This window comes from Gobius niger (assembly GCF_951799975.1).
Source record: "Gobius niger genome assembly, chromosome: 4".
Classification (NCBI taxonomy): domain Eukaryota; kingdom Metazoa; phylum Chordata; class Actinopteri; order Gobiiformes; family Gobiidae; genus Gobius; species Gobius niger.
Genome location: NC_136855.1, coordinates 13740285 through 13800917, shown reverse-complemented (window position 1 = coordinate 13800917; position 60633 = coordinate 13740285). Strand labels below are relative to the sequence as shown.

Below are 60633 nucleotides of genomic sequence, written 5' to 3'. Positions count from 1 at the left end.
CTGGACAGGCAGGTTGACATTTTACTTATTGGTTTATTTGGTCGGGGCAGTGCATGTTAATGGACATACATGGGTCTCATGCATGTAAACAAGCCACACCGGATTGTAGCTCATTTCAATCCGTCCCCATGCGCACTCTCTAACACACTCACATTCATCCTGGCCTATTGTACATGTTTTTAGTGGTAGGGGAAACCGGAGTAACCGGAGGAAACCTACACAGACACGGGGAGAACATGCAAACTCCACACAGACAAGCACCGTCCCTGGTGGGAAACGAACCCAGGACCTTCTAGCTGTGAAGCACGAGCAATAACCGCTGTGCTTCCATGCCGACATATTGCCTCCAATGAACAACCGGCAATTGTCTAAATTATGTAAAACAGTAATTCCCAAGGTGGCCCCAGAGCATCTTAATAAACTTGAACAAATAAAATAAAAATAAAATACAGTTTATTATCTTTGTAGTTAAGATGAATAAATTATTACAGCTAATGTGTGCCTAACGCGGCCAGAATACTTTATTTAGGTCCCAGAGAGGAGTTTATTTTAAAAGAGTGCCTCATGTGTCATTGTCATAAGAATGAATGAAAGCCTTTATTGTCATGACTGGACAATTGATGAAAAAAAAAAAAAAAAAAAAAGGATGCTCTGTAACTCTTTCTTGCATCCACCGAACACAAGCCTGCAAAGTCATAAGAACTGCATATTTGTACGCAACACAATCAATATCAACAACAAGCACAAAAAGCAGCCTTTAACCAAATATCAATTCCACAAATACATAGTTAATTGGGGTTGTGGTTATGAACACAAAATCACAGCCACAAATGTACACAGAACACTATTTTCAATTGTTCTGCGTTATATCCCACAATGTTGTTATGTTGCTTACAGGGATTGGTCCAAATACAAAAGCTTAAAGGATTCACTCGCTCATTGCAGTTTTTAGTGAAGGCCTGCACTTTTCTTAGGACTTTATTCGGGTGTGGAGACAGGTGCAGAGATTTTGGTTGAGTAGTTCCTTTATGTTTATTGCAAACTGGTTCAGGCCCGGGCCACTTATTCTGATGTCTGATTGTCTGACTAAACAAAAAAGACGTACTTGGCCATCAACACTTTCCACTGGTGTTTTACCTGCTTACAGTGACAGTTTTTAAGCCTGGCCTTTATTATTTCAGTCTTCAGACAACCTTGCATTAGCCGTTTTGCAGTGCAGCAGGAGCGGACACACCTCCTCCGTGCGTCACTCCCCATCTGCGTCACCGTTGTATATCTTTCACTGTCCTGTCAATAGCAACCTTTATTAAAATCGGCCCGCAATTAGGCACACGGACAAAGAGGAAGATGTATTGGGTTAGCTTTTATGGTCTCCTGTTTTCATAAGCGACATAATGCTGTACCGTGGGCAGTCCCCTGGTGACGACAGGACAGGGCCACTCTTATCAGATCACTAAAGCCTCTTCCCAGCTCTCCAGATAATTTAATTTAGCACACGTTGTATGGGGCTCATCAGTAAAGGCACCGGTGGGCACTAAACCGGCTGGTTGTTTGTTGTTGCCGAGCTGTAAATGAATCCCCGGTGAACAAAGACAATTAGCATTAGAGTTTCCAATGAAACAATTGGCTTTATTGTGTCCATCGAGCATCCATACTTCCAGTGTTTGAAGTACATCTCAAGTTGTCTTTGACTTCTGCGGTATTGAAATGGTTTAAAATACAATCAGGTTCACTTCCTAGCCGCCTGCAATAGAAAGGCAACATTATGACTAGGAGTGGGAACCTCTGGGTACCTCACGATTCAATATGATACGCGATAAATGGCTTACGATAGCGATTTTCTCACGATGCGCCGATACTGCGATAATCGATATATTGCACAAAAATAACCTACGATACATCACGATTAAAACAAAACATGCTACTTTTAACCTTTATCTTGACATACTACATATTATTCATCATTTACATTTCTTTTCATGTACCCCTTTTTTCTGTGTCTATAAATGATTCCTGACTTACACATTGAAAAGTGACTTCATTTACATTTAAATAAATAAGAAACCACAGTTCTGTTTACAAAGGAATACATCAACCCCAAATTAATGTTATATGTAAATCTCAAAACTATAATTTAAAGTAATTTATTTGTGTGACAGTGTTTAAAACTGTTCGTGCTGCCCACTGCTGTCCCGACTGACTTCTTGATCATTGTCAGCCTCTATTGTACTGCCTCATTAATATGCATGACGTCGCTCACTTTGATGTCAAGTATCGATATCAGATTAAAAAGTCGGTATCGTCCAGCGAAATATCACGATATATCGGAAAATCGATATATTGTCACGCTAATTATGACACTATAATAGCAGCTTTTTGGATCCTATCTCCCTGAACATATTACATTTTTAAGCTATTTGTTCAGGTCTGTACGGGAACCGACTCCAAATTAGCAAATTATCCAAACAAATACTAAATGACAGTGGCTCAAATGGCAGAGCGGGTTATAGAGGTAAGGTTTATCATTGTCATTGTGTCCTTGGGCAGAACACTTCACCTTGCCGGTGTGTGAATAGAGCTTAAGAAAACCGCTGAGATTTCTGCCGCAATCCACAATAATAAATCAATTGAGGCTTTTACTGTTCACATAAAAGAATTTGGACAGTACAGTGTGTTGCATGAGTTTACCAGTGGTGACCCAGTAGCTAAAGGAGTGGCCTCAATAGGAAACCAAAACCCATTCCAACCAACATTCTCTGTAAACGCACAACAAAACAGACTGTGCTGTGGTTTTATTTTACTTGATGTTGCTCATATCTCAGTGTTGATGCTTAAACTCCACTGCCTCAACATATTTGTGCAGAAATTGTGTAATGATCTAATGCTTTCTACTTTCTCCCACCCACTCACTGTGTAGGCAAAGACTGGCTCGGAGATAGTACTCTCTGTTCTTGTGTATTGTTACAACAGGGTGAGAGACGAGCCGCCGGCTGTGGAGAGAAATACTAAGAAATGCTCCATGGTGTTCAAGTTTTTTACAGTGCCCCAATGTTGGTGTAAAATCACTCAAGGTTAGCTAAGGTATCTATCTACCTATGGGATATCTGTCCTCTGCATTTGACCTTTTCTTTAACCAGCGCCTCAGGGCAACCTGTCAGGAGCAGTGGACAGCGCCCGGTGACCCCGCTTCAGGTCTTGTGCCAGCATCCTGGTCAGGCATTTACCTAGTGGTTTTACATGTTTCACAACCCTCCCGGACACAGAGAGAACATGCAAACACCTGGCCCAGGAATTGAACCTGAGATGTTAGTGCGAGATTACTAACCACCATGGAGAAAATCATTTTAAGTTGAAAGCTGGGGCAAAGAGTATAGCAGATAAAATGCACACAAAGATTTTGTGCGAGGATTTAAGGATATAAGCTGAAATTGGTACGGCTGCCGGATCAGAGCAAAACTGTTGTTCTGGTGTGGTGCTCAAATATAATGTTCAGCTTAGACTAATGTGTTATGGTGATGAATACAGTCTACGCAAAGGGCAATAGTGATTATATGAATGTATGAAGTGTAGAGTCTGTAAATAAGAGCAATGACGAGTCAATGAGGCTTCTTGATTCAATGTTGTTCACTTGACTAGACCCTCAGTAACTGTGGAACATGGCTTTATAAATAGACATGACTGAAACATGTACAAGGTATAATCCCAGGACTTTATATTATAGGCTAGGAAGACAACACTTTCTGTAATGTGGTAATGGGGACTGGAGTTACTAATCCTTACGAATATCCAAAAGCAAAATCATCAACCATTAACACCAACCAAGCTTGAAACATCATGAGCACAGATGTGAACCCAGTCAATAGAGGTTTTGTACGATCAAAACAGTAATTTAGCCCATATTGCTGAGCTTTAGTTATTGTTCATATGAAGTGAGTTACTGAAGCATTCTTTATTAATGACATCAAGCCACCGCTGTCTTAAAGAGTTTACAAATAGGACGAAGTGGACTTAACACATTGCCGTTATTATAGCCTAAAGGCACGAGTAATTCTCCTGAACAGTGTCCAGTTTTTGGTGATGCTTCTCTCTCTTGTGCCCAGTGAAATGGATGACTCTGCTTCCTGTTCTCAGCACTCTCCCTTTGGACTCAGTCCAGACAAACACTCTACTGCCCATATGTGAAGCTGAGGGATGGATAAATCCCTTTACAAATAACACATGATCTAAGGCACGTGGTTCATCAGTGCAAGGTTCTTTTTTCAGAAAGTAATCCACCATTTTCATTGATGTTTCCAACCTTCTTTTTAGGCTGTGTTATGTTGCAGAAGACTGACCCCTAGTGACCAATGTAAGTAAATGCTGCTTCCAAAGAAACGTTCTCCCAAAGCAACATTTTTTCACATATGAATTTGAACTGCAACGTTTTTATATAAATGTTTGTTTATTGTTATATCAGAAAACTTCCTTTGTCTCGTAGAGGGCAATTCATCTATTGCAATGACACCACATGAGGCTGACAAATGTGTGTGTGAACTGGCTGTTTGTATGACTTATGTTTTTACATGATAATATAATAATAATATATATTTTTTATTAGCTCAATGTTCACTCCAGTCTTTACCTTTTCAGAAATGTCAAAACATATAGGCTACAAGTCGTTTGCCATAATTCCTCGAGCAATACGTGATTCCTAGACATTTTACCTTATTGCATCACTGCAGTTAAACCTCTGAGTATATGTCTCTCTAGCTTTTTGTGTTGGCTGCCTATTCTCATAAGAGTCGTCTAGAGGGCGCCATGCAAACAAAGTTAGTGGGGTACAGCTCAAGCGAATGCATCCATGGGATTTAGGATATTACCAGCATCTTCAGTTTGTCTCAGTTTCCCCGTTTCTGTTTTTGACAGTTGTTAAAGGATTCTGACAACAATTGCTCTATTCTGTTTGAACCGTGGGTTTATAGCAGTACTAAGTAACTTGTTTACCTTAATAAATCCTTTCCGTAGTCCCTCTTACAAGTGTTAATGGGATGACTGGGGGGTCTTTCATCACCCCTGGTGTCTCTGGCCAGAAAACCACAACTGCAACTTCGCTGCCTTCGGGCCGGAGGCGCAGTACACACTAATAGAACCACGAAGAGGAAGCTAGTGGACTAATGGGCAAAGCTAACTAGCGCCACTTAAACAGTATTTACATCCAAGTATGAGTGAAAAAAAATTGTCTCCATTGTGTAATTGGATGTATAATATCCCTTTTCTATCAGTGTAATATTTACTCTCATGGACAATTAATGAGTAAAAATAACATGCTACGACACCTGCAGTGGCGCTTATGGCCTCTAGGGGCATGAGTTACTTAGTACTGCTTTAACAGTTTAAAGGGACTATACGGAGTTTAAAAATGTTAAAACTAAGTATATTCATCCCCCTACATGTTCCAGCTATGTCCTAATGTGTAGAATGAGCTCAGACCTGTTCACCACAACTGCCTCTAAAATCCTGCACTGTCACTCAAAAAGGTCCGAAGTGCCGTCATGCACGAGCTTAATATAGAAGCTGCAGTTACACATAAGACCTGAGGTGGCAGTAGTGAGCATAAAATGACTAACTTGCATCTAGCCTCTTTAAGTAATTTATTTATGTGGTGAAGTTGACAATAAAGCTGACTCCGACATTGAAAACAAGAACCACCAAAAATAATCTATTATAGAAAACGCTATCTCAATGGCCGCCGCCTGGGCGCCGCCATGTTTATTTCCCATACCGACTTTGAAGCTAAGCAGGGACGGGCCTGGTTAGAACTGGGATGGGAGACCGTTCCTCCGAAGCTAAGCAGGGAAGGGCCTGGTTAGAACTGGGATGGGAGACCGTTCCTCCGAAGCTAAGCAGGGAAGGGCCTGGTTAGGACTGGGATGGGAGACCGTTTGGGAACATCAGGAAGCCTGGCGACAGTAGTGAGTGTGTGCGTGGTGCCGGCCCCCACGTTGCGGTCCCGCCGCCCGCGGCCATTGACCACGGGTCCATATGGACCGCGGTGCTGCTGTCCGAGGACAACCCGCCGTCACAACAACGCGAGTGCGCGAGATCTGACTGCCGTCCGTGTGCGCGCATCCTAACAGGACGATGTGTGTGTGTGCGCGTGTGCGCGCGTTTGTGTGTGCGTCGGTGCGTGTCTGTGTGCGCGCGTGCATCGAAACCGGGCGATGTGTGTCATTTGCTTTCACGTATTGTGAGCCCAGAGGTACATTTTATTCTAAAGCTGCTTTGAACGCATTGCCAATTTTATTGTAAGGTTATAAATACTGTCTAACAACGATCATTAGGCTATTTCATTTCAAAACCAACTTATTTCTTTTTACATTGTACACCACCGTGATGCACCAAACCACGGGTCCTGCACCGTGAACCGACCCGTTAGAGCTGAACCCCTCATATTTATCCATACTTATTCCACTGTCTCTTGAATTCTATTCCCTTTTAGCGAACATGTTGTCGATGTAGTTTATAAGAGAGGAGTACGGGTGCATCAAACACTCAAATTGCAGTTTGTTTGAAATTATTTTTAGCATTAATTATTTTAAACATTTGTATTGGCCATAGTTTTTGGAATGGGTTGGGAACCACTGGTCTACAGCTGAACTGTGTGACGGGTTGGACATTTCTTTGTAATAACTCATAATCTCAGACTATCAAATGTGCAAACTAGCGAGGCCCGGCCGAAGGCCGGGTCTCAGCTAGTAGGAAAAGAAATGTCTTTCTTTTGGCTTGAATTCGGGTTTTATTCTGTCATTGAGTCTAAAGTGTGTTGTTAGAGGTTTTCGCTTGAAACCATGTTATTCACGCACCTTTGAGTAATCCGTCAAAACGCTTTGCCCCACCTCCCGAGGCCTTGAGATGATGCTCTTCCTGCTTCACTCGACATGGCACTCAAATTGCCTCCATTACACATAATTTGTTGGGGTTTGTTGTAAGCTTCTGCAGTGTCACAGAATTTATGTTCACAAAGATCTTGTATTGCTGATGATGGGAGATTCGGGCCTATGTGTAAAGCCTTTTCCAGCACATTCCAAAGATTTTTAATGGGGTTAAGTTCTGGACTCTGTGGTTACATAGGCCATCAGGAAAGAAAAGCTCCACTGTTGGAAGAACCTAATTCCGTATGTACATTACATATTGTATTAGGCACGTAATGTTGCTGATGCTGAACTGCAGCAAACCCAGATCCAGGTGGCGACGCTTTTTTTAAATCTTTGCCCAGGCAGTGTTTTTTCTTCTTCTTTTTTTTTAAGAAGGTTGTGAATTTCTTTGACTCATTCAGTCGTCACATAGTGCTTTCTGACAGTTCTTTCTCATTGTAGTGGTAATCCCCCTCAGAGAGAGAAATGCCAAGCCAGAGATAGAGACTGAAGGGGATACTGGTGCACAAATGCCCCTTTGATGACTGCTAAGAGCCCACGGGCAGACTCACTCACACGAGTTCAAATAAGAGCTGTCAGGATGAAATCGACTGTATATTGTTTTGTTTGATTGTAAACTCACTTGGGGCACTTGGCTTTCTCTGAAACAACTTGTGGTTCTACAAAACAAGAAGGGCTTTGTGCTGCATTTTGCACGGTGTGATTTGTGTCTATATGGTCAGCCGCTCCATGTTCAAAAGCAAACAGTAAAAGCTCATTTGAACTTGTCACAAGGCTGAAATTGTGGGGCAGCAGCTTGTTTTGAATTAGCAACACTGGTTTTGTTGAGTGGCAGCTAAATGTATAGGCCTGCTCCAAATGTGCCCGAACAAATGTCAAAACCGGCCACTAGAGGGCAGTGTTTCCATCTCAAGCAGTGAAGGTACCATAGACAAGACTGTCAATGGTAATTACACACAAGAAAGCTTGCCACCTGGATATGACTAAAAGCAATGAAAAAAAGCGATGAAAAAGCAACAAAAAAGCAAACGTGACGGAAACGTGATGAAAACAGTCAAAGAAACAAAAACATTAAAACAAAAATGTGACTAAATGACAATGTGGCAAAAAAGTTAGGATCACTTTTGTAGGTCTTAGTTTTCAAATTGCTTTCCTGTCGAGAAGCTTTCAGATTTGGATAAAGCCGAAGTGGAGAAAGCAGTGATGCGGTCGCTATATCGGTCTGTCATGGTGAAGAGGGAGCTGAGTCGGGGGCAAAGCTCTCGATTTACTGATCGATCTACGTTCCCACCCTCACCTATGGTCATGAGATTTGGGTAATGACCGAAAGGACAAGATCGCGAATACAAGCGGCCGAAATGAGTTTCCTTCGCAGGGTGGCTGGGCGCACCCTCCGAGATCGGGTGAGGAGCTCAGTTACCCGGGAGGAGCTCGGAGTAGAGTCGCTGCTCCTTCACGTCGAAAGGAGCCAGCTGAGGTGGCTCGGGCATCTGTTCCGGATGCCTCCTGGTCGCCTCCCGCGGGAGGTGTTCCAGGCATGTCCTAGTGGGACAAGGCCTCGTGGAAGACCCAGGACACGGTGGTGGGACTATGTCTCCGAGCTGGCCTGGTGTCGCCTCGGGGTCCCCCCAGAACAGCTGGAGGAGGTGTGTGTGGATCGGGAAGTTTGGGCATCTCTGCTGAGACTGCTGCCCCCGCGACCCGGCCCCGGATAAAGCAGAGGTAAATGGATGGATTGATGGATCGGCCACCACAGAGTCCAGATCTCCAGATGTGCTGGAGAAGGCTGTTGCGCTGTGGTCACAGTCTCCCATCATCAATACAAGTCTTGTAGGAAAAAAATGACTTGACTCATAAATGACCTTTTACTGAAAATAGAAGATCTGAGCTGGGTATCCACATGTGTTACATTGTAAATAAAACCCTAAACATTCCAGACAACACATCAGCCTGAAGCTCTCAAAGAACATAAATGTCAGCTTCTGATACATATCAGAGTTTTTTTTTTTTTTAGTTTGTGGCCTCAAGCATGTTCTGAAAACGAAGCGGCAGTTTTCACTATTACGCACAAAGATCACATGTCCCGCAGGGAAAAAGGAGCTCATGTGACGCCCAAATCTCTAGTGATAAAGTATGATTTGTATCTAGGCACAAGCGCTAAAAGGCTATTCTCATTTTGTATTGGCTTTTACTTTGTCCTGAGTTAGATTTTCCGCCACTAAAACTTTGGCATTATTGGGCTATGAATGAGAATGATGTGCCGAGAGATCGTTGCCAATGCCTAAATAGGATCTCCAACCACTTCAGTCGGTTAGGGTCTTTTAAGGCAATACAAATTAGGCTGGAGTAGTAAATTAAGTTTGTACATATACTGTCGTAGAGACCACCCTTTTCCCGAATCTAACAAACTGCGCGCTCATAATTTACAAGTGGCACTGGCAGGGTCTGTGAATGAGCGAAAGGAGTGGGTGGTCTGCCTTTTTTGGTGCTCCTCTGAAGAGTGGCCACATAAAACTGGACATCTTCAACACTTCCTGCCAAAACAAGTCATGTGGACCAAGCACCAAGCCACCAGCGAGATACTTTCCAACGGACTTTAATGGGCCGTAAATGACAAATCACCGATGGCAAAGTCCTCAGTGGTTAAGCGTGCAGGATTTGGAGGAGTTTGGAGAAGGGGTTTGTGTCGTAAATGGTCTGCTGTGCTCATTGGGGCTGACGGGGGAATACCACCAACGGCTAAATTTACGATCAGAAAATTGAGCTGCTTCTTTAGGATTTCTTTTACATGAGCCAGATCTGAATATTCTTTCCTTACAGCTTTTTATGCCTGGCAAGCCAGTCTCTGAATAGAAACACACAGAAACCACTTTAATATACGGCAAAACTGGCAGACCTGGTTTCTATGACCCTTTGCATTGGAGCGGCTTTGAAAAACATATGTGGCAAGGCGAGGGTTGACTTCGATTTTACTTTAGCTTTAAAATGCCACAACGCCACCCCAGGAGTTTCACCTGGAGATTTAACTAAATACAGATTGACAAAGTGCAAGGCACACAGGTTCGTTCTGATATAAAATGACAAGCAGGCAATGTCCATCTTACAAAAGTTTGCTTTATTTTTAAGTAAGTTAAAACAGTTGTTTGTTGAGTTCCATTTCGAAGTGCACCATTACTTTTTAATGCAAGTTCTGTACCACTTGTCCATAATTTCAGTTCGTTATCCAGTACCAGGTTTTCGTTACTTCAATACATTTCGTAGTCATTCGGTTGCACTTGTTCCAGAGCGAAGAGAGGACCAGACAAGACAGCAGTTCCCATGCCTGAAGCTGCACAATTAAGGGCGCATCTTAGGCACTATTCAAACAAAATTATATATGTATGTCTTGTATAAAAGTTACCTGCTAACACAACGAGGGAAACCTAAACGGTCGACAGGAGGATGGAGCTTTTTAGTCGGACGATACGCCGAGCTACCACAGCTGTGACAAGAATACGGCGTGAGGATGTTTTGAAAGATGTTGCTACGCTAAAAAAAAGGCTAGCTGCCACTCTTACCTCCCACACGAGCTTCGCAAGGTTGGACGATGTAACCAGCGCACCAGATACCAGCGCCACCGACATGCTAAAGTAGCGGAGAAGCTCTGCATTAGGACCAATTTAGCATTAAAACGCATTAATTAGCGGGTTGACGTTACCTGCGCAGACATGAAGGAGCGCTCGAACCGGGTGGCCCGGAGACCAGGGGCGGAAGTGAGAGGTCAGAGGGCGCGTAACCTGAACCACACACTATTGCGACACAATGCATGACGCAAATAATAAAAATAAAATATTTACGTGGCAGAGCCTGCCTGCAGGCGATACTGCCACACATAGATGGCCCCAAATTATCAGCATTTTGTCCCCATAAACTCAATCATTAAGGGAAGATTATTGTGTGCCACATTGACTTAGTCAAATCACTAAATCTTAGTAAACTTTGTCTGTTAAAATGACTGCTGATTTGTTTTGACAGACTAATATGCATTGCAGGTAATCAGATGATCCCATTCTTTGGGCACTTTACATTTAGATATTTTCTTATTCTTTTCAATACTATGGTCCTGTGTCCTTCATGAAGCTTGAATGAATGGATGAGTGAACTGACAACTGCATGCATCCCTGATCAAAACAGTTCCGGGGGCTGCTACCGGGATCAACTAATGGAATCACGAAGAAGAAGCTAACATTCTAACGAGCAAAGCTAGCTGCAAGCTAGCGCCAGTTAAACAGTATTTACAGCCAAGTTTGAGTGGAAAAAAAAATCTCCATTGTGTATTTGGATGTGCAATATCCCTCTCTCCCTTTGTCTTTTCTGTCAGTGTAGTATTTACTGTCACGGACATTAATGAGTAAAAAAACGCAACATGCTACGACACCTGCAGTGGCGCTTGTGGCCTCTAGGGGCATGAGTTACTTAGTACTGCTTTAAAGTAACGATAATATATTGTGAACCCATTATTTTACATAATATGACAGTAGTAATAGTGGGATCCTATGCCATACGAGTTGGCATCTCAACAAGCAAATAATCCAAAAGTAAAAGTACTCAAAATACAATTTAGGCATTTCTCAGATTCATTCAGAGTAATCAAGTGAGAGCGTATCAGAAAGCCCTTCATCCCATTGTTCAAAGCACAGTGAGAGTACACCTCTGTACTTCTTTAATATGTGTGAATGACAGATTACTTTATGTATTGTTGCACGAGCTGCTGTAACAGTGCAATGATCTGTAAAGGATCAATAGCGTATCGATCAATCTGTCTAACATTTCCAGTTCAATTGTAGTGAAATGTCGTAGTATGGGACGAAAGGTCAAATCTCTCAGTCTTGTTTTGCTGCCGCACAGAAATAGACAGTAGATAATAAGGTCTCAGTCTTGCCCTCGTATGCCTCGGGCGCTGGCACAACAAAGGCCATGCGTGTTTCCGTGGCAACCACCAGTGTTAAATTTACAATAACTAGATAGAAAATTCAGTGGTCAAACTCGATATGGCTGCAAAACTTCTCCCGTTACTCATAATTTGCAGTTTGTCTTCAAGGAGATTTTGTTGCTGTAAATGTTTTTACACTTAATTGAATTTACCGCATGATGACGGCCTGAAATCATACCCTTTTCATAATTCAAGTCACATTTTACGGCTTATGACTAAATTATTCATTTGATATCAATAAAAGTAAACAGGAGGATTATAAAGTATCACTATGTTATGAATTTACTGTATGACAGTCAAGAGACCCAAAACAATCAGACCTTAAAATTAAACCCAAACTTTTTGACACAAGGGCCACACTTGGTTTATAAACTTGCTAGTTTAAGTGTTTTAAACAAGTATAAGTAAAAGGACTGTTAGCACCTAAACACATGCAAAAAGCAACACGCAACAGTCATGCATTGCCTTTTTCTTTAGGTCGGTGAGAGTATTAGGGTTGTTAATTCTTTTTCGTTAATGCATTTAAGGCTTGGTTCTGTTTGTGGGCCTGGTTGTGAGGGCATTTGGCCCACGAGCCTTAGTTTTCCCACATCTGATGTAATGGATTTAAAGTAGCATGATCTCCATAGACACAACAAGTCCCGCTCCCAAGAAAGTTACGAGTCAGCTCATTATTTGAAGTAGGGCTGCTTGATAAACAAACAACAAATAATAATCATGATTATTTTAGTCATAATTGAAATCACGATTATTCAAACGATTATTTGTTGCCTTTAAAAAAAAGTATTTATTTAATTTATATATTTACTGATTAAAAAAAACTATGCTGAATATTTTCTGAACAGTCATAAAAGTACAAATGATTTCAAGTTTGCCTCGATTAAGGAGAGGTCTCTGTTTCACACCTGCCCCCTGCTGGCCAGCCCTCACACCTGCGCAAGTAAACTAAGCAGCGCGGCCTGATGACATCATCACACAACACTGTTTGTTTTTACGTCAGGCAAAAGCATAAACCATGGCACGAGAAATGTGAAGGAAAAATAATCATAGTGCCATGAAATAATGCAAGTCTGCTTTGCAAAAAAAAATCTATATATAAAAAAAAATTATGTTTTTTTTATTTATTTTTTTATTTTTTTATTTTTTTTTAACTTTATTCAATACATTTACAAAGGATGTAAACATATAAGGGAAAAAAAAAAACGACAGAGAAAAGAAAAAGAGAAAGAAAAAGAGAAAAATACTAAATATCCCGCACCCAAACCGTTTCCACCTTGTGTATAAAGCATTTTTACAAAGCTATATAGAAGACATATATACTAAGGGTCTCAAGTAGTTTCTACCACACGCAACAATATTTACAGATGATAATGTCAATATTAATATTAGTAAGTACAATTCCATTCACATAAAAGAAAAAAGGAATTCTACGTACATTCAATTAACACTCAAGATAAATTCATGTAATGGATCCCATGTTTCAAGATAATCGGATTCCTGATTGTATAATCTAAAAGCCGTTTTTTCCACTGATATCGTCTCCATAGCATGCGCGTACCAGTCGTAATGAGTCGGACAGTCATTGTCTATCCATTTTTTTAAAATTATTCTTTTGGTTATAATGCATAATGATAGAAATGCATTCTTTTTCGTTGATGAAGCATTACTAAATTGATGTAGGTCTCCAAGGATGCAAGTTTGCGGAGTCATTGGAATATCAATATGTAGATATGACATGGCTTCATTTGTTGTTTTTGTCCACAACTCCTTTATCCTTGGGCATTCCCACAAAAGATGAACCAAGGTTCCCTCAGCTGCCTGACATTTTATACATAAATTAGTATCTACAGCACCCATTTTAAACAATTGGGAAGGTGTATAATACAGCCTGTTCAAGATTTTAAATTGACTCAGCTTATTTTTGCTGCATCTAAAAGGTCGCCTGGCATTCTTCCAGATGTCATTCCATGATAAATCGTCCTCCTGAATGTTTAGATCATTGGTCCATTTCCTAATACACATATCGTTTGCATTTTTAGTATGATGTTCATTTAAGATTCTATATATTTTTTTAACTGTTTTCTTGGTTTCATCTTGATTGAAAAGTGCATCTTCCAATTGATGGGTGCCATAAGTCATGTTTTCAAAAGATACACAATTGGTTACTGCAAATTTTAAAGATATGTAATTTAAGAAGTTATTTTTGGAGACATTATATTGATCAACTAGAGTAGTAAATGTTTTAAAGGAACTCTCATGAATAATATCTTGAAGCAGAGTAATGCCTATGTCTTTCCAAGTAGCCCATTTTATAATCTTTTTATTGATTGTGAAATTAGAATTATACCAAAGAGGCTGATTCACAGATGTAGCTGATTTGATTCCAAGTATTTTTTGACATGACTTTAAAATATTAAAGGTGGCTTCAATAGGGCTTTGTTTTAATTCATGTGGTAATTTTTTTATGTAATATAGGCTTCCCACTTCAATATCAAATTCCATTAGTAGGTTTTTTTCTATTTTGACCCAGTCTTTATCTGCAGTGTGATGGAACAACTGGCTTGCTTGTTCACATCCAAAGGAGAGAAAGTAATGTTGGAAGTTTGGCAGCTGTAATCCTCCTTTGGATTGCAAGTTAGACAATCTTAGATAAGAACATCTAGCAGCTTTCCCACGCCATATAAAATTTGAGATTATTGTATGCAATTTCTTAAACCATGTTTTATTAATTGTAACAGGCAACATTTTCAATATGTAGTTAACTGCTGGAAGTATACTCATTTTAATTATATTCACTCGACCCCAGAGCGATATCTGGAGATGTGACCAGCGCTCCAGTTTAGATTCTATCTTATTCCTTAGGTGTTTAAGATTTATATCTCTGCTTAGGTACGATTTGATGTGATATGTAAACCTAAATATGTTATTGCTGTTTCTTTCCATTTAATTCTGGAGTTTTGAATCAGCGATTTCCTACAATGTTTATTTAATGGTAATATTTCACATTTTTCCCAATTAACTTTGTATCCTGATAAGCCCCCATATTGATTGATGGCCTCATTAATACATTCTAAAGAAGAGTCCACATGAGACAGGTATACAATTATATCATCACAATACAGTGATAATTTATTGTACTGACGTCCAACTGTTATGCCATGAATGTTACTTTCACTTCTTATTTTTGCTGCTAATGGTTCAATGACCAGATTGAATAATAGCCCAGAGGCAGGACAACCCTGTTTTGTTCCTCTTCTTAAAGTAAATGTTTCTGAGATCAGGTTATTTGTCTTGACTGAAGCTATAGGCTTTGTGTAGAGCATTTTAATCCACTGTATAAAATTGATGCCAAATCCAAACTTGTGCAATGTACAGAACAAAAATGACCAATTTATACGGTCAAAAGCCTTCTCTGCATCAATGGTACAGACGGCCGCTGAGTAAGGAAGGCTTCTGGCACGGTGTATAACATTAAATAATTTCCTTGTATTATCAGATGAGTGCCGACCTTTCATAAAGCCAGCTTGGTCAGTGTGTATTATTTTTCCAATGACCGTTTGTAAGCGAGTTGCTACAATTTTTGCCAATATTTTATTGTCTATATTAGCAATGGATATAGGGCGATAGTTTCTGCAGTCCAATGGATCTTTGTCCTTTTTTTGTATTAAAGTGATGTGAGAAAAATTGAATGTTGGAGCGAAGCATTGATTATTGAAAGATGATTGATACATTTCTAATAATAGAGGTGAGAGATCATCACTAAATATTTGATAAAATTCAGCGTTATACCCATCCGGGCCAGGAGACTTGTTTTTTGCAAACATTGTTATTGCTTTTTGGATTTCCTCCACCTGAATAGGTTTCTCTAGAGCTTTCCTATCAGCCTCTGCTAATGTTGGAAGTTGAATTCCATCCAAATATGTCTGGATTTCCTTTATATCGTGATGGTTATCTGGTTTATATAAGTTTTCATAAAAATCTCTAAATACTTCATTTATTTCTCTTGAGTCTGCAGAAATGTTACCATTTGGCAATTTAATATTGGATATATCATTTCTGGTCATCTGCTTCTTTAACCTCAATGCAAGGAGCCTTCCAGCTTGTTCACCATGCTCATGAAATTTCAGTTTGGATCTATTTAATTTATATTCCACCTTTTGTCTTATTATATTATCATACTCCAATCTTTTCTTACAAAGCCTGATCCATGTATCCTGACAATACTTTTGGGACAAGGAATTCTGTAATTGTTTTATTTCAGTCATTAATTTATTTTCTTCAGCACGTTGTTTTTTGTTCTTTAAGCTTGCCATCCTGATAAGTTCTCCCCTTACACAACATTTAAGTGCTTCCCATATTGTAGACATGTCAGATACCGAATCCTTGTTATTTCTTATGAAGTCTGAAATAAATTCTTTCAATTGTAATTTACATTTGTCACTTTCAAATAAAGATGCATTTATTTTCCATTGCCTAGGTTGATTAGTATCTGGCATTAGACTTACATCAATTTGAATTGGACCATGATCAGAGATAATTATTGGATGAATTTTTGCATGAGTATTTTCTACAATTGCTTTAGGAACTAAAAACATATCAATTCTCGAAAAGGAATGATGCCTGTTAGAATAGAAAGTGAAATCTCTCTCCTCTGGATGCAACGTTCTCCAGATATCTACCAGGTTAAGAGTCTGCATTGCTTTTAGGAGAGAAAAAACAGATTTCTTGGGTCTAATAAAATAAAATTATGTTTTAATCATTTAGTGTAATCATCAAAATAGTAATCGATTTTCGATTAATTGCACAGCCCTAATTTGAAGTGTTTTTCACTAATAATAACAAAGTAAACATTAACATATTATTCGCTTTTGAGTTAAATGTTACGCTGTGTGTTAAATAAAAAAATCAGTGCATGAGAGTCAAGACGAACACTTTTTCTAATCAACAAAAGCCAAATGAAGGTGCCATTATCGCTAACATGTATTGCTGAAAGACATTTCATATACGAGTTTGGTTTACCACAGATCTTTTAATAAAAGTGTTACATCCTCGTAAAGACTGACACAGCAGGAGACACACACACCATGTCGATATGTACAAGAAAGATGTACACTATTCAAGCTTTATCCACACAGCGCACGCACAAAACAAACGCACACGTTTTTGGCCATTGGTACAGTACACTTGTGCACGGAAAAGGGAAAGAAAGACTTGGCTATAATCAGACGTGAGACAGGTCCCAGTGCGCAGCAAAAGTCCACTGAGTTTAAGGAGAGCTCGGACTGTTGTTTTTCCTTCATTCAACAGTTTATAGTTTTGATATAGGTCCAGGAGGAAAGAGCCTGTGGGCAAAAACACAGGAGGTTTTACAGAAGGGGAGACCAACCAAGGAGCGTATTTGCTGTTGACGTGACTAGATTACCAACATTTAGAGCTACCTGATATAAACTGCAGGTATATATATATATATAAAAATACATTATAATGTTGCTTACTGTGATTTCAGGACAACACATATTTTTATTTTATACAGAAAAGGCTTTTATGGACTAGAGTTGAATCACATTTCTTTGTAAGTGTAACTAAAGGAAAGCACATCCATTCTGAAATAGGCACTTCAATCAACCATAATTATCACAAACAAAAACAAAAGACAATTATGTGCTTCATCAGTTTTCTTATCAGGGACAGCAGTGTTTAAAATGAATGCAGTGTTGTGGGAGCTACACCAAAGCGGTGACCTGGCCTGAACATCTGGAGACTGTGCACTCTGTGGGCTTTCCATATGAACTCAAACTCAATGCCATGTTGAGAGCAGGGAGTTCTGGACAACGTAGTTTCCACGACCTGGTCATATCCACATCTTTTATCTGCCTCTATCTTCTGATTGCAACTGGACTTTTGGACAGAGACCAAATGGGAGAGCATGTACACAGCGGTCTTTGGTGACCCCAACAGCACCTCCTCCAGTGGCACAAGACGATGGGAACTATAGGGCTGTGTTCAACATATTGGCAATATATTGTTATGGAGCACGTGGCAATCCACATATCGTATCGAGGCACCTGTATCATGACACACACATATGTCTTTTATTCAGAAGGTATCACGACATGCCCTCTAACTACCCTAAAAGGCTTAAATTGCACACTGAGCTTATTCATGAACTCATTGTGAAGTTGTTGGCAATACGCAGAACTAATTACCATTGTTATTTACAATTTGCACCACTACACCAGAAGAAAAGTCCTGGTTTGTGAACGCTTTTGGATTCTGATTCTTTGTAAACGTGAAAAGCCCACCTCCCAGTGATGAAATCTTTCCAGATCATCTAAATAACGTTCCAGATTTTGAGATTTAGTTAAAAAGAACCAGACAATATAAACCACAATTTGAATTTGAGTGATTAAAGCCTTTCTCATGTCACACCCATGTCACAAAATACTGCCCAGCTGATCGATTGGCACATATTTTTTTGAAGAACTTGAATCTCCCCTTCTGTAAGTTAACCTCTGTCATTTCTTTTCTTTTCTTCTGCAGTGAAATCAGAATGGTGCTGCGGAGGTTTGGGCGAGCGGGACAGGGTCAGGAGAAGAAGCTCAAAGGGGAGGGTCCGAGTTCAAAGGTTAAAGCGTTCCTTCGTCCAGCAGTTTGTTGATGCCGTTGCAGATTTTCCTCAGGGACAGTCTGTACTCCTCCTGGTCGCCGTACAGCTCGGCGAGATACTCCACGTGGGCGAAGTGGTTAAACACGTGGTCGATCCGCGCGTGCGATCTGGCCGTGAGATGCTGCTCCACGATGGCATGCAGCAGGTCCCTACACTCCAAAAGCAGCTCCGAGAGGATATTCCTGTCGAACGTGTACTCCACCTCGTAAAAAGACACTGCCGTCATGGCCGCCTGGTTCATTTTCTTCTTGAACCGCTCCACCGTGTCCAGCTCGTCGGGGCTGAACTGGTGGTTCCGGTACAGGATGCCGATTTTCAGGGCGATCTTGATGACGTCTTTGATGATCTTGTGCGCCTCCTTCTTGCTCTTGGTGAACTCGCGGCTCGTCTTGTAGAGCTCGTCCAGGATCTCGCTGCTGGTGTCGTCCGTCAGCATGTTCGCCACCACCATCGTCGCCATCTTGCTCAGGATCTTCTTCTGGGCTTGTAGGGCCAGGGAGCGGGAGTTGAAGCTCTCCTGTCCTGCAACAAAAGACAGAAACAAATTGAGAACATTATTTTTGAAGTGATCACTGATAGTGTTAGCTGGAGTCTTTTTTTAATCGACGGACCTCTATGCAGTGTAAAAAAAAACAAAATAAAAAAGGTCAATACCAGACCCTCATCTAGAACTATAAAGCAAAACAATAATGTTGATTTGATCTATTTCTCGGGTGTCAATCTCATTTTGGGTCGCGGGCCAAAATTCTGCTCCCACAACGGGTAGCGAGCCACATAAAATAGAGATTTTTTTTCCAATAAATGAATAATAATAAGCTGTGATTTGGTCAAAGCCCCAAGTTTATTGTAGCGACATTAAAGCAGTACTAAGTAACTCTTCCCCCTAGAGACCATAAGCGCAACTGCAGGTGTAGTAGCAAGTTACGATTTTTTCTTATTAATTGTCTTGGAGAGTAAATACTACGCTGACAGGAAAGGCGAGGGGAGAGAGGGTTACCGTGCATTCAATTATACAATGATTTTTTTTTTTTCACTCAAACTTTGCTGTAAATATTGTTTAAAGTGACGTTAGCCCGCAGTTAGCTTTGCCCGTTAGCATGTTAGCTTCTTCTTCGTGATCCCATTAGTGTGTATTGCTTTCTCCGGACCGGTGGCAGTTAAGTTGCAAACATGGTTTTCTGGTCAGAGACACCAGGGGGAGATGAAAGACCCTCCAATCATCTCATAAACACTTGTATCACCCCCACAGGATCTACGAAAAGGATTTATTAAGGTAAACACGTTACTTAGTACTGCTTTAATAACAACGGCTTACACTTGTATTGCACTTTACAAGCCTGTGTCACAAGTTCCTCAAAGTACTACATAGTAGTCATTATTCATTCACTCCACACTTGGTGGTAAGCTGTTATTGAAGCCACAGCCGCCCTGGGGCAGACTGTCCATTTTCCCACATGGCTATATAATGGCTGTTTCTCAATTGCGAGGATCCGTCCTCCGTTTGGCCACTTCGTTGACGTCCTCGGTGGCGGCTCCTCCAAAATGGAGCGGAGTGTCCTCTCTCCGCCGCCTTTGAGCTCAAATGGAACGGCCTCCGGAGCGAGCGGCTGCGTCAGGTCACGTGTCAATCTATGCTCATTAAAACAACTGTTTTATGAGCAACAGAGGCCAGGAAACTGTTTATGTGGAACACAACTTTTTTTAAAGTGAGTTCAAACTAATAAAGTTTTGCGAGAAAAGAAAAAAGAAACTATGCTGCAGTGCATCATGGGTAATTTCAGCTCTCCGAGGCAGCGGAGGATCCACTGCTGTATCCTTCGTAAATGAGCCAAACGGAGGAGTCGAGCTGCGAGGGGGCGAGTGGTCCAGGTGAAATGGAACTTGGCGGCGCCGTGATGACGCGAATGACGTCCGAAGTGGTCGAGACGCCGAGGATCCTGGCAATTGGGAAACAGCCATAATGTGTTGTTCATATCCTGAGCTCTTATTATGTCACCGCCCTCTGCTGGACACGAGTGGAACTCTTTCATTTTTTTAAATTTAATGCCCCCTAGTGGCAAGAATGAGCATTCTGGTTATTCTTTAACAATGTATAACTCTGCACAGGAATGGGCAAGAGACTTACTTTTTTTTTTACATACTCTGGAATGAATGCTCTACAGGGCAGGGGCCGGATTAAATCATCTCCCGCCGGCCGTATAGTTGACAGCCCTGGATTAGATGCAAATTGGTCACTTTTATGCTCACTACTGCCACCTCAGGATTTACGCGTAACTGCAGCTTCTATATTAAGCTCGTGCATGACGGCACTTCGGACCCGAAGTAACAACTTTTTGAGTGACAGTGCAGGATTTTAGAGGCAGTTGTGGTGAATAGTTCTGGGCTCATTCTACACATTAGGACATTGCTGGAACATGTAGGGGGAGGAAAATATACAACATATCGATTTGAAACTTTTGCTGTGGATTACTGTAAAAAAAATCCCTCTGAAAAAACCTTCAAAATATTATTCAGTCCAAGACTGCAAGGTTTGATGTCTGTCGGCGCTATTGATGAGGAGATACTGTCGCCACAATGGGAGTTATTTGAGCTTAAACAACCATGTCACTTTTTTTTATTGCTGTCCCTGCACACAACAGGCATCAAAACTTGGCATTTAAAGAGTTGTTCCCCCCAGTATCAAAGCATCTTAACTTTTCTTTTGATACCATAGTGGTCTTGTTTAATGGTGCCCAGCCCTACAGACATCTCAGCCAATCCTGTCGCAGTGACAACAGTCGAGAGAGAATACAAGTTAGCCAATTCAAGCTACAGTAAAGAGTACCATTACTGCCGCCGTGACAGTGAAACATTGCAGAATAGTTTGGTTCGTCTGAGGTTTTCGGGTGATTTTCACGAGCGAGTTTCCAACCTTCTACGGACAAGCGAAAGAGTAATGGAGATATTTGCAGACTGACCTTTAGAGCAACTTCATGATGATATACATCCTGACACTCACAGCCGATACACACAGAACGCACATTTCAACTGAGCTTTCTAAATACTGCACCGACATATTCACTTAACAGAAATATTCAATTAGACTTTAGAATTTGGCAGCAGTACAATCGTTTTAAATGTGTGGGAATGTGAACTTCGGAGCTTTGACTGGAGTTTATTTGTACAAAATGAAGTGTTGCTTTGGGAGCAAGATGTGCGTTCAGCAAACAACACATCTGTCATTGTCAAAGAATTACACACAACTTCTAAACGATACCTCCACATTATTGAAAGGATGAGACCTCAAAAACGAAAAACACCGGATGGAACTTGACGTCCAATTAGAAGCCAAGATATAGACAAAGTATAACCACTTCATTGAACAGCTTCAATTGCACATTCAAAGTACAAATGTGAGTCCAGAAAGGTCGCAGCAGTAGATTTTCTCATAGTAATGGTTTTTGTCCTGTGTCAACATCATTACTTCCGTCCTGGCGGTGTTTTTTCCCAGCAGAAAATCTTGAATAATGACGACAAAATGGAAAGTTACAAGCCACAAACAAATAATGAACAACATCTGCTGCTGCTTTCTCCCAAACCGTTAATGATTTCCTAAACGTCCGGTGGGAAATCTCAACATTTAAAAAGAAGTTTCTCACACAGTTATAGAGTCAGGATTTTGTAAGAGACTTTTTAGTAATAACAACACAGTAGAAACGAGATAAGGCTGTTTCATGTGTGTTAGTGTTATGAGCGCTGGCTTCGATCTGCAAACCTTGTATGTTTACACTGAACAGCTGAGACCCTTCTACATCGGACTGGGGTTACAGCTCTCTCTGACCCAATCTGATAAACAAGGACAGTTTTCTGACTGTATCGTAGGCTTTGTGTTCGAAATGTGAGCTTATTGTTCTAGGTTAGTACAGATTTGCTGTTTTTTTCAAATGCAAAACAGCCAACGAGTCACTTAAAGCTAAAATACATTTAATGATAAATACCAAGGACGAAATACAAAAATGTAAAAAAACAAAACAAAAAACTCACGCAGGATGGACAGGAGCAGAATGAACACACAGACACAAACACAGACAATGAACCAACAAAGACAAGGGAAAACATGGGGTGTATTAGGTGAAACACATTAGGGCGGGGCAGGTAATCAACTCGGGGGTAGTAAAGTAAAACCACAAGGACAGAACAGACTTATCAAAATGAAGCACTATACACATTTTCGAACAGTTCCTCAGTTACTTTCTCCAAGTATTTTATACTTGTACTTGAGTAATTGTTCGGGTCACAACTTTTTACCTGTACTTAAAAAATGGTAAAATGGTTTCCAACGTTACTCTTACTTGAGTTTTGGCTACTCCACCCACCCCTGCTCTTCAGGTGAATGTAGAAATACAGAAAAAACTGCTTCTGCTGCCAAGTATTAAAGGCTCTACTCCAGGTTTTTTTTTAAATTTAATTTAATTTTTTATTTATTGGTTTATTTGGTCGGGGCAGTGCATGTTAATGAACATACACGGGTATCATGCTTGTAAACAAGCCACACCGGATTGTAGCCTTGGGCTAATTCTCATCCATCGTCTCCCATGCGCACTCTCAAATATCCTGGCCTATTGTACATGTTTTTAGTGGTAGGGGAAACCGAAGCATCTAGAGGAAACCTACACAGACACGGGGAGAGCAAACTCCACACAGAAAGGCCCCATCAAGGTGGGAATCAAACCCTGGACCTTCTAGCTGTGAAGCACGAGCTCTAACCACTGCGCACCGTGCCGCCTTTTTAGTGGAACAAACATATTGTTCTCCTTTAATATATTGTAAACCTGGACTGTGCATCTAATTATACAGCTCTTTGAGTGCCTAATGGGCGCACCGATTATGTATAATTTACTATTTAACAATTTCATGAACTAACAGGCTATTTTTCTGGCATTTCAGTGTAAAGTGACTTTAAAAGTTTCACAACGTGCTTACAGGTGGAGCAGCGATTAGCACTGTGCTTCACAGCAAGAAGGTCCCGGGTTCGATTCCCACCTGGACAGGGCCATTCTGTGTTGAGTTTGCATGTTCTCCTTTGGCAAGGTTTCCCCTACCACTAAAACATGTACAATAGGTTCTCCTCTGGGGCCAGGACTCCCCATAAAGACATTCTTAGTCTCAGTGGGACTTTCCTTGTTAAATAAATAAAAATTAAAAAAACAACAAAGAAGAGTATATGCAGTATATGCCCTTGTGAAGAATTGGAATTATGTTCGGAACCTTAGAAATTAGCCACAACTAACACTTTAATTTGGTGACTTCCTTTTTCATTGTTTGTAAGAATAATAATAATAAAAGTCAGGTGGGGCCTTTAAAATTCATGCTTCTTTAGACCTAGTTTCATTTAGGTTCTTGTTTGGGGCTGAAGTACATCTGAGGCCAGTGCAGCGCTATTTCCTCGCAATGTCTTTAAAGTCTGTCCAATCAATTACTAACGATAAAGATCTCGCCTTACATCACTATCTCATATCATGCTCATAGGTGTGAATAAAGTTGGGAACGTCACGACATGGGCACTGAAAAACACCTCTCAGTTTACACACAGATGGGAGAAGCTGGGTGAAGTGTGAACATCAAAACCACATATTTTCAAACCGAAACAATCACACTGTCATAGCAGACCAATGAAATTTTAACTTCAGTGTCTAGAACAGAACAAGCAAAAATGGAAAAGTGCCATCTGGATTGCTGAAAAGACACCTACAACTCCTCGAATTTCGCCAAGCGCCCGAATAAAGCAGGGAACTTTCATGTGCCAATGGGCAACGCTCCAACATAAATAAACGGCAGCCGGTTACGACCGTCCTCCGTGACCTGACAAATCGAAATCAACTACAACAAGTGAGAAAGTTGCAGAAATGTCTCGAAGTTCCTGCACACGGATGATGATAGACATAGCAGATTACATGTTGCAGTGAGTCGGGGCTAAAGCCACATGAAGCTGCAGAGTGGATCTAAAAGTGTTACAGGGCGCGTCTCTCCCTGCGGTGGACAGCATGTGGCGGGACAGAGGGAGGACCAGCTGCTGTGGATAACATCGAACATGTGCTTCAGATAAGGACCTGATTCTCGAGAAAAGTCCATCCTTTGTTGCTGTGATACATCTGTGACCTGGGCCGCTCATTTTTAGATCGTAAATGAATAGTTAATTGAACACTTTGCTAACAATATTTCTATGTATTTACACTGTCCTCTGGTCCTTCTGACTGCCCCTATTGTCTTCTGTTTTTGATGAGAGAACAACATTGTGAAAGAAAAATAAAAAAAATTGCATAATATCCCCCTTTAAGTTTAAAAGTCATATCCATCCATGATTGAATGTTGTCTTGTGTACTACTTTAGACTTAGTGTGTGGTTGAAAGTCTTTATTAAGTCCCGGATAAGTCTCAGGTCCTGGTTCCGGTTCAGATTTACCCACTAATTTGAAACTCATTATCTCTTCATTTCCTGCAGAATCTCACATTTGCAGGAGACAAGACAGACAAGATTTTTCCCCCCCCGTTGGCACCCTGAATGACACATATGTGATAAAACAGCAATATTCTCCTGCCTGCGTGCCTTTCCCGGGGCGTCCTGTCATGGCTGTCCCTCCTCCGCTGTCAGAGCCGTGAGTCCGGGGGCGAACGGGACCCACTGGGCGCCTGCAGATGAGGCTAGACCCAAAAAAGAACACCTCCTTTGTTTGTCATTGTAATTTAATGAAAGCAGACAGTGACAGACACAGAGTTACAGCTCACTTCCAAAGAAGGTCTCGGGGGAAGTGATGCATGTTTTGATATGTTAAGGTGGCATTTTAGGAAGTAGATTGAAGCTGCACATTCATAATCCAGTTTGTTGATGTTTATTTGTCAAAACGAGCAATAAAAGGATTTCTCTTCACGGAATAGATTAACATGACTAGCTCCCTCTTTATTTGAGTGGATTTATTGCAAACCAAACATATACTTTCTGTCAACCAAGGCACTGAGGCTACCCCTAGAAGTACTATGACGAGGAACACATCTAGAAAACGTGTAATTGAAATCCCCTGCATTGCGTATAATATCATGCACAGACACATCTAGTGCCAGAGCAGTGTTGGGATCCACACCAGGAAGTTGGAGACTGCTTTTCATTTGGCGCATCAACAGACTGCTCTTTGTGGCTGTCATTTCCTGTTGGTCTGAAGCAGCTCTTTGTTGCTGCGGCCTCTGATATCCCCAAACCAGCCGGGATAGGTTTCTGAAACGTTGGCAAACTGATAAAGGTGACTCTTAGCTCCATAAAGCCCGCCTTGTCCTAATCATGACCGGGCAGAAACCAGGTCTAGTGCGAGTCCAAATGCATACCTGACCACACAACTGCACAGGGGTGTCTTAGAAATGGGCCTGGCAATGAAATATGTGCTGTTTTTAACTGTGCCTGAAATGGCATTATTCGATTATGCCAATCAATCAATCAATCAATCAATCAATCAATCAATCAATCAATCAATCAATCAATCAATCAATCAATCAATCAATCAATCAATCAATCAATCAATCAATCAATCAATCAATCAATCAATCAATCAATGACTTTGTATAGCCCTATCTATCTATCTATCTATCTATCTATCTATCTATCTATCTATCTATCTATCTATCTATCTATCTATCTATCTATCTATCTATCTATCTATCTATCTATCTATCATCTATCTATCTATCTATCTATCTATCTATCATCTACATATCTATCTATCTATCTATCTATCTATCTATCTATCTATCTATCATCTACATATCTATTTATCTATCTATCTATCTATCTATCATCTATCTATCTATCTATCTATCTATCTATCTATCATCTATCTATCTATCATCTATCTATCTATCTATCTATCTATCTATCATCTATCTATCTATCTATCTATCTATCTATCTATCTATCTATCTATCTATCTATCTATCTATCTATCTATCTATCTATCTATCTATCTATCTTAGTCGGGGTTTGCTCTGGTGGAGGCTATAAAATGTACCAGGAATGTTTTCAGGACCAAGATAGCACCATTATTATTAAATTGAATGTATTTTATTCCATAGGTGATGTTTTCCAGGTGGTACTGTTGAAAACAGTAAATGTGCCTATAGAGATACACAGTACAGTTTCAAACTTGTCAATGTACAGTTCCATTATACGTATATAGTTAATAATGCCATTAGAATAAAACGATTCTCATACAGTCGTCGTTTGACTTTAGCGACACATTATCCATAAAGGTTAATGCAATCTTTTATGCATTTATATAATCGAATAAAAAGTCAGAACAGAAATAAAGTAACTGCTCTTTAATGGCCTTTTGTGGGAAATATAACTTTCTCTCATTATGCTGCTCGTATTCCCAGTTCAACTTTAACTTCCCCTTATGACAGTACCATCATGCCGGCCGAAACAGACAATGCAACATCCTTATGGAAATACTCGAAGCTTGCATTTCGTCTTAGCCTGTCCCGAGCCTGGGAAGTTTCCAGGGAGGTCATCTGGTTTAAAATTAATATACAAGGTACTGCAGTAGACAGAAGATGTACGGTGGATTTAGGTTTTCAATGTAACCAAAGCTACTTCTTTTGACCTCATCTTAGAAATGAACTAATTGGCACGGAGGTTAGCAATTTTCATTATAATTTGCAGCACTCAAGTTGGTCTTTTGACATCTACTTTCTGCGTAAAAGCCAAGTGGGAAACAAAGCAGCAGAGTTTTTGATGAAAAAATTATACTCCAAGTTGGCTATGTTCTATTGCAGAGTTATTGAGAGTTGGTGTAGCCTGGTGTGCCAGACAACACACTGTTCCTATTCCCTAATCTTTACAAAGACGTGTACTGTAGTCCGGGGCCGAGCGCGATATCTTTGAGTTTTTGACTAGCATATTGACAAATCAGAGAAAAGCCGGATGTGACGGAAGCATCATGCTGCATGTAAACAAGGATGTTAACCACAAAAACAATTTTTAATTGTCTGTTTGCAGACTTCAGTTCTGCATTTACAATACATTGCAGTCTCACCTATTGGTCAGGAAACATACAGGTTTGAATGTCGATTCCTGCCTGATTAAATGGTTTTACTCTCTCCTAACAGATGGATCCCAGCAGGTCGGATTAAATGGAACCAAGAAATGTAGCATGGGAGTACCACAGGCCCCAGTGTTATTTACACTGTAGGACCTACACCAATGATTGTAAGAGCAGACACCCTAAAAACAGCATCATCAGGTTTTCAGATGATACCATTATTTTTATTTTTATTTTTATTTTTATTTTTATTTTTATTTTTATTTTTATTTTTATTTTTATTTTTATTTTTATTTTTATTTTTATTTTTTATTTATTTTTATTTTTATTTTTATTTTTTATTATTTTTTTTAATTATTATTATTATTGCTATTATTATCATCATCACTATGAAAAAGTTTTAGAATAGATTTAAAAACAGTGAGTGAAATATCTATAAGTTTTAGAAGGAGATCATTCCATAGTTTAGATGTGGTCACCTATCGATCATCTGGCCTTTATTTATTGTTATCTTTAGAAAAAAATCATATACTATGTATCGAAACTTAACACTTTTGAAAAGTTCTCACACCCAGCTGTACAGGTATCTGGTTTGTAGCCACTAGCTGCTGTGGCCCCACTCTGAGCTTAAGCAGCAGGGAAATGGCAGGGAAATGGTGAGACAGAAGGTCATGTATGCAGGTAATTTGTCCAAAAGTAGACAACCAAAGTGTGTAATGTTTGTTTTCGATATGTGATCCTTATTGTCCCAACCTGCCTTATTCTGCTATACATTTTACTCATGTGTGCAATTTCCAAAACCAACCAATGAAAACAATAAATAATTTAAATTCAGCTGAACTTTCAAAGCACCTCTCAGTAAGTGTTTGCGTGTCCCCAGGGGTCCAAGTATCCAATGGTTTGAACACACCACACTACGGGCTAAAGCTGCACATTAACAGGTCCAGTGTGTCCTGAGACTTCATCACTCTCGGTTAGACTCGGTGACAGTGAAGAGTCCCGTTACAGACTGTCAAACTGTACAGACTGACAGGACTGAGCCACGTCACACAGAGTTAGAGAGAGATGACTAAAACAAGCTCACGGCCTGTCACTGAGCGAGAGGGAGGGAGAGAATAGAGAGGAGCTCATTATCGAAGCAAACTTTCACTGTAAGTGTGCATCGTTGTGGGCAACTTAGGGCTGCAGCTTGTTCCACAGAAACTCCTTCTTTTCTTTAGAAATATAGAAATTACCCCACACGTTATATTTATTACTAACCCGGAATCTCAAACTCAAGAGTCTTTTTGTTTGCTGCATTCCTTTCCTGAAGGCTTCAATCTCATCTTCCTTGTTCTGCGGTCTACTTGTCTTTCCTGATTCCATTCACTTATGTAAGGTCGGCACTTGCTTCTCTTATATCACCTCGCAGACTACTTCACTTTATTCCATTGTATTTTTGTACGCTTTGTAAGAAAGATGCTGGTTAGCCTTTGTGCTTTGTCACAAGTGCCGCAAATTTCCAACGAGGAACAATCAAGCCAACGATACCAATCATTGTCGTAATGATCAGCCAGGCACCAACAAAACCTCAACCCACACAAAAAAAACGTTCCTCCAGTATCATTTAAAGCCAAGTGTGGACTGCACTTCGATGTGACTCTAAGACAGGGGAATTGTAAAATGGTCAGCCTGCACTCGTCTCCACTGTGCGATAGTTAAAAGAGAGAATCGTAGCAGGGACAAGGTTCATTATCGTGACTTTTTGGCTCCAGACGCTGTGTATTAGGCAAGTGCTGCAGGCTAGGAGGGTTTATTTACAAAGAAAGTGCAAGGAAAGTAAAATCCAGAGCTCATTCATGCCTGGCCTGTGCTTGTGACTAGCGGAGAGCCGATGTTGTTTTTTGGTGACGAGACACTTGACAGAGACCAGTAGCAGCGAGTGGATCCTCTATGGAAGTAAAAAATAAATAGTTATTTACTTAAACTCAGCCCAGTCCCATGCAGTCAGTTATAAAAGGATGTTATGTCGGTTGACTGTAAGCTTTGGGATTAGCGCTGTGTTTGGTGCAGTCTGGTCCCAGCTGTGAACGGGACAGGACCCTCTTTGTCCCGACTCGTGTTTTCAGAGCCCTGAGTCAACATTTCCAGTCTGAGCTTATACTGCATAAAGACCCGTGCCCTCAAAAGGTGGCACAAAGTGGTTTGCTATCGGCCAAGTCTTTGCCAGCTCCTAAAAATATATCTCACACAGGTCAAACAAATGAAGATGTAAGTTTGGCTACATTTGTGCAATTAAAACATGTTACATAGTGGATCTTAGGGCACATTTCAGTACATTTTCATTTCCAACAGCACTTTTCTAGACCCGCAAATTCTCTTCACTATTTGGTTCAGAATTAATTAACTTCATGTCATAAAAGCAAAGTGAGTGAAGTGTCTTGTCAAGGACATGCTGACAAATCAGAGATCAAAACGTCAATCTTGAATCACATCACTCCCTACTCTCTACTAAACATCCCAGTGGGTTTGCAACATGTTCTCTCCATGTCTGCAGTTTCCTCTGGATGCTCTGATTTCCCCTGCCACAAATCACTGACTGGACTAGATAAGGAGTTGGCCCTGGTGTCGTCCACTCATCTTGACAGGACTGGACGACCATAGACGGATGACTTATGACTTATCAGTATCATTGAAGGGACTATACAGAGTTAAACAATTTAAAAGTAAGTATATCCTCCCCCTACATGTTCCAGTAATGTCCTAAGGTGTTGAATGAGCCCAGACCTGTTTACCACAAGCTCAATATAGAAGCTGCAATTACGCATAAGACCTGAGGTGGCAGTAGTGAGTATACAATGACCAACTTGCATCCAGTCCCTTTAAGTTACGTTGTCAATGTATTTTCACTGTTGACTAGCTCTCATTCATATTGCAGACATGTTTTGGTTTGTGCCAGACAGTGGGCTCATTCTCACAGGCACCAGGGGCTTGTGTTGGTCCTGGTCCTGGTCCAGAGAAAGCACTGGGACAGTCCCGTTAGCAGACAGCAGACAGCGGCGGGACGGGGCTGAACTGAGACAGGGCTGAAAGGCACCGGAGGCATGTCCACCCTAATGACAGAGGTGTGAAGCTGTCAGTGTGAATGTGTGGATATGGAGCTGAGGACATGCAGCGTGTTTAAATCATTAATGCAATTTATGATTCGGACAAAAAGGGCTTGACATGAACTCGATGGCTTCTGAATATATTAAAATGTACTGAGCATGAGGGTCACAAGGCGGTGGCCAGTGAAGTCTAACATTCAACTGAGTGCATTTAAGACAGGTTTGAAACATTTTCCACATCTATATATAGGCTTGGAACCTTCAGCTCTGTCCCTTCATAAAAGATTTGTTTCTGAGGTTTTAACTTGTAATAAAAAGCCACCAACTTCTGGGCTGCACTTCGTTCAACCCTGGTCTACTTTTTATCAGAAGTTGCCTGTTTACAGATTATGATGACATAGCTGTGAAGACCTTAAAAAGCGTAATTGAAGGCATCTCTAAGCCATGAACATACTTATATCATTGTCATCATTTGAGGAGCATCATTTTACAGCAAACCCTCACAACAAAAGGATCATGATCTTCCAGTATGATACGACCGGTTACGCAAAGCACTGCCTATCTTTTTTCCTCTTTCAGGTCAATGGAAAGGTTTTTTTTTTTTTTTCCATTGGCGCTTCTGAAACTCGATGTCCCCGTCCCTCGCTGCTCTGTACGTCAAATCCTGCTCCTCTCACATTACCAAAACAGCCTCTTCCAGGGCTCCATTGTTTGCGGCCCGTAATGAGGTTTATCATCGGCGCTCGGTCTTTGCACAGGTGTGTCTGCAGGTGTCATTTCCACAGACAGATGAATGGGTGAATTTGGAGAAGTGCGGTGTAATGAGCGCGGGTTGCCGTCGCTGGAGTAGGTTTGCAGCTGCCACTTGTTCCCCGGGTTATGGAGGTTCGATGAGGTATTAGTTCAAATACAAACAGGAGCCGTGGCCGAGGAAGCGTGGGACCCACTGCTGACTGGCAATCTCATGTTTTGATCCTAAACTATACGAGCCCTAGTTTATGACGTGCAGGGTTATCCAAAGACCAGTGGGAGCAGTGGTGGCAGTGATGGTTGTTGTGGGGCCAGGCTTGCCGCCATAGATCTACATCGTAAACAGAGCATTTATGAAAGAAAAACAGGTCCTGTGCGCTGTTGTGTGTAAATATTGCGCACACTTTTACCGATCGCAAACGCAGAAGTCGGAATCTGAGTTAGAACAGCGTTTTTGTTTGTTGTCCACCTTGTTAATGCGTTTGGGCATTAGCTAAGCGATTTGACCCAACTACCTCCAACTTCCACGGCTTGAAGCACATCCAAACAACAAATGAATACTAACAACAGGATTTATAATTACAAAGGATTACAAAGATGTTTACCTACATGTGAGAGTAGCCGTTAATAGAGGGGAGGGACTAAGCTAAGCTGAATTCCTCCCCGTGGTCTTTATCTGAGCTGCGAGCTGAGCTGAACTTGATGAAGTCTTTTGGATGAGAGGCGAAACATTCGACACTTCAACTACCGAGTACAGAAGATGACTCAAGAAGCTTCATTGATGGATGATGGACAACGCCTGTACGACTGAGAGCCTACATTTGATGAAGAGCATTCATTTTATCCAAACACAGTTGTTTTGAGGTTTAATGGTGCTCGAGATTTGCCTTCTTCATCACTGCCAGCCCCTCGCACATACTAGACTGGCTTGCCTTTCACTTTGACAAAGAAGAGATGATTTGTCCATTTTTACTGGAATACGCAGCATTCAAGATCCACCTTCTTTTTCTTTTTAGTCACCATGATGCAGCACTTATCAATCAAGTCGATCACTGCTGCGCAATACGTCACTTAAGACTATGACCCTGATCTATACTATATTAAATATGGAAAATGCCTTGGGGGCGAGGCCAGATATACAGCCCCTGCTTTAACCTCTTAACCCCCGCTTAACCGAGTGCATTTTCTTCAGTTCAGCTTTATCCTACAAGCTTCTCGACTGGAGCATAGAGTAACACCTTTAATGCTTTTTTCTCAGCTTTTTTTGAAGTATTTTGGCCATATGTTGTGTTTGAGTGTAATGTAACCGTGATCAAGCCAAAAAAAAAGCTAGCTTTCAAATTCCTTTAGGCTGTGCTCTCCAGTCGAGAGACTTTTGGATGTAGGTGAAGCTGAACTGGAGAAAATGTGCTCGGTTAAGGCAGGGGTTAAGAGGTTAAGAAAATATGGGCTGCTAACGGACCATGACCTTCCAACAACATATGCATGCACCTCAGTGAAGATGCCCGACATGATGCCTATAAAAATAAACAGGGGAGTCACGTCTTTCCGAGGCAGTACAAACATGACCCGCAACAACCACAGTTTTGAATTTGCATTTATTCTGTCTGTTCTGAAGTGGATCACTTTTATTCTAGTAGAACCTGGAGTGAGTCAGATTGCTGTGACTAAAACTAGAGACTCATTACCTTCACAAAATGCTAAAATATTGATATGAATTCCATGAGGGTCATTTTGATTTGGAGGTCAGTTTACTGGCAGGAGCATCACAATGACCTGATTCCAGAAAGGGCTAATAAGGCAGTTTATAAGCTAAAAGTTCCCAAGCTGTGAGGGGCAAAAATCAAATGAATTGGTTGTGGTGAAGTGTCTTTCCAACAACAGTGTGCATAGGGTGGATACATCTGCCACCACATCAGCATTAAAACAGTACTGTTACCAGAAACCTGCAGCTCCGTGGGAAAAATCCACGTCAACCATAATTTACCCATGTTAGATTTATCTTTAGGTGGCTCAGAGTAAACACAAAATGACGCATTTGCTGATTTGCTGAATCATTTCGAAGTACTGTTACTTTTACTTTCGCCTATAGTAGCACTGTGATGGCCAAAACCATCAGCCCAATATAAGTGTATAATCCTGGGACAATTGGACTGTTTGACTGAGAGCTTCAAAGCCTCTTTCCAAACCCCATAAATATAAAAGTCATCTTTATCCTCAAGAACTCTCATTTGTGATGATGGTTTTTGGGGGGACTTTTCCAACTAGGGTAAACAGACACCACAGTCAACTTTCCATCTGAAGCCATGACACAACACAATAGTAAACGTAAAAGACCCCGTTGTTTGTCAGATAAATAGAAAATGTGGCTTGACTTTAAGAAGTAACAGTAGTAGAAGCTGCAGTGGTAAACAGGTGGACACAGGTTAAGGTTTTGCAAGTTCACGTGACTCAAATCGTTCACAAAGTAGTCCACTGCATGTTCCATGTTTACTTATCATCCAGACTTGCCTGTTTATCCCGGGCTTGCTGGCTTATTTAGCCTTACCTTAGGAAATCCCTCTAAATCCCTGGCTTCATGGTCTATCAACACAAAGCACCATTTACCATGTGCACGATGCGACAAATGCAGTGACCATCCAACAGGCAGTGACCTCAGAGGAAATAGGTATTGGCGGCATTGCCCAAATATACCAACATTATTCCTAACTGATTGCAAACAAGATCACATTGCATATTCATAAATAATTATACACTTAAACATACACAGTGAGTACCCAAAGCGCCTTACATTGCTCATCATTTGTTGTCCTGGGGTTAGTAAGCCATTGACTTAGCCACAGCTGCCCTGGTGTAGAGTTGAAAAGCGGCTGCCAATCAGCGCCAACAGAATCACAGAATCAACATCTCCATGAATCACTCACGCACTACATTCATAAATAGTCAGGGTGGGTGAAGTGTCTTGACCAAGGACATGCTGATAGAGCTGGGTTTGATCCATAGATAGACGGTTATTCCTCGCTCCTCCCCATTCAATTACTCAATGCGAGAGAGAATCCATGATGGCAGCTAGTCTCCTCGTACAGAGCATGTTCCGAAAAAAGGAGAAAAAGGCGAGAAGCTTTGCCTCCACAAATCACAAAGCTAAAACTAACATGGTTAAAAATACTATGCTCTTGTCAGCGTTGTCACGGGAATAAAACATATTTTTAAAAGTCTTTGGACGCCGGCTTTTAAGCTGTTTTCGACACGTGTAAAGTGTAGGTTTCTGGAGTCATCCCTGGCCACAAGGGGGTGGTATCGCAGCAAAGTCAGCCCTTCCGCCATGAGGACAGAAGAGCGGTACTTTCCTCGCCCATTGATTTGATCCACCAACCTTTCGGTCCATGAATGAATGCTGAGCCCCACTAATTATGATTTTTTTTCCCCCCAGAATTTCAATACTACATTCACAATCTACGTTGCCTAGTAAAAAAAAAAAAAAAAGATGGCACCTGAACTTAACTAACTGTTCTGGTTTAACTAGTCCAGGCTCAGCAACACTGTGCCCAGTGAAAGTGATCAGCCCGAACATCCTGACCCGGTTATTCCATCATTGGATTTCTTCTTCCCTGATGACATATTCCAAGATGAAAATCCTGGGATCCATCGGGCTCACATTCAGGGAGCATCATTTTCACACGAGGATTGGCCACTACAGAGTCCAGATCTTTGCCTACATTGAGAATCTTTGGGGCTGTGCTGGAGGGGGCTTGGCGCATTTTGGTCACACTCTCCCATCATCAATACAAGATCTTGGTGTTGACACTGCAGAAGCTTACAGCGAATGTGTGCTGTAATCAAAGCTAAAGGTAAATATTAGAGCATGTTTTTGTTGTGGCAGCGCATTATGCGGGAATCGTGTACATTTCGGTTTCAAAAAACAAAGTCTTAAAGTGCAGTTAACGAAGATATTTTTAGTTTTCAAATTGACAATCAAATAGAACAGTGTGCACGTAAACTTGTCGGCTTCCTCCTCCCACACAATCATTACCATCTCCCATGTGTCAAAGTCGTCCAGTGCGAGGAATCCGTCTTGGCAGAGGGTTAGAAGACGCAAAGGATCAGGGGTCCACAGAGACAGACCAAAGTTTATAAGTTTATAAGTATTTGTGTTTTATAAGACTGTCCGGACTCTATTTTCTGCTCCATTCAGCTATAAAAACGCTCCAAACATGAACAGATGTGCCTCGTAAAAGAAAACAGAGATGGACAACGCGGCAGGAAACAACAAAACAAGATATTTTACTTGAGTTTAAGCTGTATGTCTGTCTCGAAGCGGTGCAATTACATGCTTCTGGCTCGTCGTGCCATCAAAACTCGGCAAAGTTTTGATTGGTTACAACGACATAAGAAAACGCTACAGACTTTATTAGACATACACGCAATGGCAATGGCAGAATCAAAAGAAGAAGAAAATCAGGCTTTCATTCATGCTGATATGAGTTAGGGGGTTCATGGACATGGCTTAGACCAGTTAAGAGACAATGTCGTCCAGTTTAGTTGAATTTTAGACATATTTTTAGTCTTGATTTGAGCTTGATCTAGGCCTGGTGTCTGGCCTGGTTATAAGCACGACTCAGTGAGAGGACTCTGTCGATTGCTCTTTGGTTGTAGGTTGGAAACCCCTCACAAATGCACTGTTGCTTAATCAAAAGTTCAACCGAGAAATGTTAAGCGTGCAGTTTTATATAAAACATCAACATTTTTCCAACTATCTTTACATTTGTGGTTTGATTACATGAGATTACACTTCCTGTTTTGTTTTTTTCAAACAGAGACAAGAACATCCTGACACAAAGAGAAAGCAGAAGTTACTGGCAGGAAGTTAAGTTAATATCCATGTAAAACACAGCTCCAGCCAGTCGAAAGAGGTCAGAGGTGGCTCATTTACAGCTGAGGATGCACATGAGATATCTGTGGTGGTAATGAGTAACTCGTATAAAGGCTTAAACGGCTGTCAAGTGCTGTGCGGCTTGAGGCTACGGGGAGTAAAGGTCAGACAGTGTGGAAGGTAATTCAAATAGTTGTTTGTTGAACCTGACTGTACAGTGATACCATCTTTACTCTGGAGTTTATATCACTCTTACAGACTTATTAAACACATGAATTCCTTTGTTGTTGTTTTTTGCTCTTTTTAGATGTTTTCTGGCAGACTATAGAAATAAAGTAATAAAGTTGACTTGTGGGGTCCTTGTGAATGTGTTTTTCCTCATTTTTCTAGTAGAAGATTAAGCAGATTGTCTTATAGAAGTAAAATACTGGCACTCGAAGCTAGCTGTTAGCATGTAGCATGAAGCTAGTGTTAGGATTATGGTTATGGGCTATTGGGCCACTTTGCTCCTTTCCATGTCTCCATAATGCAGCCTTTGTTAAAGTACTAGTGGAGCAGTCAGTGAAAGAGTACCAGTAGTTCTTTTCCCCCTTCGGCAGCTTTGAGCGTGTCCATTTGTGGGCGTCACCAGAGATGCCACCTGTATCTGTCCAACACAATGACCATATGCACACATTGAAGCTGGATTCAAACAGCCAAACTTATTCATCTGTCATGAATGCTCTATAATCACCGAGCTGCTGTTGCCCCAAGGTGACAGCACCCTTCTATTCCCCCTGCAGTCTGCCATCCTGGTACTAACTAGAGGCCGACCGATATGGGTTTTTCTGAGGCCGATGCTGTTATTTTGGGATTTTTTTTGCCCGATCTGCTCTATTTAGCAAACTTGTAACTGACCAATTTTTATCGCAATGTTTCTTCGCTCCCCTGAGGCCTAGGGAGTTGTGGGAGGACTTTTTTAAAGCCATAATTTTGCTCTTTCCAAAGCAAAAAGCCTCTATCACTTTCGGTCCCAGAGATATCGGCTTTTTTCTGAGCATTATTGGCCGACAGCCGATATTATAAAATCTTCAAATAGTGGCTCGGCCTCTAGTGCAACACACCCTGACTATGCTCAGCTCCTGAAACCTGATGAGATTGGGCAATCTCAAGGTGGCTTTCAAACCCACGATCAAGAATGTGCATAATAAAAAATATATCATTTAAATAAGTGGAGATAATAACATGTAAGATCACTTCTCCATAAACTCTCTCATATACAGAGAAATACTCCCTTTGAATTCACTTCAAAGCAAGAACAGGCTAGACTAAGAAATGTGACTCATTTCCTTCAATATGAGTGGAGAGATTTGCACATTACCTCCATGCAACATGGCCAACAACAAGCAAACCCCGTCATTATTAGGAGAAAAGCTGTCAAAACAGAAACAAAACACCAACATTTCCCTTATCTCTTTTACACAAGAACACAGAAAAAAATGTGAACTTCATGACCTGTAGTGCCGTTTCAAACTTAACTGTACATTTTCAACAAAAGGGAAGATGATCCATGAAAGCTAAAAATCGTCCAGGAGAATACATCCCTCTGAGTGCTGGCTCAAACTCTTGTGTAAGGCCTGGCTCTAACTGTGTTTTCTGAATGACTGGGCTGTGTCCTCTGAGTGCATTTGTCAAAGTGAAGCACTCCAGAGCTGGAGGGACCGCTGAGAGTGACTATGTTATAGCGTTACTTAATGCTCCTCCGCTGTTTCACTTTCAGCCTATGCGCTCTGTGGGTTTGAGCGACTGTCCACTTTGGAAGACGGTGAACGGAAGACCTCACCTTTATCAAGACAAAAAATAATGTATCATCTGAAGGAGGTTCCAGCTCCGAGCCTTGATAAACAGACGGAGTTACATGGAATGGTAAAATTATTTAAAAATAAAAGTCAAAAGCCACAGAACAAAAAAGTGAATGAATGTGAATGAACTTTTCCCATTATGCTTTGAGTCTCGTCTCGGAGACTTTTTCCACGTCATTGCCACCACAACATTTGTATCATCTTTGACCTCCTGCCCTCAAATGTCGCCACTTGACTCTAAACCGAGCACATTTCCTGTTGTGTTGGTTTTGATGTCGTCCCTGTGAGCTCCGTGACCTCTGACCTCTTGCTGTAAAGTTAATGCGTTTGCCAGTGCGGGGTCCGCCGCTCGACCTGGAGTCTGGGCCAGCGGAGCGTTTGGGGCCCGTGGCGGTGGTCTGGGCATGGGAACTGGCTGCAGGCTGACTCTCTTCACTCTCTCTTCTCTCACTGTGTGGAGTGAATGAACTCCCACCACTGTCTCTCCCTCCTCTTTTCTCTCCCGCTCATCCCACTTCCTCCTCCCCGTCTCATCTGTGGAGATTACTGACGCTCTTTTGTATGGAAGAAGTCAGATTTACATAATCCAGTATCCTCAGTGCTTCACCTCTTAACCCCCACCTGAACCGAGCATCAAAACGGCAATGAAAACCAGGAAGAAAAATGAGCAACAAAAAGGTGTCAGAAAAGCAACAGTGACACAATAAAAAAGAGACAAAAACACGATTAAAAAGTGACAAAAATGTGCCGAAAATATGACGAAAAAGCAACAAAAGCACAACTAAAAAGTGATTAAAAAAAACGCAAATAAAGAGCCACAAAGAAGCAACAAGGTGAAGCTACAATAACACAATAAGGAAGCAACAAAAACACAATTAAAACGTGGTCTTAGCTTTCAAATGAGACGTTACTCTGACCTAGAGGCTGTAAGCTCCAGTCTAGAAGCTCTTAGATTTAGGTAAAGCTGAACTGGAGAAAATGCGGAAGAGGTTATATTGTACTTTTAGTTATCCAAACTCTCTGGGTTGGAATATCTGCCAACTGAACAAGTATTTTTTGCAAGTTACGAAGATCCAGAGTCCCAGCCTCCGTCATGTGCAACTCCTTCAGAGGGACGATAGAGAGCATCCTGACCAGCTCCATCACTGTGTGGCACGGGGTCAGCACTGCCTCCTGTCGAAGGAGCCTCTAGCACATCGTGAGAGCAGCGGAGAAGATCTGTGGAGCCCCTCTCCCCTCTATGAAGGACATGTACTCCACCCGTCTCACCAGCAAAGCCGTCAAAATCGCCAGGGACCCTTCACACCCATCACACCGTCTCTTCAAGGTTATGCCTTCAGGGAGGAGACTGCGGAATCTACGGGCCTGTTCCATTCGACTGAAGAACAGCTTTGTAACCAAGGCCATTGGGAAGCTGAACTCCCTTTCACATGCCACTAGGGGGCACTGCAGGCTAAATTAGCTGCAGAAATATAGTTTGGAGTGAGCGAGAAAGCGGAGGTTACTCTTACCTACAATGAAGAAAACAAATCCAAGCTAATCGCGGGCAAAAAGATGGCCACAGCTAGAGGAACGAGTTTGCAAATGAGAGCTTGAAAAACGAGCTGCCGGGAGAGGCTTGTCAACAGTGCAGTTACGCCTCCACGCCTAGTTTGTTGTTTATGCTTCATGTACGTAACTAACCATCAGTGTGATGCGTTAGCATATTGTACACCTATTCAGCCTGTTGTTTTCTTCACTAGGCATTTTTTGGTACTTGATCAACTGACAGCTTTTTTACTCTGCTGGTCAAAAATACCATATCATGGTCAGCTGTGTATCTGTTTGGAGGGATTAAACAGCAAATAAAATGGTCCCATTGCAGTCTTTATCCATATCCCTCTCTGTAGTCCACCCAACCATGTCCTAACACATTATCCCTCTACTTTTACGACATTTTGAGGCGGTCACACATACACGTCTCTCTGCATCTCTTCCCAATCTCTCTCTTCTTTTGCCCCCCCCCTCTCTCTCTCCCCCTCTCCCTCTTTTTAGGATCGACTGGAGACAGCCACAGTCACGATTGTCGGCTCACAAACATCCCTAGAAACAGTTTATGACATGCATTAGTTTGATTCATTGGTGCTGCTGGATTTCTTGTACAAAAAAAAATTGTAATAATAAGTCAACACGCTGCTGTGGAAGCACTAGTTTGGGCCGATTGTAAACTGGTTGACAGCAGCGAGTCTGCAGAAGTCAAGACAAAGACTGCAGCAAGTAGTTTTCACAAATATGCACAGCTTGATAAGCCCTTTGCTGCTAAATATGAAGTTTTACCACAGCATCAAAACAAACAAACAGAAATCATAATTACTGTGGTTGCTGAACAACAGGCATACACGTGAGGTCATGTTGGTGTCGGGGCAGAACTAAGAGGGCAGAGGCAGTGCCTTGTGGGTCAAGTCCATTTCATTTAAATGTGATGGACTGCAGTTGTGGTCCAAACTCTTTCTGGACTTTTCTAATGAATATCTATCACCCCAATTCTTCACAGGGATGAGTTTATAAGCATAATTCACGCCTGATCTATGATTTAGTGGTGACATAAATTATGAGAAACAAAAGTAAAATAATGTGATAATCCAAATATTTCCAAAGAACTGACCATAATATCTGTATATGTATAAAGAAATCATTTTCGATCAAAAGAAAGTACACGAAACAAACCACATCTACAGTATAAGTCGACACGATGAAGCTTTTGCCACAAAGAGCATATAAACACTTAATTTCATTGTCCCCCAAGAAAGGGCATCTGACACTGAACGGGTGCCACATACAGGGAAGGTGGATTACATAAAGTCACAATGCACAAGGTTATACTATCCACATCTTCAAAGGAGTTTTTGACGGCTTTCATATTGGACCAAAGAGGTATTTTTTATTATTATTTTCCCCTGGATAATTGCTATACATTATGATTCCATTCACAAAGCCACTGTTTGTGTGAGAGCTTTAATGCCGGAGCGATTTGAACTTAATGAAAAACAGAATAAGGCACTTGGGTTTTCCTCAAACAGCCACAAAGTCTCAGCTCAGAGCGGGGAATAATGAGCTATTTTTAGAGGGAAAGAAGTTGTTTTAGTTTTGTCACCATCCCAAAGTGTTGAGGACACAGTGAGAAGCGACAGTTTTTGTGGAGGAGACTAAAAAAAAAAAAAAAACATTTACTCTGCAGCGATTCAGTGGTTATCCCTGACACTAATGAGGAGAAATACATCTTTAGGCAGTGGAGGTCTGAACAGATTTGCTTAGTAACATGATTATGATAATGCAGTTTCCTCAAACAGAAATGATAGTCTATTGTGCAGGGGTGTCCACACGTGGATTTTTTGGTCAATTATGCACAGTTTTCTATAGTTTCTATAGTGGATAAGGCTCCAGTGCAAATGGACACTGTTCTAGCCTGTCATGAGATTGCCCTGACTCTGTCGACCAGCTTTCATGTTGTACTGTCCTGTCTAATAAAGCCTGTGTGCTCCAGAACAATGAGCATTATTCATTCTCTTAGGGGTAGTGAACTATTCTAGCCAAAGACATTGATGTGACTGCCACTCACAGACTGGGAAAAACATGGACGTAGCATTGCTTTTAGCAGCTGAAGCCTAATAGGAAATGGGGGCCGGCTCCGGAGGTTCCTTGCTCCAATGACTTTCCAGCCAACCTTTTTTGCCTCTTTAAGTCAGTATTGAATGAAGGCTTGTCATTCTTACCTCCATGTGCTTGTCTTTACACTCGCAACACTCGTCCTATTTTATTGCTACTTTAAATATAGGCGTTGCCTCCGAAAAACCCAGTCAAATTGCTAGCATGAACGAGCGTCAGTAAAGCCACCCGAACTTAGTCCATCACTATTCTACAGTCTATGGCGCCCCTGACGTGAGAACGACGCAAAAAGCTCCAAATCCAAACATAAAGTTGTGGAGACGACCTCACATGTTTCATTTCGGACGTACCCCACTCATCTGCATAATAACTGACAGGTGCAAACAGCGCTTTGGTTTGACAGAACACCCAGGTTTAAAACATAATATAATCAAATGTATAAACTTCTAAAATAGGCTAAAATAGGTCTAGATTGTGAGATTGTCTACTGCTGTAAGGTACACCATTCCACACTGTGCCCCAACTCTTCTTCTTTTGCTTTCTAAAATCACAATTTCACATGTGATCCCCAGTTCCAGCTGAAGGGAGTGGGATGTTTCTACAGATCATCTAAAAGGCAGCGTGAGAAAAACATTTGGAGAAAATCCAGAGCTGATGACGTGAAAGGACACGATCAACTGTGTCTGTTTGTGTTTGTGTCACAACCTGTTTCACACCGAACCATATCAGCCCACTCCGTATCCCACTCCACATCCCACTGCTGCCTCCGGAACCGGGATTGTGCTCATTTTCATGCATCGCCCTGTACACTATTTTTGGTTTTCTTTAAATTGTGGTTCAAACTCATGCCTAAGTTTCCAAACACATTTCCAACGAGCCAACTCCTCATTGTGTTTAAGCACGCTTTATAAATGTTGCTGTTGAGCGCCTGGGTCTTGGACGTACTTGGCCCACACATAGCAGTGCATATGGTTCCTTCTCACATTTTAATGTTGTTGCGTCTGTGATTGGATCAACACCAAACTTTGAGAGAAATTAGTTGTTCTGGGCTTAGTCCCAGACACTGCTTTCCAACAGAAAATAAGACAGACTGGTGTTCTTCTTTTTTATCACAAGTTTGATTTATGTTGCACAAGCTTCGGTGCCTCTTTTTGACATTATTCTCCCAGCCTTTTGTTGCCCTGTTTGAACATCTTGAGATTTGTCGCAGAGGTCTGATGTTTTTGGTCGTGACAGTTCAATGACGTGCTCTGCATGTGCTTTACTGCTGCAGGTTTAGCTCTTGCGAAGTCCTGATTTGAACCTGTGGGTTTATGAGATGCAGATTAATCCTGCTTTAAATCAGTTTGGTCTCTCTTTAGATCCAAAATATTGCTAGGAATTATAGGTTCTTCATTTGGTTGGGACAGTGTAGGTTAATGCATGTAAACACGCCATTCTAGATTGTAGCTAGTGAGCTCATTTCTGATTTCATAACACAAGCTTATTTCCATCCGTTGTCCTGCACTCGCATTCTCAAACACATTTTCACTCATGGCCTATTGTACATGTTTTAGTGGTATTAGAAATGAGAGGTGAACGCGCAAACTTCACAGAGAAACTGACCTTATATGACCTGTTTAAACTTTAAAACTGCATTTCCAAAGCCACGTTCTCTCAGATTGTCTTAAAACGAGCAGAATCACTTTGCTCCATCCTTACGTAACTCTATACTCCAGCCTCTTTCCTCCTCTTCCTCTCACGGACCTCCAGAGTGTAGAACCAGGAAGTGTTTTTGTGTCCCAGTTTTTTTTTTTGGGGGGGGGGGGGGTATCTTGTCCGATTGATCCGTTCCAAATCCCAGCATGCAGCGTGGCATCATTTACAATGATGCTGCGGCCCTGCCAGCTCCCTCCAACTGCTCTGGCCTCCCGGTTTGTTTACTAGTTCTTCAGCCCCAAAGGAAGGTTAAGTAAAAACTAGACTTAGGAAAGTGCTCAAGAGCTCAATGTCTTTCCGAATCCTGCAAACAGTCTGGCAAGTGTGATCTGTATTTACTTAGTATTGTGCTCTATGTTTAGATTTGCTGCAAATTTGCCAAACAAGACACAGAGTTGCACTAAAAATATCAAAAGAGTTTCAGCTCGAGATTTCCTGTAATCCAGTAAAGTGTTTCTGTCACCACCTCATAAAGTATTTCTTTTCCGAGCACTAAAATCATGACAAAACTGAGCCTAGTAAGGGTCTGAAATAAACCTATACAGGAATGTAAACCATGTCTAAACCAGATTCACACCAACTTAAATACACTTTGACTTTTTGGCCAGTGGCTTGCTGTAGATCAGCGGTCAAATCCCTTTTACAGCCCGAAAACCCGCGGAAGTCAGCACTTGCAGCGACTGCTTACACAGCAAAAAAAGAAAAACAGAAATGAGGAAAAGGTGAAGTGAAACTTGCATAAATGTCGGCAATGCATTTCTGTTGTGGGTCCAATAAAAGCCAAAAAATGATCAGTCGCTGCACTCAAGTTTGGAGATTCTGTTGAAAAAATACACCCTGCCCTTTTGTAACTAAACTCATTAGAGACGTCATACAAAGTGTTAAAGGCTACCCAGAGTTATGATCGTGAAGCTTCTATAAATCATTAAGCACACATGCCACAAACCTGCAGCCACTCGAATTATACCAACACACTTCAATCAAAACCATCCCGCTCCTTCAAAAGTTGCAGTCGTAAACTCGCCCCCCCCTGCATCGCCCTCCCTCCCCCTCGTCGCCGGTGTGTGAACTGATTTCCAGCTGCTTTACATTAACATCAACACACGCTGTGGATCTAAACGGCCCCGTCCCGTGATCGTCACAAGACCAAAGCCCCGTGGAAGTTGTAATGTTTTAAGGTAAAACCACTCGCTCGACTGTAAACCTTTAACGACTTCAAAGAGGGAAACCGATGATCGATGACACGTCAAGTGAAGAGGCAAAAACGCCACATATGATTCAAGCGCTTTCTTAGCGAGTGTGTTTCTTGATACAATGAATTCTTAGTTGTTGTTTCTGTATTTCATAATTGTAAATAGTTTTGCCTAAAAAGAATGAGTGGCCCAATTAATTTTGATAAACTCAGAAAAAAAATGGGTTTACGGCAAAGTACAGCTTAAACAATAGCTATATAGAGGATGGAATCAACAAGTTATGCATAATTGACTTGAAAACATTCTTTTGGGTGCCTCGGTATTGATGTTTTTATGTTTTCAAATTTGGTATCATGTCCGTGTAAATAAAAGAAAGTAACGATTGAAAGACTGGGCTGGTCAGGATTTCAAATTGGCCTGGAGCGCCCTCTGAAGGCAGTAGTGGAAATTACACTTTCATAACAGCGAAAAAGATGGAGGGGCACATGATCAGTGGAGCTCCACTTCTCCACAGGGAACGACGTCACCTCCGCAGGACAACGCCAGCCTAAACTGATCCAAACGAACCCTAATCCTGAGCTTAAGAATAGTGGAGTTTACGAAAGGCGACAAATGTGGCGGGGGCAAAAGGTGTCGGTGACATCATCGTGTGGAGAAGTGGAGCTCCACCACCCACGTGACTCTCCATTGGCTGCATTCAGACCCTCTTGGAAACAACCAAAGTATACAGGATTACACAAAACTGTATTGAAAAAAGCAAGACACAACTTTCTGGGTATATTTTTTGTTTTTTTGAGGAGGGAACAGGATAACATGGTGCATTGTTTAGTGTTTTATGAGGGGAAAAAAGTAAAAGGTCTAATACGCAGTAATAAAACTGGTAACACTATTTTACACTACCCTTGATACTTTGTACTTGACAAAATTTAGTACAATGTAATGAGCTTTGTAACAATGTTTAACAAGCTGTACCTAAGGGTTAGAGACACAATGGAATAATGTGTATTAGTACCTTGCAGGTACATAATGTAATAAGACATACGACCTTTAGGCTTAAGGTTAGGCTTATAGTTATATAGTTAGTTAGTTATATAGGGTCTTATTACACTATGTACCTGCAAATGTACAGGTACCTGCTAATACAAATGTACCTGCTAATACACATTATTCCATTGCATTTGCACTACAAGTCATTACAGACATTTTGTTAGGTACAATGCATCAAGGTAGTGTAAAATAAAGTGTCAATAACGCACCTTTAAAAGCTCAAATAACAAAGAAAAAGTACCAAAAAAATCAATTGTGTAGGAAATATCTATTTTAACATCGACAAACTCCCTGTATAGTTATCATTCGAATTTTCTTCGGTGCAATTATGCAACATCAAACAAACAAAAAAATACATAACATAAAACTTGGTTGAGATAAATAATAAACTATAAAAATATTAAAACTATAAGGGCATACACAAAGTAGATTAGAAAAAAAATATGATGGAAAAATAGCAGCAGTTTGACCCAGAACAACAGCATGAATGTGTTTACAGATGCATTGCCATTGAAGCCGGACTGACATCCGCCGCCCTCAATAGATACAAACACCCATTGTACCGCGTCCTCTGTTTTGTATACGCTCATGTCCATTGAAACATGGAAAACATCTAATTTGCAAAACCAGTTTGTGAACTCCACACGCAGTAGCAGCGTGTTTGCTGTAGTTATCTTTGGCTGCTGGTGATGTTTATCTTTCGGTGCCCACCGCTCACTAATTGTGGTAAAGAGAGTGTGAGATTCAAGGCATGAACTTCAAAACAGCTGTCGTCCTAAAAGGGGCGGGGTTTCGGTGACGCCTCAATTAAAGGTTTTTGTGCTGGGACGTGACCCGAGGACTGCTGCTACTCCTGCTGCTGCTGGTTTGAGTTTGTGCTGTCACCACTGAATCATGATCCAGGAATAACTGCGGGAATCTCACATTTCCTTGAATCTCGACGGTGGTGTGGGTGGTTTAGGGTGGGAAGTTCAGATCTCTGAGCAAGACATTACGCACCTCAACTTTAGGAATAGTGTGTAAGCAGCAGTGTGGGAGAATACTTTGAAATTGTGTTTAGTTACCGAATACTGAGCACTTGAAATGTGTTTTGTAACGTGTTCCGTTACTTTGTCTAGTCAGAGTACTGTATTCTGAATACTTTGAATACTTTAGAATACTTTCACATTGATTATCATTATACTTATGTATAAATATGGCGGATCATTACAAAAATAAGGACTAGGATTGTTGGAACACCTAAACTCACTTAGCCTTAACTAGGAACTCTTTAACCCCCGCCTGAACCGAGCACATTTTCTCCAGTTTGACTTTGCCCAAATCTAAAAGCTTCTTGAAAACAGTGACAAAAACGAGAAGAAAACAAGGATGAAAATGCAAGAAAAAAGAAAAGTAACAAACACGTAATAAAAAAGCAATGAAAGTACAACAAAAAAGTGACAAAAAGCTGCTACAGAGCAAGTGACAAAAAGCCATGAAAGTGCAGCTAAAGAGTTACAAAAACTCAACACAAAAGTGGTACATTTGTGATGAAAAATGCCACAAAAAACGGGTTGACAACACGGTAACAACACGATATCAGATTTGTTGGTCTTAGCTTTCAAATGAGGCGTCACACCTATAGAATGTAGCAATGAAAGTTTGATACTGGGATGCATTCCCTTGATATTTGGAAAGTAACTGTATTCTAAATACTCTCAAATGAAATAGGGCTAGGCAATATATCGATATTTAAGATATATCGACATATTTTTAAATGAGATATGGAATTAGACCATATTGGATATATCGGGATATTTCAAACTCAGATAAGCTATGAAGTTAACAAAAAGAAACAGGTTTCAAGACGATTTTTGAAAAAGTTTACGTAAACAGAGCACTTTATTTTGTTATCTCTTTATATATAAATGCTGCCCACAGAAAAAGATTGCCCTATTTTATTTTCTAGGCTATTTCTATTAAAGATGTTTTTTTAATTAATTTATTTTTTACCCCTCCTGGAAGCACCACCTTAACGTGGTGGAGGGGTTTGAGCACCCGAATGATCCTGGGAGCTTTGTGCCCCTGGTAGGGTCTCCCATGGCAAACCGTAACCGTCCGTAACTTCCGTGGACCCACCACCTGTAGGAGGAGCCATAAGGGGCTGGTGCAATGTGATTTGGGCAGCTCCAACAGCAACGGACAAGTGGAAGAAAATGGATGGATGGATGGAGGGATATTTTTTTATTTAAATGTGCACCTTACGGAACTTTGTTATACAGTGTTTATGTTTACATTTCATAGTGAGTCTTCAATAAAACTGCTCGTATTTGGCTTTGACTTTGACATAACATTTCATTTCACAGCTCTCACTCCCAAAAAATATCGGGATATGATCGATTGAGGTGGGTTTTGGTTTTCGCAGATAAGTGTTAATGTGCATCAGGGAAGATGGAAACAGATTTATGACAAAAAGTTAAAAAGTATAAAAAGAACTTGTGATAGAAGGCCGAGCCGACCTTTTGACTGGAGTGGGTAGAAGCGAAGAATAAAGTAATGCCGTCAAACACAAGTTATCTAATCCCAAAAATATTTTCCTGATGTGCACGATACCCGCCGTCCCTGCCGTTGCGTTCACACTAACAGCAGAGTGCTAAAGACCAAGCTGGCCAACTAAAAAGTTGCCCAGAGATGCCGACACTGCTTGATCTTCAGAAAACTTGCTCTGGGATATATATTTTTGTTAAGCCTTAAAAGTGCTGCAAGACTTCAGAGTAGTTAGTGCAAGCTATGCTTTTGCTTGGTTCTAACACGTAGGCCGCCTAAATGAAGATTTATCCGACATCACACGTAAAAATAACTTCTTCCAACAAGATAAATGAATGTGACCAAAACAAGAACAGAAAAAGCAATAACAGCGGAAAGTCAGTTATTATTACAGCTACTTCCCCAGCTGAGACATACACAGACATCGTCATACTATAAATATAAATATACTAAAGCACGTCGTAATACAGGGGTCACTTGAACATAGGGCAAACCACCTTCAGCCCCTGTGTGTATTCATGCTCTGTTTGAGTTAGTGAGACCTGTAATGCTTTCTCCACATGTCATCCCTGTGCAGTGACAGAGCTGACACTAAAAAACACTGATAGATCAATGCAGCACGTTAAAAGCATCTCTCTCAAGGTGACTTTGAGCAGTTCAGACTGAAGTCTGATAAATTATTCACACTTTTTATTATTAATACCCCACACTGGAGTTCAGAGCCGTCAAAGTTCAGAGCAAACACTTCACTTTTATATTTTGGGACATTCAAGTTGGATAAACTCAATAATAACCCTGAGTCATTTTGTTTTCATGTTTGCTGTTCAGAGAAGCTAGTGGATTTACAATCATATTCCTTGTTATTTCAAGCATATACATTATTGTTGTGTTAAAAGGAGAGTTTCTTTGACCAGTGTGAAGTAAACACTTTTCTGCATACATTGTTCTGACAGAGTGAGGTCGTGAGAATCGCAAGAGAACTTAAAAATGATCAGTTAGCAATTCACTTGTTGCTTCCAACATCATCCAATTCCAGGTCGTTCTTTGGAGCTGCTGTACTTCCTTAATAATTATTCACTTTTAGGTTCAGATTATTTTTGAATAAATATGTCTTAAATTAGCTTTTCCTTCCAGTGTTTCTTTGAACATCTTTCTCTTCAAAAAGCTACGCAGAAAGTTCCTAAAGCAGTGGTATTCAATTGCAGTTACTCAAGTACAAGAACTTGATTACTTGAGTGAATGCAGGTTCTTTAGTAACTTCTGAGACAAAACTGTCTGATGACTGTGGCCTTATTAGCAGTTATGCATTTTTCACCACTTTAGTCCTTATAATGAATGAGTGCCAACGTTTAGTAAATCAGCCCTGTGAATTTACTGTATACTAAATGCTAAGAAGTATTTTCACCAGTACTTTTTGTACATTATACAAATAATACTTTGGGGAACAACTTTCAGAGGCAACATTACTCTTAATGAAGTAGATGTTTTGGCCACGATACCCTCCTCTTCATGGTGTTTCATACGAAGAGCAAGAAAAGCACTGATGACAGAGTGCTGACATTGCTGCCATATCTTTAGTGCATGAACTCATACATGTAAACACGCCGCACCAGTGTGGGATCATTTACATCCATTGTCCCCCACTCGCTCTCTCAAACACACTCCCATTCATGTCTTTTTAGTGATAAGGGAAACTGCAGAAAGTCCCTATCGGGCCAGGGGTCAAACCACTTTCTTGCCCTTTTTGGGAACATGCTCTGTGGGAGGACACTGACCTGCCATCATGGATTGTCTCTCGACTGGTGTCATGTGAATGGAAGAAGTGAGGAATGATGGTCTACTAATAATGACGTCTATGGTGCCATTTTGGAGCAACAACAACAGGTCTAAACCAGATCTAAGGTAGGGCTCACTCACTTAGGCCTATGTAAATGGTTGCTCAGGGCAATACTTGTGGAAAATCTATCAATTTTGTAATGTATTTCACATTCTCTGGCCATGTCCAAATTTCATCTTCTTTCTTTCCTTTCCTTCTGTTCCGGTGAAACATTTGTGTCACTCATAATAAAGTCACAATACTCTATACAGTTTAGCACACCTCCAGAACCTCTCTCCTCCTCCTCCTCTCGGTCGGCGCCGCTGCGGTCCGTTTGCTTTGCCTTGGACTTAACCACAGTCCTCTCCAGCTCCTCTGAGCCCATATGCTCCTGACAAACTTCTCTGCGGTCTGACTACGTACTTTAGTAATTGGTCTGGCATTAAGGCAACAATTCTCTTTAATATCCAACACCCCACTAACACTATGGGCCCAGTTAATTGGCCGAACGTATAGAATGTACATTGGTCTGGGGAAAAATGTTTGGAGTAGTCTTTTCCATTCCTGGTTTTAGTCTCTTTTTTTTCCTTTTTGGGTGAGTTTTCCTGAGGCAGCGTTTAGTGGCTATGTGCATACCCCATCTGTGAGCCAGATCAGGGCAGGAGAGGCGAGGAAAGAAAGAGCGAGTGGCGAGAGAGAGGGAGACGGTCTTGGAGCGTGAGTTGGCAGCTCTGACTCAGACTGGGTTTTTTGGAAAAGGGAGAGCGTGGACCTGACAGACTTTTCACAACTGTACTCACTGTATACGGCCTCAAAATGAACAACAAGGCTCTGTATTTGCACGGAAATGTGTATGCAAGTTGGTATAGAAGTGGGGAAAAATGGTTAGCCATAGAAAGGACTTTTTTTGCTGGATATAACAGCTTTGATGAGGGAAAAACAACAAGAGATACGGTATGTCAAAGTGGCCAAATCCAGAAAGACAAGCTGCTTTGCTTTTGGAACGCACTAATCAGACTTCTGATTAGTGTGTCGAAGTACTCAGCTTCTCACGTATCTGCTCTACTCAGTAACACATGAGGGTTTCCATTTAATATAGATACACAGATAAACATACAATACATGTTACTGAAAGAATAACAGAACAGTGATGAAGAGCTTTGTGAGCAGTGATGTTGACAAATGCTGCCTTTTGGTGGAGTTTACGGGATTGTTAAGAGGTGCCAAGGCAAATACTACAAGAAAGAAGCTGCTAAAAGACGAACTATGAAAGTAAGCCACAGGCTAACGTAATTTTTCATGAAAACAAAACAAAAGTCCTATGAACGAATTGGGAAAGTGTAATTAGATGCTTCTGTTGATTGATAAAGATAACATAACTTTGACCAGCATACAAATAGCTTGTTATGTTTCTTCCTAAACAACCCTATCTCCACAACCCTAACCTTTACCCTAATCTCAACCTATCCCTAATCCTAACGATTTTAAACCAACCCTCGCAATAATTGTAAAGCATAAAATATTAACAAATAATACAGTCATGGATCTGCTCCTACCAGCAGAGGGCGCACTATCACGGCAGATCCACCTCAGTGTCGTGGATCTGTCTCGGCTCCGTGTCTGCAGCTTTCTATTATTGCTTTTTAGGCCTGGTCAGCCCGGATTAGTCCTGGGGACGCTCGCCTAACAGGGTAGACCAGGCCCTGGACTGGAAACGGGGCTTTACATGGCCCCTGAACATGCTGCTCACACTATCACTAATAATAGGTCTTCAGGATTCAGGACATAAGTTATCCATAGGGTTGTCACGATCATTTCTATATCGACAGATGAATAACAGATAAACGATATATTGTTGGGCTCGATATTTATCGTCTGTACATTGATTAGCATTACCCTGCTATGTTTTCTTTGAAAACTTTGAAACAAATTGATTTACTGTATATTTCATGTTTATTGCAGCTTGTGTGGTATTTTAGGACATGATGATGCACTTTTAGAACAAAGGTTTACTGTCACTGTTGTTATGCCTGAGAGTTGACAGTATCGAGTATCGTTAAAGTCAATAATATCGTTTATAGCGATACTTTCCTGCCCTGCAATGATTGTTGGATTGATATGACTTAGTTGCACAGTGACCGCAAAGTTCAAAGAGCTTTCAGCGACATAAAACATTTCAGACATTTTCTCATAAAGCAGGAAAATCATGCATACTAGAGGCTTGAAAACATTCTTTCAGGTTCCTCAACCTTGACATTTTATGTTTTTTTGAGCACAGAAAGGGCACGGTGATGGATTATGAGCTTTAAAAACAGTTTAGTGTTTCCTCTCAGGAGCTATAAAATCCAGGAAATACAGATCGGATCACACCCCAGCAGGAGAACCAAAAAATTACTAAAGGATTTCTTGAATGAATGAAGTGAAAATCCAAATCCAGATGTGTTTTTTTGAACATTACCATTTACTGTACTGTGTTTTGCATGAGGATACATACATTTCGAAGCAGCTACATTCTCAAAAAGAAGAAGAGTACAACGGCCAACTTGAAATGCATACACGGCGTCATCTCTCTGCCGGAACATATGTCAGCTGCTGAAAGTCTACCTCTGAATGTGAGTGCGAGTACAGCAAACATAGTGAATAGCAGACTGTATTTGAGCACCAGCTGTGAGAGAGAGGCGGAGGAGGGAGAGAGGGCGAGGGGGGGGATATGGAGGTGAATCTTTTCATGACAAAGCGTGTGGATAAGCAGGTTCAGCCCACGCACAAGACACTGCTCCTCCTGTGCGCACTCTGTCTGAGAAAGTCTGAGAGAGAGCGGAGGGGGAATGTGCTGTATTTAGCTGTAGGTTTCTTACAAATCAGCAGCCAAACACAGCGTAGAGAACAGTTACCAAGAAGAGCAGTTGTAGAGCGGGCGACTTGGATTGGGATTTAACAGTTTCAGTGAGTCATTTCACGTAGCCTACTTTCCCAATTGTGCTCTGCAAATAAGCTTGCCTTGCCCTCCAGTGTTACATATTGAACCCCGGCGCGTCACGAAGCATGTGTGTGCTGTATTCGCTCTTTACACTGCGACATAAACACTTTGACACTAGTTTTTTGTTCAGTTTCGGAGCAGTACCTTCACCTTCTAAGTGCTACCGGGCCTAAATCATGATAACCAGGTTTAAAAGGCTGTAAAATAGACCAAAATAATGATCTACATCTAGATTCAAAACAGCAGATGACTCTTAGAGCATTTGTGTCTTTCTGTTTCTGCTGATGAAGTGACTCGCATCCATTTGCTTTGAAAGCGGGCTCCAGTGCGGCTCCACGTGTGTCGTCAAACAACGTCCGCGTGGTGTTTTGGGTGCAGACAAAGACTCGCCCCTGAGCCTGATCACCTTTAAGGCTTTGCCACAGCTGCTAGGTCTCTTCCTCAAGCTCTCCTACAAAGACGACTGAAGCCACAGCAAAAAAAAAAAAAAACACACATAGCCCAGATGGAGGAGCAGGGTATTTTATGATTCACTATTAGTCAGCACAGAACACACCAGAAAGACCACAGACCAGGAATGACGAGAATTTGTGTTTGTCCAATAATTCAGTGTTTCAAACTAAATAAAGTGCTGAGATTCAACTTGTGGGATGATTGCTGTTAGAGCAAAGTGCTACTTCTAAATGTAGCCCAGGGAGAAAAAAAAAAACAGGTCTAAAGTGGAACCACCAGAAAATAAAGTTTGCACAATGACTGATGGGGCTGGACTAAAGGGTCGTTTTCTTGCCCAAATTCACTCCTTCTTTACATGAGTCAGTGACCACAGGAAGGAACTGGCTACTGCATGAGACACTTAACAGTGGCCTGCTTTGTGTACGATTCAATCTAAATAGAAGACATAGTAAAAACATGCTTTGGTTAAGATTTGACTGAAAGTGATACATTTGGTTGTACATTATGTGGGTGATATGACAGAAATAAAAGTCCTATATTCAATTCGGTTTTCCCATACTCAATTTCAATTTGATCACTTAGAATTGTTATAATGCCATCTGCTTCTTCAGAGATGTCATAGTTCCCTGTGACAGTAGGAGAATCACGATATACTGAGCTCTCTAAATTGGCAATTTGTCACAGGGTTGGATCAATAGTTATTTCATTTTATTTCATTTATTTATGTTGTTGCTGTGACATTGTTTCAGTGTAAGCTTCTGCAATGTCAAAAGATCCAGCGTTGCATTCATTTTTATCCAAAATCTCATATGGATGATGGGAGAGTGTGACCACAGTGCAACGCCTTCTCCAGCACATCCCAATGATTCTCAATGGGGTTAAGATCTGGACTCAGTGGCGGCCAATCCATGTGTGAAAGTGACGTCTCATGCTCCCTGAACCACTCTTTCACAATGTGAGCCCCGTGAATCCGGCCATTGTCATCTTAGAATATGGCATCATGGACGAAGTAATCCGTTGATGGAATAACCTGGTCATTCAGGGTGTTCAGGTCGTCAGCTGATTTCATTATTTGGGCACATAATGCTGCTGAACCAAGACAGGCAGTGTATAGTCACTCCTATTATACTTCAGACAAAATTTAAGTGGATGAGGTTTAAAGAAATGTACAAAAAAGGCCATAAAACTCTCCCCAGTGTTTCCTCAAAACACAAGTAAACCGACAATAACTCAGTCTCTATGATAAAGTTCCCAGACTCCTCCGTGCATCCATAACTGTGTCCATCCCCACAGTTAAGTTCCTGACAAACATTATTGCCAAAACTTTGTGTCTCTACATTTTACAAACATAAACATCACCAACTTATACCGCATAGATGAGATTGGTGTTTACATCGTTCAAATTCTTTAATCACTTTTAAAGTCGTGCTGGCCTCATGCATAAACATCTGATTAATGATCTTTGAACGAGTCTCCAGGAGGCGTTTGATCTCCCGGCTCCCGAGCCTTGGCTCAATAAATCTGTTGCAAAACAGAACTGCTGGAAAAAGTCCAAATGATGAGATTTGCGATGTTAAGCTTTTATGAATGCGACTTTTGTGTGCAAAACATTTCAGTAATCAGATGTAAATATGGACTCGCTGTGGCCTTGCTTTACATTTTGTTGCCAGAGTATTTTTGAATATTTTCTCTGTGCACTGTTTGTAATGAACTTTCCTCCAAGTGCGGAGCCAACAACAATACGTAATGAGTCAGGTTTAGAAGCAAAGATTCTATGCGCTGATACACAGCAGTGGCTTTCAGTTTCACATCTTTGTTGTCTCTCTCAGCTTTTTGTTTCAATAAAAAACGTCACTTTGTTGAAGGCCAGCTAACTTTGTTGTATATGTATGTCTTTAATCCTAGTCCCTTAGCAACACTCCACTCCCAGCAAAAGCACTTAAACCAATGCCATGGCGCTGCCGACTTCTAAAGCTAATCTCAAACACATGAATGAACCGATAGAGGAAGGGATATTTAGGGTAAATGGGGCAACATAGGCACGCGTGTTGATAGGAGATCATAAAGGTGAATTGACTTGTTTGTTTTGGGACAAGCTGCCTCCTACAGCCCGCTTCAAAATATCTCCCTTGTTTACACTGAACATGTTTATAATGGGGGGGGCTGAACCAGGATGACTCCAGGGCGCGGTCAGTAATATCCAGGAATAAACTCTCCCAAGAAATACTAAATTGTTTTCTGTAAATGATGCGACCTATTTGAATGACTGAGGTTTACTGTAAATGTAAATGAAAATGTAAATGTAAATGACTGAAGCATGGCTAAACCAGGACAAAAGTCAGGTCTAAACAAGGACTGGTTAGACTCGGATGACCGCTCAGTTCAGTAGATATCCAAAGAGCTGCAAGATGACGAGGAAACCATACATACAAAATTGTGTTACTTTCCTGTAATCTTTTATGCAAAAGGATGAAAAACAGCAAATACCAGCCTAGGATTAAAGGATTACTTAGTTTACTGTATGTGTTTAGCGATCTGTGTGTGGTTCCTTCACCAGTATTTACAGTAGGTTTGAGTCAAGGCGCTGAGTCAAGTGGGAGACACCCGACATGTTATTGGCAGCCGTAGCAAAGGTTGTTGACAAGTAACTTATAAGATGATTGAAAGAAATAAACTTATAAACAAAGTGTGTCAAATAGTCATTTAAAGCAGTAAAGTAACTTGTTTACCTTTCATAAATCCTTTTCGTAGTCGTAGTAGGTAATACAAGTATTAATGAGATGATTGGGGGTCTTCCATCTCCCCCGGTGATTAATGGGCAGGCTATTGGGCAAAGCTAACTGCGGGCTAGCACCACTTAAACACTATTTACAGCCAAGTTTGAGTGAAAAAAAATATTTTCATTGTGTAATTGGATGTACAATATCTCTCTCTCCCTTTGTCTTTTCTGTCAGCGTAGTATTTACTCTCACGGACAATTAATGAGTAAAAAAACGTAACATGCTACGACACCTGCAGTGGCGCTTATGGCCTCTAGGGGCATGAGTTACTTAGTAATGCTTTAAATATGTTGTAAATAAATAAAGCACACATATCGCGAAATATCTTCAATAACCTTCCGTATTTGATCTGGCAAAATGTAAAACAAAAAAGCCTTCCTGGAGCTCTTCTGAATCGGAATATAACCTCTGGGGAAAGGGGAATCTTTTCATTTCAAACATATGCTTTGGGGTCTTCATAAATTTCAATTATAACCCTTCCAGTGGACAGTGATTGCATTACAAGATCTTGGCAGCCGTTCTTTCCTGCAATGGTTTCAGATCGCACGCACGAAAAAAAAAGTTTCCACCCCAGTGCTAACGCTGTACACCTCTTTATGTGATGTTGAAATGGCTATAGCACGTGTCTCTCTTGTATTCACTACTAGCTGATGATAGAAATGTCACTTTAAGATTGTTTAACTTCACATTTGCCAGAAAGGGTAAAGAATAGACAGATGGACAGGCGGTTCTATTCAATGAACTGTCCACTAAAGCCTCCTCTTCTTCTTACACATAATAAATCAGCCAATCGGGCATAATATTGACCACCCACCTAATACGCAACTGCTCCTTTTTTGAGACACTTTTTTGCCCCAGTAGGCTTTCACAGATTGAACAACCAAGAGTGAAAGGGTGCGAAGAGGCCAAAATCTGTCCAAAGTAGGACTAGACCAGGGCTTCACCAGGCCATCCTAAAGTCGACAGTCAAAGAGCGACTAGAGCTGGGTTAAAGAGCTCTGAAATTGCCTTCCCCTGGCCTGGTCACACTATACTTTATCCACAGTTCTCTATTCTATACCAAGAGTGCTTAAACCATTCACACTGGCAAGGTGGGTGAAGTGTTTTGCCCAAGAACACAACAGAAACAGACACTGGTTGAAACTGGGAACTGGCAACAAGAGACGCTTTCATCACATACATACAAACACATCATGGCTAACACATACCTTGAAGACAACTTGTTTACTTACTGCCTATAGCCCACGCAACACTCGCCATGGGTTTCAAGTGGTGCAAAAACAGGACCGTATGGCATTAACAACTCAAAAACATTCCTGTAAGTCATTAAAATGTCCTGCATATTCGCACGATACAGGCATGTGACTGAAACCAATGAAACTGTGCCACCTCTTTCTCGCCTCGATGTCTTGTTTGTTTCCATGAGGTGTAAGAGAGGACCTGACCTGATCAATGCAACGCACTCCACCCAAGCAACTGTCATTATAATCAATACGGTACAGCAAAAACAAGAGGGGACACTGTGGTCATTGAGCGTCATGCAAAAAAAAAAATCAAATTACTGTTCAATATATGCAGCTCGACACTTGTGTCTGACTTCAAAATAAAGAGCTCGTATGCATAAACACTTCATTAATGATCTTTGAACTCATTGAAATCCAGCCGGCGTTTCATCTTTAGATTCCAGGAATAACAGCTCAATAGACAAGACCATGAGGTTGGGATAGGAAAAATGCAAATTCTGGTGAGATGTAAAGAAGACAAGCCTTAAAATCATGCATAAATGAGGCTTTAAAACACTCTATTGGGAGCCTGATAATGATTATAGCATAATAAGGTCTGTGTAAGAAAGAACAAAAAGACAGAAAAGCGAAAGACTGGGCTGGTCCAGAGTTTTACTTGGGGCATGGAGCTCCCTCTGCAGGCTGTAGTGGGAATGACACATTTCAAACTGTGAATATAAACTTTTGCTTTCATCCATCAGCACGCTCACAAATGAATGGAGCCGTGATGAGCACATTTTGAGCGCAGAACTGCAACAAAGTCCAACAAAAGGAATACTCTACATTTTTTGATTTGGAGAATACATTTGAGAATACATTTGCATAACAGTGACCACCGGCCCAATGTACAGCCACACGTATCCGCACACGCAAAACCCACGGCCGCACACGCTCTCGTCTGCGCGCGTTAAAGTGCCGGCGCTCGTGAAAATGTTGCTCGAATTCACAAGTCAGCGGCCGTTTGCTTTATGCCGCGTCAGCTTCAATTGACCAATCATCAAGCCTCGTCTTTCGCTTTGTCATTTCCCACAAAGCATTTCAGTCCGAATTCTGCATCGCTCGTTTATCCGTGCCTTTTATTCCCTGTGGTGGGGCAGATTTCGGTGTTGAATGAGGCTAAAGTTGGCCGCACATGTCGCAGCCTGCCAGGTCCTGATGGAGACTGATTGGGCTTTGAAAACTGCAAATATGAATAAAAATAACATCTATTCCATCTTGTAACCTCGTTCGTGTTTATTTCGGTGGATTCTAAACTTTTATGGTCACTTTTTTTTTTTCAATGAAGACTTCCCCATTGACATTGTTACCCCCTTTTCATACTTATTTGCTTATGGAAGGCTCATGCAAACTACAATGTGCAAACTCACAACAGCGTGTAAAACTAACACTTGCAACACATCTCAGAGGGGACAACCTAAATGCCAGATTATATGGATATCATTTTGCCAGAACTTATTAAACACAAGAAACATGACATCTCCATAAAAAAATGCACATATAAAATGAGTTTGTGTTCACTTGAATAGGCAAACATTTACAAAAGGCTCCTGTTGCCATTTTTATAGCACACAGAGAGGCTGTGTTAAAGGTAACGTGTAGGAGGAGTTAAAAGTTATAATGAAATCTTTCTATATTCTTCATGTGAGTTTTTAAAGTAAGAATAAAGCTTTACATGCCTTCTACTACATGTAAGTACGCTCAGTACACGACCAAACGCACGTTCTTGTTCAAAAGTCGTATTTCAAAATAAAAGCATTTTTAACTATGTCTTACCTGGTGACAGCTCCCCGTCACTTTGCTCTCCTGAGTCTGAATCCATCTTCTGTAGTTCACACGGATCTCTCTCTGCTCCTCCCGGATTGTACTTCCCTTGCAGCTTCAGTGCCTGATTTCTTCTTTTTCTTGGTCTGAAAAAAGTTTGTTTCGATAAGCCTGCGTGCAGAAGCTGGATGTTCCGCTTGCAGCTTGCAGGAGGCTGAGAGAAACTGCTTGTGCTGCTGAGCTGAGCCTGGTGCTTTTTGTGTTACTGCTGCCACTGAGACTGTTCCCAATCTGAGGTTTGGCTCCGCCTCCTTCCACATTTTGGTCACGCCTCTCTCTCTCTCTCTCTCTCTCCCTCTCTCTTTCTCCCTCTCTCTCTCTCCCCCTCTCTCTCTCCCTCTCTCTCCTCCTCCTCTCTTGCTTCTTTCTCAGGCTCTCTCTGTATTCAATAAGTGCTCCAGCTCTCTTCTTTCCAAAAGTCCAGTGGGTGCTTTTAAAGAAAGGATGGCAAAATCACATGATAGTTTAGACTTAAAGGGAATAGTAGGATTTTTGTTGTGGTTAAAGTCAGAATGGAATTGAACCTAAAGAGACTCCCTTTCACTTCCACAAGCACCAACATCTGGACTCAAGTTCGAATTGATGAGTCTCCAGTAACTGACTGAACTCTGGAGGTTCTTAGTTTTCAAATGAGAAATGGGATGTTCACATATAGTCAAACTTGTATTTGTGCCCTCAAATAGAGTTCAAGTTCAGTTTTAGTGCCGAGAAAAAGCACATCCTACAACCTTAAAATTTGACTCATGAACTCTATTCACAAGATTAAAACGTTAGTAAAAAGGCAAAATTGGCGATATACAGTATGTCAATGTCAATTTTATTTATAGAGCACCTCTAAAAACAATCTCAGTTGACCAGTGCTATATAGGTACAGTAACAATATGTACAAGATACACAATAAAACGTATACACAGGTAATATAAAAGGCACAAATTGTGTCTGGTCAACATCAAACTGAAGGCCAAATACAGCAGTAGGAGTAAAATAAAGCAAATCTTATGACTGCCAACACCTGCATGGAGCAGGTCTGCATTGATCAGGAGTGCTCAGGAGAAAGCACTTGACCGTGTCCCTCGTGGTAACCTGTCAGGGCTGCTCCAGGAGTATAGGGTCTGGGCGGTCCGTTCCCTGTATAACGTACCAAGCAGCAGCTTGGTTCACATTTCCGGCTGTAAGTCAGACCTGCATGTTGGTCTCCACCAGAGCTGCCCTTTGTCACCGGTT

At 41.1% G+C, this 60633-nt stretch overlaps 1 protein-coding gene across 1 annotated transcript; it reads right to left on the bottom strand.

Moving 5' to 3' along the window:
• Nucleotides 1-18131: 18131 nt before the first annotated feature.
• On the bottom strand, nt 18132-59625 carry tnfaip8l3 (tumor necrosis factor, alpha-induced protein 8-like 3). The gene is made up of 2 exons (XM_079554856.1): nt 59362-59625; nt 18132-19075 (listed from the first exon to the last, which is right to left on the bottom strand). Exons 1-2 carry the CDS (start codon nt 59405-59407, stop codon nt 18513-18515), a joined length of 609 nt encoding a protein of 202 aa, XP_079410982.1. The 5' UTR covers nt 59408-59625; the 3' UTR covers nt 18132-18512.
• Nucleotides 59626-60633: the final 1008 nt, after the last annotated feature.

Excerpts from the sequence above, each read along its gene's own strand:
- tnfaip8l3 (XM_079554856.1), bottom strand. The coding sequence starts at position 59,407 with ATGGATTCAGACTCAGGAGAGCAAAGTGACGGGGAGCTGTCACCAG. Across the intron at positions 19,076-59,361 it reads TGACGGGGAGCTGTCACCAG|GACAGGAGAGCTTCAACTCC; the intron begins GTAAGACATAGT and ends CTTTTGTTGCAG.